Genomic DNA, 72,089 nt, shown 5'->3' on the forward strand with positions numbered 1-72,089 from the left:
TGATAGTGGTAATTCGATAAGAGACATCAAGGTACGCACCATATCCAATAGGGTGCTACTTATGATGTTTAGACACACCATCACACTATGGTGTTCCAGGCGGTATTAATTGTGAAACAAGTTCCACAATGTCTTAATTGTGTGCCAAAACTCGTAACTCAGATATTCATCTCTATGATCATATCATAGACATTCTATCCTCTTGTCACGAAGATTTTAAACTTCACTCTGAAATTACTTGAACCATTCAATAATTCAGACTTGTGTTTCATCAAGTAAATATACTCAACATCTACTCGAATCATCTGTGAAGTAAGAACATAACGATATTCACTGCATGCCTCAGCACTCATTGGACTGCACACATCAAAATGTGTTACTTCCAACAAGTTGCTATCTAGTTCCATCTTACTGAAACCGATGCTTTTCAGTCATCTTGTCCATGTGGTATGATTTGCATATCTCAAGTAATTCAAAATCAAGTGAGTCTAAACGATCCATCTGCATGGAGTTTCTTCATGCGTATGCACCAATAGACATGGTTCGCATGTCTCAAACTTTTCAAAAATGAGTGAGTCCAAAGATCCATCAACATGGAGCTTCTTCATGCGTTTTATACCAATATGACTTACATGGCAGTGCCACAAGTAAGTGGTACTATCATTACTATCTTATAATTTTTGGCATGAAAATGTGTATCACTACGATCGAGATTCAATAAACCATTCCTTTAGGTGCAAGACCATTGAAGGTATTATTCAAATAAATAGAGTAACCATTATTCTCCTTAAATGAATAACCGTATTGCGATAGACATAATCCAATCATGTCTATGCTCAACGCAAACACCAAATGACAATTATTCAGGTTTAATACTAATCTTGATGGTAGAGGGAGCGTGTGATGTTTGATCACATCAAACTTGGAAACACTTCCAACACATATCGTCAGCACACCTTTAGCTAGTCTCCGTTTATTCCGTAGCTCTTTTATTTCGAGTTACTAATACTTAGCAACCGAACCGGTATCTAATACCCTGGTGCTACTAGGAGTACTAGTAAAGTACACATTAACATAATGTATATCCAATATACTTCTATCGACCTTGCCAGCCTTCTCATCTACCAAGTATCTAGGGTAATTCCGCTCTAGTGACTATTCCCCTTATCACAGAAGCACTTAGTCTCGGGTTTGGGTTCAACCTTGGGTTTCTTCACTGGAGCAGCAGCTGATTTGCCGTTTCATGAAGTATCCCTTCTTGCCCTTGCCCTTCTTGAAACTAGTGGTTTCACCAACCATCAACAATTGATGCTCCTTCTTGATTTCTACTTTCGCGGTGTCAAACATCGTGAATATCTCAAGGATCATCATATCTATCCCTGATATGTTATAGTTCATCACGAAGCTCTAGCAGCTTGGTGGCAATGACTTTGGAGAAACATCACTATCTCATCTGGAAGATCAACTCCCACTCGATTCAACTGATTGTTGCACTCAGACAATCTGATCACAAGCTCAACGATTGAGCTTTTCTCCCTTAGTTTGCAGGCTAAGAAAATCGATGGAGGTCTCATACCTCTTGACGTGGGCACGAGCCTGAAATCCCAATTTCAGCCCTCGAAACATCTCATATGTTCCGCGACGTTTTGAAAACGTCTTTGGTGCCTATACTCTAAACCATTTAACTGAACTATCACGTAGTTATCAAAACGTGTATGTCCGATGTTCGCAACATCTACAAACAATGTTTGGGGTTCAGCACACTAAGCGGTGCATTAAGGACATAAGCTTTCTACTGTTCGCATAATCGCTACTATCAACTTTCAACTATATTTTCTCTAGGAACATATCTAAACAGTGGAACTAAAGCGCGAGCTTACGTCATAATTTGCAAAGATCTTTTGACTATGTTCAGGATAATTAAGTTCATCTTATGAACTCCCACTCAGATAGACATCCCTCTAGTCATCTAAGTGATTACATGATCCGATTCAACTAGGCTGTGTCCGATCATCACGTGAGACGGACTAGTCATCATCGGTGAACATCTTCATGTTGATCGTATCGACTATACGACTCATGCTCGACCTTTCGGTCTCTTGTGTTCCGAGGCCATGTCTGTACATGCTAGGCCCGTCAAGTCAACCTAAGTGTTTCGCGTGTGTAAATCTGTCTTACACCCGTTGTATGTGAACATAAGAATCCATCACACCCGATCATCACGTGGTGCTTAGAAACGACGAACTTTCGCAACGGTGCACAGTTAGGGGGAACACTTTCTTGATATTTTAATGAGGGATCATCTTATTTACTACCGTCGTTCTAAGCAAATAAGATGCATAAACATGATAAACATCACATGCAATCAAATAGTGACATGATATGGCCAATATCATATTGCTCCTTTTGATCTCCATCTTCGGGGCTCCATGATCATCATCGTCACCGGCATGACACCATGATCTCCATCATCATGATCTCCATCATCGTGTCTCCATGAAGTTGTCTCGCCAACTTATTACTTCTACTACTATGGCTACCGGTTAGCAATAAAGTAAAGTAATTACATGGCGTTGTTTAATGACACGCAGGTCATACAATAAATAAAGACAACTCCTATGGCTCCTGCCGGTTGTCATACTCATCGACATGCAAGTCGTGAATCCTATTACAAGAACATGATCAATCTCATACATCACATATCATTCATCACATTCTTCTTGGCCATATCACATCACATAGCATACCCTGCAAAAACAAGTTAGACGTCCTCTAATTGTTGTTTGCATGTTTTACGTGGCTGCTATGGGTTTCTAGCAAGAACGTTTCTTACCTACGCAAAAACCACAACGTGATATGTCAGTTGCTATTTACCCTTCATCAGGACCCTTTTCATCGAATCCGTTCCGACTAAAGTGGGAGAGACTGGCACCCGCTAGCCACCTTATGCACCAAGTGCATGTCAGTCGGTGGAACCTGTCTCACGTAAGTGTACGTGTAAGGTCGGTCCGGGCCGCTTCATCCCACAATACCGTCGAAACAAGATTGGACTAGTAACGGTAAGCATATTGAACAAGGTCAACGCCCACAACTACGTTGTGTTCTACTCGTGCATAGAAACTACGCATAGACCTAGCTCATGATGCCACTGTTGGGGAACGTAGCAGAAATTCAAAATTTTCCTACGAATCACCAAGATCTATCTATGGAGAAACCAGCAACGAGGGGAAGGAGAGTGCATCTACATACCCTTGTAGATCGCTAAGCGGAAGCGTTCAAGAGAACGAGGTTGAAGGATTCGTACTCGTCGTGATCCAAATCACCGGAGATCCTAGTGTCGAACGGACGGCACCTCCGCGTCCAACACACGTACAGCCCGGTGACGTCTCCCATGCAGCAAGGTGAGAGGGAGAGGTTGAGGAAGACTCCATCCAGCAGCAACACAACGGCTTGGTGGTGATGGAGGAGCGTGGCAATCCTGCAGGGCTTCGCCATGCACCGCGGGAGAGGAGGAGTAAGAGAGGTAGGGCTGCGCCAATAGAGGGAGAAACTCATGTGTTGGGCAGCCCCTAGGCCTCAAGTATTTATAGGGGAAGGGGAGGGGGCTGCGCCCCCTCTAGGGTTCCCTCCCCAAGGGTGGCGGCAGCCCCTAGATGCCATCTGGGTGGCGGCCAGAGGGGGAGAGAGGGGAGGCGCACCTGGGGTGGGCCTTAGGGCCCATCTGCCCTAGGGTTTGCCCCCTCCCACTCTCCCTTGCGCCTTGGGCCCCTTGTGGGGGGCGCACCAGCCCACCTGGGGCTGGTTCCCTCCCACACTTGGCCCATGCAGCCCTCCGGGGTTGGTGGCCCCACTTGGTGGACCCCCGGGACCCTCCCGGTGGTCCCGGTACGTTACCGGAAAAACCCGAAACTTTTCCGGTGACCAAAACAGGACTTCCCATATATAAATCTTTACCTCCGGACCATTCCGGAACTCCTCGTGATGTACGGGATCTCATCCGGGACTCCGAACAACATTCGGTAACCACATACAAACTTCCTTTATAACCCTAGCGTCATCGAACCTTAAGTGTGTAGACCCTACGGGTTCGGGAACCATGTAGACATGACTGAGACGTTCTCCGGTCAATAACCAAAAGCGGGATCTGGATACCCATGTTGGCTCCCACATGTTCCACGATGATCTCATCGGATGAACCACGATGTCAAGGACTCAATCGATCCTGTATACAATTCCCTTTGTCTAGCGGTATTGTACTTGCCCGAGATTCGATCGTCGGTATTCCGATACCTTGTTCAATCTCGTTACCAGCAAGTCTCTTTACTCGTTCCGTAACACATCATCTCATGATCAACCCCTTGGTCACATAGTGCACATTATGATGATGTCCTACCGAGTGGGCCCAGAGATACCTCTCCATTTACACGGAGTGACAAATCCCAGTCTCGATTTGTGCCAACCCAACAGACACTTTCGGAGATACCTGTAGTGCACCTTTATAGCCACCCAGTTACGTTGTGATGTTTGGTACACCCAAAGCATTCCTACGGTATCCGGGAGTTGCACAATTTCATGGTCTAAGGAAATGATACTTGACATTAGAAAAGCTTTAGCATACGAACTACGATCTTTGTGCCTGGCTTAGGATTGGGTCTTGTCCATCACATCATTCTCCTAATGATGTGATCCCGTTATCAACGACATCTTAATGTCCATGGTTAGGAAACCGTAACCATCTATTGATCAACGAGCTAGTCAACTAGAGGCTTACTAGGGACATGGTGTTGTCTATGTATCCACACATGTATCTGTGTTTCCTATCAATACAATTATAGCATGGATAATAAACGATTATCATGAACAAGGAAATATAATAATAACCAATTTATTATTGCCTCTAGGGCATATTTCCAACAAGAAGAACTTCAAGAAGGACGGCAAAGATGTTTCCGCGCCCGGTAAACCAGTTGTCGGGAAGAAGTCAAAGAATGGACCCAAGCCTGAGACTGAGTGCTTTGATTGCAAAGGGAAGGGTCACTAGAAGCGGAACTGCCCCAAATACTTAGCGGACAAGAAGGCCGGCAACACTAAAGGTATATTTGATATACATGTAATTGATGTGTACCTTACCAGTACTCGTAGTAACTCCTGGGTATTTGATAGCGGTGTCGTTGCTCACATTTGTAAGTCACAGGAGGAGCTGTGGAATAATCGGAGACTAGCGCAGGACGAGGTGACGATGCGCGTCGGGAATGGTTCCAAGGTCGATGTGATCGCCGTCGGCACGCTACCTCTACATTTACCTATGGGATTAGTTTTAAACCTCAATAATTGTTATTTAGTGCCAAGTTTGAGCATGAACATTGTATCTGGATCTTGTTTAATGCGAGATGGCTACTCATTTAAATCCGAGAATAATGGTTGTTCTATTTATATGAGAGATATGTTTTATGGTCATGCCCCGATGGTCAATGGTTTATTCTTAATGAATCTCGAATGTAATGTTACACATATTCATAGTGTGAATACCAAAAGATGTAAAGTTGATAACGATAGTCCCACATACTTGTGGCTCTGCCGCCTTGGTCACATTGGTGTCAAGCGCATGAAGAAACTGCATGCTGATGGACTTTTAGAGTCTCTCGATTATGAATCATTTGACACATGCGAACCATGCCTCATGGGCAAAATGACCAAGACTCCGTTCTCCGGAACAATGGAGCAAGCAACCAACTTATTGGAAATCATACATACCGATGTGTGTGGTCCAATGAGCGTTGAGGCTCGCGGAGGATATCATTATGTTCTCACTCTCACTGATGACTTAAGTAGATATGGGTATGTCTACTTGATGAAACACAAGTCTGAGACCTTTGAAAAGTTCAAGGAATTTCAGAATGAAGTAGAGAATCAACATGATCGAAAAATAAAGTTCTTACGATCAGATCGTGGAGGAGAATATTTAAGTCACAAATTTGGTACGCACTTAAGAAAATGTGGAATCATTGCACAACTCACGCCACCTGGAACACCTCAGCGTAGCGGTGTGTCCGAACGTCGTAATCGCACTCTATTGGATATGGTGCGATCTATGACGTCTCTTACCGATTTACCGCTATCATTTTGGGGATACGCTCTAGAGACAGCTACATTCACTTTAAATAGGGCTCCGTCTAAATCCTTGAGACGACACCGTATGAATTATGGTTTAGGAAGAAACCTAAGTTGTCGTTTCTGAAAGTTTGGGGATACGATGCTTATGTCAAGAAACTTCAACCTGAAAAGCTCGAACCCAAGTCGGAAAAATGCGTCTTCATAGGATACCCTAAGGAAACCATTGGGTATACCTTCTACCTTAGATCCGAAGGCAAGATCTTTGTTGCCAATAACGGATCCTTTCTGGAAAAAGAGTTTCTCTCGAAAGGAGTAAGTGGGAGGAAAGTAGAACTCGATGAAGTACTACCTCTTGAACCGGAAAGTAGTGTAGCTCAAGAAAATGTTCCTGTGGTGCCTACACCGACTGGAGAGGAAATTAATGATGATGATCAAGGTACTTCGGATCAAGTTGCTACTGAACTTCATAGGTCCACAAGGACACGTTCCACACCAGAGTGGTATGGCAACCCTGTCCTGGAAATCATGTTGTTAGACAACGGTGATCCTTCGAACTATGAAGAAGCGATGGCGGGCCCAGATTCCAACAAATGGCTCGAAGCCATGCAATCCGAGATAGAATCCATGTATGAAAACAAAGGATGGACTTTGACAGACTTGCCCGATGATCGGCGAGCGATAGAAAACAAATGGATCTTTCAGAAGAAGACGGACATGGATGGTAATGTTACCATCTATAAAGCTTGACTTGTCGCTAAGGGTTATCGGCAAGTTCAAGGGATTGACTACGATGAGACTTTCAGAAACCGAAGTCGAAGCCGAAGTCCGTCCGAATCATGTTAGCAATTGCCGCATACTATGATTATGAGATATGGCAGATGGACATCAAAACGGCATTCCTTAACGGCAATCTTAAGGAAGAGCTGTATATGATGCAGCCAGAAGGTTTTGTCGATCCTAAGAATGCTAACAAGGTGTGCAAGCTCCAGCGATCCATTTATGGGCTGGTGCAAGCATCTCGGAGTTGGAACATTCGCTTTAATGAGATGATCAAAGCGTTTGGGTTTATGCAGACTTACGGAGAAGCCTGCGTTTACAAGAAAGTGAGTGGGAGCTCTGTAGCATTTCTCATATTATATGTAGATGACATACTTTTGATGGGAAATGATATAGAATTTTTGGACAGCATTAAGGCCTACTTGAATAAGTGTTTTTCAATGAAGGACCTTGGAGAAGCTGCTTACATATTAGGCATCAAGATCTATAGGGATAGATCGAAACGCCTCATAGGTATTTCACAAAGCACATACCTTGATAAGATTTTGAAGAAGTTCAAAATGGATCAGTCCAAGAAAGGGTTCTTGCCTGTATTGCAAGGTGTGAGATTGAGCTCGGCTCAATGCCCGACCACGGCAAAAGATAAAGTAGAGATGAGTGTCATCCCCTATGCCTCGGCCATAGGATCTATTATGTATGCCATGATGTGTACCAGACCTGATGTAAACCTTGCCGTAAGTTTGTTAGGAAGGTACCAAAGTAATCCCGGCAAGGAACACTGGACAGCGGTCAAGAATATCATGAAGTATCTGAAAAGGACAAAGGACATGTTTCTCGTTTATGGAGGTGACAAAGAGCTCGTCGTAAAGGGTTACATCGACGCTAGCTTCGACACAGATCTGGATGACTCTAAGTCACAAACCGGATACGTGTATATGTCGAATCGTGGAGCAGTAAGCTGGTGTAGTTGCAAGCAGAGCGTCGTGGCGGGATCTACATGTGAAGCAGAGTACATGGCAGCCTCGAAGGCAGCACATGAAGCAATATGGATGAAGGAGTTCATCACCGTCCTAGGAGTCATACCCAATGCGTCTGGGCCAATCACTCTCTTCCGTGACAACACTGGCGCTATTGCCCTTGCCAAGGAGCCCAGGTTTCACAAGAAGACCAGGCACATCAAGCGTTGTTTCAACTCCATCCGTGAAAATGTTCAAGATGGAGACATAGATATTTGCAAAGTACATACGGATCTGAATGTCGCAGATCCATTGACTAAACCTCTTCCGCGAGCAAAACATGATCAACACCAAAACTCTATGGGTGTTCGATTCATCACAATGTAACTAGATTATTGACTCTAGTGCAAGTGGGGGACTGTTGGAAATATGCCCTAGAGGCAATAATAAAAGGATTATTATTATATTTCCTTGTTCATGATAATTGTCTTTTATTCATGTTATAATTGTATTATCCGGAAATCGTAATACACGTGTGAATACTTAGACCACAACATGTCCCTAGTGAGCCTCTAGTTGACTAGCTCGTTGATCAACAGATAGTCTTGGTTTCCTGACTATGGACATTGGATGTCATTGATAACGGGATCACATTATTAGGAGAATGATGTGATGGACAAGACCCAATCCTAAGCATAGCACAAAGATCGTGTAGTTCGTTTGCTAGAGCTTTTCCAATGTCAAGTATCTTTTCCTTAGACCATGAGATCGTGTAACTCTCGGATACCGTAGGAGTGCTTTGGGTGTACCAAACGTCACAACGTAACTGGGTGACAATAAAGGTGCACTACAGGTATCTCCGAAAGTGTCTGTTGGTTTGACACGGATCGAGACTGGGATTTGTCACTCGGTATGACGGAGAGGTATCTCTGCGCCCACTCGTTAATGCATCATCATAGTGAGCTTAATGTGACCAAGTGTCTGGTCACGGTATCATGCATTACGGTACGAGTAAAGTGACTTTCCGGTAATGGGATTGAACGAGGTATTGGGATACCGACGATCGAATCTCGGGCAAGTAACGTACCGATTGACAAATGGAATTGTATACGGGGTTGCTTAAATCCTCGACATCGTGGTTCATCCAATGAGATCATCGAGGAGCATGTGGGAGCCAACATGGGTATCCAGATCCCGCTGTTGGTTATTGACCGAAGAGCCGTCTCGGTCATGTCTACATGTCTCCCGAACCCGTAGGGTCTACACACTTAAGGTTCGGTGACGCTAGCGTTGTATGAATATGAGTATGCAGCAAACCGAAAGTTGTTCGGAGTCCCAGATGAGATCCCGGACGTCACGATGAGTTCCGGAATGGTCTGGAGGTAAAGAATTATATATGGGAAGTCGAGTTTCGGCCATCGGCAAAGTTTCGGGGTCCACCGGTATTGTACCGGGACCACCGGAAGGGTCACGGGGGTCCACCGGGTGGGGCCACCTATCCCAGAGGGCCCCATGGGCTGAAGTGGGAGGGGAACCAGCCCCTAGTGGGCTGATGCGCCCCTCCTGGGCCCCCCCCCCCTCTGCGCCTAGGGTTGGGAACCCTAGGGGAGGGGGCGCCTCCACTTGCCTTGGGGGGCACTCCACCCCCCTTGGCTGCCGCCTCCCTAGAGATCCCATCTCTAGGGCCGGCGCCCCCCCTGGGGTCCCTATATAAAGAGGGGGGGTGGGAGGGCAGCCGCACCCAACACCCTGGCGCCTCCCTCCCCTCCCTGCTACACGTCCTCCTCTCGCAGAAGCTCGGCGAAGCTCTGCCGGAACCCTGCTGCATCCACCACCACGCCGTCGTGCTACTGGATCTTCATCAACCTCTCCTTCCCCTCTTGCTGGATCAAGAAGGAGGAGACGTCACGCTGACCGTACGTGTGTTGAACGCGGAGGTGCCGTCCGTTCGGAGCTAGGATCTCCGGTGATTTGGATCACGACGAGAACGACTCCCTCAACCCCGTTCTCTTGAACGCTTCCGCACGCGATCTAAAAGGGTATGTAGATGCACTCCTCTCTCTCATTGCTAGATGAACTCATAGATTGATCTTGGTGAACATAGAAAAACTTTGTTTTATGCAACATTCCCTAACAGTTCTATCCTTGGTGGGACCTTCGAGTCTCTTTAGGATAGTATCGCATATTGGGCGTGACAGAAGGCCAAACTCGTAACTCAAATATTCTCCTCCATGATCAGATCGTAGAAACTTTATTTTCTTGTTACGATGATTCTCCACTTCCCTCTGAAATTCTTTGAACTTTTCAAATGTTTCAGACTTGTGTTTCATTAAGAAGATATACCCATATCTTGCTCAAATAATCTGTGAAGGTCAGAAAATAACGATACCTGCCACGAGCATCAACACTCATTGGACTGCATACATCGGTATGTATTATTTCCAATAAGTCACTATCTCGTTCCATTGTTCCGGAGAATGGAGTTTTAGTCATCTTGCCCATAACGCACTGTTCGCAAGTACCAAATGATTCATAATCATGTGATTCCAAAAGTCCATCTTTATGGAGTTTCTTCATGCCCTTTACACCGATATGACCCAAATGGTAGTGCCACAAATAAGTTGCACTATCATTATCAACTTCGCATCTTTTGGCATCAATGTTATGAATATGTGTATTACCACGATCGAGATTCAATAAACCATCAACATTGGGTGTATGACCATAGAAGGTTTTATTCATGTAAGAAGAATAACAAGTATTCTTTGTCTTAAATGAATAACCATATTGCAATAAACATGATATAATCATATTCATGCTCAACGCAAACACCAAATAACATTTATTTAGGTTTAACACTAATCCCGAAAGTATAAGGAGTGTGCGATGATGATCATATCAATCTTGGAATCACATCCACGCACATCATCACTTCTCCCTCAACTAGTCTCTGTTTATTCTGTAACTCCTGTTTTGAGTTACTGATCTTAGCAACCGAACAAGTATCAAATACCTAGGGGCTACTATGACCACTAGTAAGTTACACATTAATAACATGTATATCAAATATACCTTTGTTCACTTTGCCATCCTTCTTATCCAAAAAATATTTGGGGTAACTCCGCTTCCAGTGACCATTTCCTTTGCAGTAGAAGCACTTAGTTTGAGGCTTAGGTCTAGCTTTGGGTTTCCTCACGGGAGTGACAACTTGCTTGCAATTGTATTTAAAGTTCCCTTTCTTTCCCGTTGCCTTTTTTCTTGAAACTAGTGGTCTTGTCAATCATCAACACTTGATGCTTTTCTTGATTTCTACCTTCGTCGATTTCAGCATCATGAAGAGCTCGGGAATCGTTTTCGTCATCCCTTGCATACTATAGTTCATCATGAAGTTACAGTAACTTGGTGATGGTGACTAGCGAACTCTGTCAATCATTATCTTATCTGGAAGATTAACTCCCACTTGATTCAAGCGATTGTAGTACCCAGACAATCTGAGCATATGCTCACTGCTTGAGCTATTCTCCTCCATCTTTTAGCTATAGAACTTGTTGGAGACTTCATATCTCTCAACTCGGGTATTTGCTTGAAATACTAACTTCAACTCCCGGAACATCTCATATAATCCATGACGTTCAAAACGTCTTTGAAGTCCCGATTCTAAGATGTTAAGCATGGCGCACTAAACTATCAAGTAGTCATCATATTGAGCTAGCCAAACGTTCATAACGTCTACATCTGCTCCTGCAATAGGTCGGTCACCTAGCGGTGCATCAAGGACATAATTCTTCTGTGCAGCAATGAGGATAAACCTCAGATCACGGACCCAGTCTGCATCATTGCTACTATCATCTTTCAACTTAGTTTTCTCTAGGAACACATATAAAAACATAGGGAAGCAACAACGCGAGGTATTGATCTACAACATTATTTGCAAGATACTCTCAGGACTAAGTTAATGATAAATTAAAGGTCAATTAATCATATTACTTAAGAACTCCCACTTAGATAGACATCCCCCTAATCATCTAAGTGATTACGTGATCCAAATCAACTAAACCATGTCCGATCATCATGTGAGATGGAGTAGTTTTCAATGGTGAACATCACTATGTTGATCATATCTACTATATGATTCACGTTCGACCTTTCGGTCTGAGTGTTCCGAGGTCATATCTGCATATGCTAGGCTCGTCAAGTTTAACTCGAGTATTATGTGTGTTCAAAACTGGCTTGCACCCGTTGTATGTGAACGTATAGCTTATCACACCTGATCATCACGTGGTGTCTCGGCACGAAGAACTGTAGCAACGTTGCATACTCAGGGAGAACACTTATACCTTGAAATTTAGTAAGGGATCATCTTATAATGCTACCACCGTACTAAGCAAAATAAGATGCATAAAAGATAAACATCACATGCAATCAATATATGTGACATGATATGGCCATCATCATATTGTGCTCATGATCTCCATCACCGAAGCATCGTCATGATCTCCATCGTCACCAGCGTGACACCTTGACCTCCATCGTAGCATCGTTGTCGTCTTGCCAACTATTGTTACTACGACTATAGCTACCACTTAGTGATAAAGTAAAACAATTACATGGCGATTGCATTGCATACAATAAAGTGACAACCATATGGCTCCTGCCAGTTGCCGATAACTTTGTTACAAAAAACGATCATCTCATACAACAATTTATATCATATCATGCCTTGACCCTATCACATCACAGCAAGCCCTGCAAAAACAAATTAGATGTCCTCTACTTTGTTGTTGCAAGTTTTATGTGGCTGTTACGGGCTTCTAGCAAGAACCGTTCTTACCTACGCATCAAAGCCACAATGATTTTTTGTCAAGTGTGCTGTTTTAACCTTCAACAAGGACCGGGCGTAGCCACACTCGATTCAACTAAAGTTGGAGAAACAGACACTCACCAGCCACCTATGTGCGAAGCACGTCGGTAGAACCAGTCTCGCATAAGCGTACGCGTAATGTCGGTCTGAGCTGCTTCATCCAAAAATACCGCCGAATCAAAGTATGACATGCTGGTAAGCAGTATGACTATTATCGTCCACAACTCTTTGTGTTCTACTCGTGCATATAACATCTACACATAAACCTGGCTCGGATGCCACTGTTGGGGAACGTAGCAATTTCAAAAAAAATCCTATGCACACGCAAGATCATGGTGATGCATAGCAACGAGAGGGGAGAGTGTGTCCACGTACCCTCTAGACCGAAAGCAGAAGCGTTATGACAACGCGGTTGACGTAGTCGTACGTCTTCACGATCCGACCGATCTTAGTACTGAACGTATGGCACCTCCGCGATCAGCACACGTTCAGCTCGGGATGTCCCTCGTACTCTTCATCCAGTTGAGGCCGAGGGATAGTTTCGTCAGCACGACGACGTGGTGACGGTGATGATGAAGTTACCGACGCAGGGCGTCGCCTAAGCACTACGACGATATGACCGAGGTGTGTAACTATGGAGGGGGCACCGCACACGGCTAAACAATGTCAACTTGTATGTTCTAGGGTGCCCTCCTGCCCCCGTATATAAAGGAGCAAGGGGGGAGGCCGGCCGGCCCTTGGGGCGTGCCAAGGAAGGGAGGAGTCCTCCTTCTAGTAGGAGTAGGGCTCCTCCTTTCCTAGTCCAACTAGGAGGGGGAAGGGGAAAGGAAGGAGAGGGAGAGGGAGAGGGAAAGAGGGGTTGCTTTATCGGCAAGTCTCTTTAATTGTTCGTCTCGTTACCGGCAAGTCTCTTTACTCGTTTCGTAATGCATCATCCCACAACTAACTCATTAGTCACATTGCTTGCAAGGCTTATAGTGATGTGCATTCCCAAGAGGGCCCAGAGATACCTCGCCGATACACGGGTGACAAATCCTAATCTCGATCTATGCCAACCCAACAAACACCTTCGGAGACACCTGTAGAGCATCTTTATGATCACCCAGTTATATTGTGACATTTGATAGCACACAAGGTGTTCCTCCGGTATTCGGGAGTTGCATAATCTCATAGTCTGAGGAACATGTATAAGTCATGAAGAAAGCAGTAGCAATGAAACTGTAACGATCATAATGCTAAGCTAACGGATGGGTCATGTCCATCACATCATTCTCCTAATGATGTGATACCGTTCATCAAATGACAACACATATCTATGGTTAGGAAACATAACCATCTTTGATTAATGAGCTAATCAAGTAGAGGCATACTAGGGACTATTAGTTTTGTCTATGTATTCACACATGTACTAAGTTTTCGGTTAATACAATTCTAGCATGAATAATAAACATTTATCATGAATTAAGGAAATAAATAATAACTTTATTATTGCCTCTAGGGCATATTTTCTTAAATTTGTATATTAATCATTAAGATCAAAAGGACGTTCCAATGAAATTAAACACTTCTGCTACTGGGCGCAAAATTCTGTTTTTCACATAATCAAATCAACTATCATTCAAATCATCTCAAAGGTTTTACTTGGCACAAACACTAATTAAAATACAAAAACACAACCATAATAGTAGTAAATTTGTGTGCACACTCAAAAATAGAACAAAAATAATTATCAGGTTGTCTCCCAACAAGCTCTTTCTCTATAGCCATTAAGATAGGGTTGAGATTTAAATGATGATCACATGAAAGATAGTAATTGAAACACGAAGAGAACATCACAAAGCATATGACAAACATATTTAAGTCTATCCTTGACCATGGCGATAGCCCGTTATATTTTACCACCAACGTCTACGGTGGTAAAAAATCTTCAGGTCTGAACTTTTTTACAAACGGAGTCAAATCTTACCACCAGAGTTATTCTTAAAATGCCATGACCTGATCCTCAAAAAATAAAATAAAAAAAATGCCATGACCTGATCCTCAAAAAAAAAAATAAAAAAAAATGCCATGACCTGATGACCCAGAACGATCGACGGATAAATCAGCTAGGAAAAGGACGCGCGGGTAGGCGGAACAAGGCATCAGCCTCCGGATCGGTCGTGCGGGCCTAATTAATTTGGGAATCGCAAACGGCGTTTTAGTCGACGACTGTCAGGTCAATGATTCGCTTCCAACCGATCGGTATGTGCTGATGTTAGCGCTGATGGAATCAAGGAGGCAGAAATGGACCGAATACGGCAGGGCGTGATTAGACGCGTGATAGGATAGGGTCTAATTTTACCTAGTTACTTGGAGTTTTCTTGGTCTGATCTTGTTCGTCTGTCAAGAGGAAGGGAACCATACATACATGCCAGATTGACCGATCGACGCACGATGAGCCGCGCGATGCGTGCGTACGTGGTACGTACGTCGGGCTCCCCAAGAACGTCTCCCTCTCTTTTTCTTCTCCGAGCAACTCAACACGTGGCAACCAAGCCCCAATAATGAACAGTACTCTGAGCTAGCTGGTAGTAGATGCATGTACACGGCATCCACATCCACGTGAGACATGACCACATGGCACGCCCGTCACGTTTCACGGCAAAGGCACAACAGTATGGACCTACGTGCGTACGTGCTTATCCAATGATTGATCGTATATACTCCAAGGCTTGATGACTACTGTAGCGGCATGTCGGCAGCAGAGAATATGACGTTCGGGTCGACCCTGGCATGCATGCTTGAAGCAATAAGGATCGATTTTGGAGGCTAGCGCGTGGGATTTATGAAGAAGAGATCGACGGCAATGAATGCAATCATCATCCCAGATCGATCTTTGTCCAGACGTCGCCCGGTGCACATCCTGATTGATTGCCAACGTACCTACGCCTTGTATCATGTGCGCATCAGCGGGTGGTCGAGGGATCGTCCACGAAGATTGCAACTGAGCTCATCCTCACGAACTGTAGCTAGAGGTCATCGTTTTCGGCTGTTCATGATTTGGACTTGGACAGGGTTGGTTTTTCTCTCTCGGCTCGCATGATTCATGCAAGATGCAGCTCAGGATTTGAGAGGAATGGATTTAGACGCAGAGTTGCGTAAGAATAATGCAACGTTGGCTACGTACGTGCCGAGCCTCCGTCGCACAGGTTTTGTCGCCGATCCCGCTCGCTCGCATGCATCTGCAAACTACTCCCTCCGTTTCTAAATATAAGTCTTTTTAAAGATTTCAATATAAACTATATACGAAAGCATGTATACATACTTTAAGTATAAATTCACTCATTTTATTTTGTATGTAGTTTATATTGAAATCTTAAAAAAACTTATATTTGAAAACGGAGGGAGTAGCTACCACCTTGCACGCCATGACGCCAAAAATATGAGATGTTGCAGCACGCACAAACCTCACCTCGCTGGCCACATGCCCGTGCCACACGCCGTGGTGGCCGTGCCTTAGGCTGATTAATTAAGGGATTGTCTAATTGACATCTGACTGTTTTCCTTTTCGAAAACAGTCAAATTTCTTGTCCAATGACAACGTTACAGCTGTACTACCAGGACAGCCATGAAAAAAGGAGAAAAACAACACGCTAACGGGTCCGCCAACCATCCGACCCGCTTTCTCCAGAAAACAAGACCTCCACCTAATCAGGGACCACAAACAGTACTCCCTGTTAGCTTGCAAACCACGCAACATGTCAAAAACGCTATACAAGACCCCCACCTCCAAAAAAACGCTACACAGATCTCACCTAACCGGATCTGGCGACACCCCATGGGAAAAGGAGAGGCGAACATGACAGATCGGGAAGGAGGAGAGCTCCCAGGAAGAGAAGAACGAAGAGGAAACGCACAGATCACAGACGGGGATGAACCTACTGATCACGAAAAAGCTGAAGACCATGATCCACAGGTCAGCAACTCCTCTGCATCATCTCTTCTTTTCACCCCCCCTTGTATGTCTCTTGCGCTGACAGTTTCACAAAGATTTTCCTTCGATCTACTCCGAAACATAGGAGAGAGATCAACATCCGAGCCACAACAAAAATTTGCACTGTGAAATTCCTCTAAAAATCACTATGTAACTAGTCTTGTATCCTCTAAATTTACAGTGTAACTTTCTCTTAAATTCCAGAGTAAAAGAAGTTGCAAAAACAAAATGAAGTAATTACAAAAATGCAAGAACATATACACTACAAAAAACACAGAAAGTACAGAGAAAAAATAGTTGCAAACAAAAAGAAGTAATTACAGAGCAAAAAGAACATAGTAAATTACAGTACAGAAAACATAGTAAGTACATTCTAAATTCCTCCTAAATTACAGTAAAAAAACAAAGTAAGTACACTGTAAATTCCTCATAAAAACGTAGTAAGTTACACAGAAAAGTACACTGTAAATTCCTCCTAAATCCCAGAGTAAACTACTAGTTACAGACAAAAAAGCTAGAAAAATTCAGACAAACTAGTCGCATAGTAAGCCATATTCAGTGAAAAAAAAGCTAGAGAAATACAGAATAAAACATGTCAAAAACTAGACTTGAAATTGCATTTTAAGTACACGAGAAATTAGAATGTAAAAAATACATTGAAGCTACCTAGAAAATTCCACTGTAAAATGCTTGGTAGCTGATGCTTCTTACTGTAGTATTGCATTTCTCAGTAACATGTCATACAAACATTCAAAAATTACTCTGATGCTACCTTGAAAATTACAGAGCAATACCAAAAATTCACTGTTATTCTTCTTTCATTTAATTATTATGGAAAATTTACATTGAAAGTACACGAGACATTACACTGTAAAAAAATGCACTAGAAAAATGCAGTGTAAAAGCCCCTCATGATTGTGTTCTTTCTATTGCTATGTTCTTTGTTGCTCATCGTTATGATAACACTGACATTGAACTGTCCAAAATGTTTAAGGAGAGGAGCATGATGAGGGCAGTGATTGAAGAGGATCTACTGAGATTATCACAGGAAGAACTCATACTGAATGTGAGATGCAGTTGCAAAAACTTTTTTTAAGATACATAAAAGGGTAAAAAAGCTAACACAATGATCATGCAGGAATCATTTTCTTTCACTGCGCTCCTTCATTCCGACATTATATACAAGGTAAACATCTAAAAATCATTAAATACACAGTACATTTCAGGAGAATGGTTGAAAAAAACTAGTGATGAACCTTGCAGGTACATTCAGCAGATGGATCTATGAACATTGCTGAAACTATGTACGAAAACTCCAGGAGCAAAACAAATGACAGTATCATCACAACAAATTATGGCCATGTAAGCAGACCTACATCTGAATACCTATTACAAAAGAAAATGCTGAATAAAAACACACTAACAATCATTAAACTTACTTTGCAGACAATGGAGGCAGACTTGCATCTAGAAATGCCAGTGGCCGAAGATGGGGCAGGAGAATCCGATCCATGGGACACAAACTTGAACGACAACATCAATCTGCAACAGGTACACACCACAAAATTCAAAAAGAAAGAAGTACATAACGTTTCAGAAGAAAAGTAACTAAAAATAAAAATCTGTAAATGTTGCAGGAGCCTAAAGAAGCTGATCCCAGTGTAGCACCGACTAACATGAACTCTAGTACAGGCAGGGACGAAGAAGGAAAAAAAGAACCAGAACACTCACTACAACAAGAGGGAGAAGATGAATTCCTGGACGAAGAAGACATTGAAAGATTCCTGTAAAATGAAGAAGAAGCTGCATCAGAGGGGAATCTGATGAACACTAGCAGTAATTTCAAGCCTCAATTAGGCATGCAGTTCAAAACAAAGGAAGAAGCTCAGGAATATTTCAATTTCTACTCGAAAGTGGCAGGATTTTAGTGGCTACAGTAGCAATCTCAAGAACATCGAGCAAAAAAAGGAACAATGAGGTGACAAGGATAACAATGAAGTGCAACAAGTGGGGCAAGACAAAGGAAATAGATAAGGAATGCATAGTGTCCATGAGAAAATCTACGGTCATAGCTAAAACAGATTGTAAAGTCGTCATGGTCATATCAGAAAAAGGAGGCATGTGGGAAATCACAAGACAAGAACTAGAACACAACCATGAGTTAACACCAAACAGTAGATTCTTCAGGTCGCATAAGTACATGTCGGATGAAGAGAAGTGCTTGATAAGGGTGCTGAAGCATACAAACCTGGAAACAAGAAGGATTGTAGCTGTCTTGGCTTACTTGAGAGGAGGAATGGCTCATCTTCCCTACACAAAGAAACATGTCACAAACTATGCAGCAACAATTAACAGAGACATCGCAAACTCTGACATGATGGAAGTAGTGCAAATGTTCAACAAGAAACAAACAGAAAATTCTGGCTTTTGCTACTCGTTTGAGCTAGATGGAGAGAATAAAGTGAGGAGCTTATTCTGGACAGATGTGAGGTCAAGAATGATGTATGACATATGTGGAGACTGCATCAGTTTTGACACTACATTCCTAACAAACAAGTACAACTTGCCATTTGCACCCTTTGTTGGCATATCCCCACATGGCAACACATACTTGTTTTCTTGTGCATTCATCATCAATGAGACAAAAGAAACATTTGCTTGGTTGTTTGAACAGTTCCTGATGGCTATGGGAGGAAAGCATCCTATATCAATCATTACAGACCAGGACAAGGCAATGCAAGCAGCAATTGAAAAAGTTTTTCCTAATGCTACCCATAGGAGCTGCCTCTTCCACATAAAGAAGAAAGCAGAGGAAAAAGTTGGGCCCTGCTTCCAAGCTAATGAGGGACTCTATGAAGATTTCTAGGACATTGTGGACAACTCCTTGATAGTTGAAGAATTTGAAACACAATGCCCAGAAATGATAGAAAAATACCAAGTTCATCACATCAAGTACTTTAATGACATGTGGGGAAACAGGAAAAAGTTCATCCCAGTGTACTTCAAGGACAGATTCTTCCCATTCATACAAAATACAGCAAGAAGCAAAGGGACAAACGCCCTTTTCAAAAAAGGGGTTGGAGCTAAATTTAGTGCTACAAGCTTTTTGAGAGAGTATGACCGGATACTTGATGTTGTGCATGACAGGGAAGAAGAATGCGACCATGTTTCTAGAAACAAGAAAGTTGCACAGAAAGCATTTTGGTCGAAATATAGCATAGAAAGGCAAGCACATGAGGTATACAACATCGGAATTTTTAGGAAATTCCAGTTTAAAATGGCAGACACAACAAGGCTACATGTCTTTGAGCAAGAAAAGGACAAATACTACATTGTGACACAAGCTGAAAACTACCCTATAAAAGAACTCCGAAAAAGGTTGTACCTAGTGCAAGTTGGACTAAAAAAAGAAGAATACTCTTGCATCTGTTGTGCATTCCAAAAAGATGGCCTGCTATGCTCGCACATACTTCGAGTGATGATCCATCTCAACATCGAAAAGATACCAGAGAAATACATCATTGACAGATGGAGGAAGACTGACCACAAGCTTGATATTACAAAAACACCAGCTGTTGAAGCTGAAAACTCCACACTAAGGTACAATGTGTTAGCAAGGAAATTGGTGCATGTGGCATCAATAGCTTCGAAGAAGAAGAGGAAATATGAGTATCTGTTGGGAGAGTTGGACAGGATACAGAAAAGGTTACGGGAAATGGATGATGAAGAAGAAACAATGGATGAGGGGCAAAGTGCAACAACAAGAATAGTTACATTTGTGTCAACAGCGGGAGAGGGAGAAGGAACAACAGCATCATTCACAATTCAAGACCCAGATGTAGCAAAAACAAAAGGCAGACCGAGGATGCTAACTATTCGTGAAGCAATAAAGCAGAACAAGTTCTACAAATGTTCACACTGTGGATCGCAGAAACACACAGTAAAGAATTGCACTAACCTTGACAAGGTGTACAACAAGCCTAAAGGGAAACAACCTAAGCACTCAAACCCAGGGAATGTCAAGAAAGGTAAGTAAAAAGATTGAAATGAGCTCTACTTGATTGCAAGTATATATTTTAATACCACTCATTCGACACAGGTGGAGAAAACAAGCGAAGTAGCCAGAGCAGCAACGGCAAAAAGAAGACCAAACCAACAACACAACACAACCCTGGAGCACAACCCTCCGGAAGAAGTGAAGAAAACAATTGACCACAACGTGAGATAAATGTGAAAAGACAAGATGACAAGGCAGGAAAGTGAAGATGAGTAGGAGGGAAAAAGTGATAGGGAAAACTAGTAGTGAACAAGGAATGTACTGTGATGGAAAAAGCAGTGTTCCTACCTATTTTTGAATTCATTGTTGCTCATCAACAATTATCACTGTTGCTACCTAATTTGAAAAAATCGTTGTGTTACTGTAATTGAGAGGAGTGTTGCTACATAATTTCGATTTGTTTTGACCGAATTACGCTACAATACATACATTTCAACGAAAAATGTAAAAAAAGCCTATAGAACATTTCAGAAAAATGTGGGAGAGCGGAATGTACCTGACAAAGACTGAAGAGAACAAAGATGGGGAGTTAAAATCGACGAGATGATCCACACAAGAACAAATAAGGATGGAGATTCTTCACCTACAAAACACATATGAACATCAAAACTATAAATTTAGTGTATAGTGTGGACACCAAAAACATTAGCAACACTTTCAAATCCCTTGACCTTGTAGTGATTGTTAAATACATTGAAAATCAATGTACAAAAAGACAAAAATGGAATTTACATTAAACTATCAGGCATCTTAAATTGAAACTTCCCCAGGAGTTACAACATAAAACCCAAGTATTTACACCGAGCTTACACTGTAAAAAAACGCATAAAACTTACAGTGTAAATTTCATAGGACTTACACTGTAACTTCCAAAAAGTTTACAGTGTAAGTCCTAGTAAGCCTCTGAATTTACATTGTGGGAAAGAAACATAAGAAATGGAAAACCTACATAAATTCATGGGAATAAACATAGAAAACTACTACAGTAAACTACACTACTAAAAAAATACAGTAACAAGGGACCAAAATTACACTGCAGAACAAAAGAAACTAGCTAGAACGACGAAAAGGCACGCCCAAAACTAAACACAAAGGGAAAAATGAAAAAGCCCAGCAAGCATTCTTTTACCTGAAAACAAAATGAACTAGTAACTTTAACAATCTGAGTTTAAGTGTTGGGGGGCTTCAGAAAAGAATTAAGCCAACCCTGCAACAACAAACAAACAGACAAAAAAATGATTAGAATATACTAAACACCCTAAAAAGGAAAAAAACAAAAGCAAAAATAAATTGTTGGGCGGAAATTAACCTTGATAACCCAAGAACGTCCAACTGCCGCTGAAGCAACCATGCTTAAAATGCATTAAAAAATAAAAAGTAAAATCAAAACAACCACAAAAGGAACAAAACAACAACATATAGAACAAAAAGAGACAATGAAACCATCCTCCTCATACTACTCTGTAAAAAAAGTCACTAAATCACAACATTGAAAATCAAACAGCCGTCCAATACACCATACATGACATGAAGGCCAAAAAGTGTACAAAATTGTCGCATTTAATCACACTATTGAAAAAAACAAGGCCAGCAGTACTACTATCTAAAAATCTCTCGAAATGCCTAGTTTTAAGCAAAGCCTTCAAATGCCGGACATGCATCTTCCAGGAACACCTAAGCCTTGACCTGTACAAAAAAAACAGACTTTAAAACTACTTCAACAAGAATAAGACACATCAAACCAAAAATCAAAAGAAAAAGCATACAAAAAAACTCACATCATCAAAGAAGTGTGTGACAAAAGTCTTGTCGACACTGTTGAATCCACTGAAGTACAACTCATTTGCCAATCTGATTCTTATGTTGTCAACATCGGATGCGCGAAACATATTGCCAATTGGGGTCCTAGGAGTCCAGTGCTTTAGGTACATGACAGTAAAAACACCACAATCATCCCTGCAAAAGAAGAAAAACCGTGAAGATAAATGGACAAAAGACACCCCAAAAATGGAAAAAGCAAAAATACATACCAATTATTTTGCTGTGGAAGAGTAGGATACACAATGTCAAAATTCTCAAAGTCGATGCGCTTACGCAGCAAAGGAGTCACAAACTGGTCCCAGATTGTTATGAAGTTTGCAATCTAGATTGAAAAATGATGGAATAATAATGAGTGCAACAACGCAACTAAAAAAAGTAAAAATCGTGAGTAACTAAAAGGGAAAAATATGTTTGATTACCAATTTGTCACGGATTCCCAGGTGAAAATGATCCTTTGCCCCGTACAGAGAATCAAGAAATGCAAAGGCCCTCTCCTTCAAGCAAACAACAAAGGTAAACCAATGGTTCTCTTGTCCAATGGGAAAGAATAACTGCACACCAAAATCCAGACCAAATTAGACTTCAAACAAATTAAATTAAAAATGACTAAAAGAACAAAATACAATAACAAGATACACAAACTAAAAAATGAAGCAAAAAAAAACTAACCAGATTACTTCTCCACATTGGGAAAGCATTGTTAGCACCAGTGAAAGCGTTGCCTACAATGTCAACATCAGAGCCTCTTAGGATGGTTTCCTGAGAAGAGAATATAACTACAAAACCGAAAAACAAAAAGGAAGATAAAACCACAGTTAAAATGCTTAAAAAATGCCACAAAATAACAAAACAATGACACAATACAACATACCCCGATATAAGAGAAGAAGAAATGTTTCTTTGATACTGATGGGTGAGTTTGTTTGAACAGATAACGACAAACGCACAAAATGAAGAAATTATCCACATGTTCTCTTGACTTCAAAGTTGCAAGATTATGATAGCTATAGTAGGCTCGGTCATATCGAATTGCTTCATACCTATCAACAAAAAACCAAAGAAGAAATAAATTAACATTGGGAAATGAGGTAAAAGTAATAACCTACTAAAATGACAGCTACAAACACTACTAGTCTAAAAAGAAATTCATACATTAGCATTTGATAAAGCATATAGAAAAAAGGAAAAGTACACAAGGCCAGCAAAACGTACTTGCACCAACTTTCATGATTTCCAATTTGCACCATTGCTAGGTGGTGTCGCCTTTCTTTGACTGTGATAGGAAACTTGTTACCCTGAGCAACATAAGGATCCGAGTTAAATCTACCTGGTAAAAACATCCTGCGAGGTTGATGACCACTAGATGAACCACTAGGAAAAATGAAAGATGCGCCATCAGCTTTAGGAACTTGAGCAGGAGAGAGATCTCTAGAGGCATTCCCGGAAGACAAGATTTCTACTTCTGGACTAGCACCAGCCTGAAAAACATCACAAAAAAGAAGCAGAAGGAAAATAAAAAAAGGATGAAAACAAAAGGAAACATGATGACTAAATTATGAAAAATATAAACACAATAGAAAAAGCAAAAGAGAAAATGACATTACTTTTTGATTCTTAGGGAAACGACTAGTTGATTGAGCTTCTACCAAGTTGAAGTTGTTAAGCTTGTTGTAAGCAGCATCATTAGATCTTGAAAGGTCCTTGCATCTATCAACAAAACTAGAACTCCCCACAATTTGAACATCGTCTACTACCTTCTACAAACATTGAAGAAAAACAATTAGATTAAGAGATGCAATAACTAACTGTGCTGCAACTACCAACAGAGACACCAAAAACTATAGTGTAAAAAACTCTACTCAATTACTATAAGCTCATAAAAATTACGGTGTAGAACTCTACACAATTACAGCGTAGACGCTGTGCTTAATTACAGTGCAGAACACTAAGAAAATACAGGGTCAAAAAGTCTAGGAAACATACACTGTAATCCCCACCGAAAATACAGTCCACATAAAAAACAGGGCATAAAATTCTGCTGATTTTTACATTGTAAACCCTAGGGATACATTTCAAAAATACAGTGTAAACCTCTACCAAAATACAGTGTAAAAGCCTCAGAAATTACATTGCAGAATTACAGTATCCAAACACACAACTTACAGTGTAAAACTCTACTTAAATACAGTGTAAAGTCCTGAAAAACTACATTCTCTGCCATACTCAACCCTACTCAAATTACAGTACTAAAACACACAACTTACACCGTAAAACTATGGATAATTACATAGAAAATAATGCAAAACAAACAGCCCGCAAACCATACATTTCAAAGAAAAAATACAGTGTAAACCTCTACCAACTACAGTGTAAAAGCCTCAGAAATTACATTGCAGAATTACAGTATCCAAACACACAACTTACAGTGTAAAACTCTACTTAATTACAGTGTAAAGTTCTGAAAAAATACATTGTCAGCCATACTCAAATTACAGTACTAAAACACACAACTTACACTGTAAAACTATGGATAATTACATAGAAAATAAAGCAAAACAAACAACCCCCCAAACCATACATTTGAAGGAAGAAATACAGTGTAAACCTCTACCAAACTACAGTGTAAAAGCCTCAGGAATTACATTGCAGAATTACAGTATTCAAACACACAACTTACAGTGTAAAACTCTACTTAATTACGGTGTAAAATTCTGAAAAACTACATTGTCAGCCATACTCACATTACAGTACTAGACACACAACTTACACTGTAAAACCTATGGATAATTACATAGACAGTAATGCAAAACAAACAGCCCCCAAACCATATAATTCAAGGAAAAACTATAGGGTATTACATTTCAAAAATTCTGGAGATTTTGCACTCAACAAAATTGCAGACATTCAATATCATGCTAGCTACAATATAAAACTTCATCGAGCTAAGTCAACCACACAAATGCAAAGTCAAACATACTTACAGTGGACTACACACATACAATACAGAGTCATCATGCAAAAAAAACTCAAAAAAGGCGGAATACAAATTAAACACAGAGATAAAGTGAGAATCAAAGACGAAAAGCATACAAAAAAACATGGCAGAAAACAAATCAATGAACAACAATCAAAAAAGGGAAAACACCAAACCTGATCATTAATGTGGCTTGAGGAGAAATTTGACTTTGAAACTACAGAAGAAGGCAACTTCACCATTTCAATGCAAACCTGTCAACAAAAAAATGAAGGGACAAACATAAAATCAGAAGTAAAAAACAAAAAACTCCTACTAAACGAGAAGACAAGACTTAAAATTCAGAAACAATTACCTCATCATTCGCATGATCAATTGAACTCAAGAATCGTTCAACAACGTACTGAGAGCACTCAACATCATCTACCTGATATAAAAACAAATGAAACATACAAAATCAATACTGAAAAAAACAAGTAAAAACGAATGAAACAAAAAAATAGCATAAAATGACAACACAAAGAGGTAGATGCTAACCACGTTACAGAACCACTGCGTCAAACGAGTCGGAACCAGAGGTGACAGTCCACCAACAGAAGAGATACCCTCTTTAACTTTCAGCTGTTCAATGGAATCTTCAGGATGCGATTGGACACCAAGAGAGCGACTGAATTCAGCAGAAGTTGGTTTTGGGAAATCATTGACAACAACCTTGGGCTCACACTTCTTATCAAGACCGACTGCACAAAAAACACAAAAAAGATGGTCGTCTACAAACAAAAACAAAAATGAAATCTATGCCCCAGAAATAAATAAACAAAAAATTACCTGACTGCATCAACGAAGAACCAACAGCAGGAAGTGGACACTGCATTGTTGAAGGGGATACACCTACAAAATGAAAACAAACTGGAAAACATGAACAAAAAGAAAAAACTAAAAAAGAAGAACCCACTGGAGAACACAAAAAAAAGAAAAAAAGAAACAGAAGTGGAAAGATCAAACCTATAGCATCAGAAGCACTTTATGCGCAAGATAGAGGAGCTACTGGAATTGCACCTTCAGCATTAGCTTCATTCACCACACTCTGTCAAAACAAAAACACAAAAATGATTAGTAAAAAAATGCATCAAACAAATAAAAAACATAAAACTGTTGTTACTAGACAAATACCTCAACACACACCTTAGGAGCTGGAGATGAGCTAGATAATACTACTGGATTGACAAAATCCCCATCCGAAATAACACCAGCAGCAAAATTAGAAGCTTCGTGCAAATTGGGGATTGGGGACTGAACTTGGGAAGACGGCTTTTTGACAACATTTTCAAAGTTTCTTTCAGCAATAAAAGAATGAATAGAAATAGACTTTTTGCCTTCAAAAAAGGGATAAAGAAACAAACACTAAACATGCTCAAACAACAAACAAGTCATATAATAAAATTTTACATAAAAAATCAGAAAATAAAGACAAAATAAAAAGAGAAACATTAAGGAAAAGAAACTAACCAAAAGAGAAGTTGCTCAGAGATTGAAATTCGCTTGGAGAAAATTTTGGTGTAGCAATAGATTTTGCAATCAATGGTGAGTTTGCTATGCAATCAAGAATATCAATTACAAGTGATTCTGACCATTCTACAAATAGCTTAGGATTGTCCTTGTTCCTATCTTTAACAAGGTCTATAACTACTTGAGCAGCCTGAAAAAGAAAAAGAATAGAGTAAACCCGCAAGAATAAAACAAAAGAAAAGAATCAAAGGCAAAAAAGAGCATAATCATAACTATGCTAACCTCTAACCCAAAACGAGCGCCAAATGATTTCTGGACATTCATTTCGAAAAGTTTGGCATTGCAAAAGGGAACATCACCATCCTTGCTTGCTGAAAATTTGTCGATATACTGCTACAATGACAAAAAAAGTTGTCATCGCAAACATACAGAGAAACTAACATAAAAAAACAAAAAAGAGAAATCAAAAGACCAACCTGCGGATGAACTGAAGCACACAACTGCTTTAGAGGCCTCTTACCAAAAGAGTGGCTATTGTTTCTATCAAGCTCTGAAAATTGCTTAACTTTGTTGCCTCTCCAGGCTAGGATGCGAGGCTTTACATCAGAAACAGAGTGAAGACCGAAATTGAGTTGGTCAAGGTAACAAACCTGGAAACATAAGAACAAAAGAAAAGATTAAAATGACTATAACAACACAAATCAAACTAAAAAACAAAAAAAGAGAAAAACAATAACAAGACTTACAGCAAAAGCGTAGTGACAACCGCCAAACGTCACTGATCTTTTGGAAGCAACTTTAGTGGAATCCTTGAACTTTTTTATGCAACTCAACATCCACTCATAAACAAATTTTGACAGATCATAGTTACGCATAGAAGGACAATCCCGAAAGATGTGAAGGTACTTTGGGCTAGGACTGAGGCTAGAGTTGGGACAAAGGAATGATGAAAAAGCAACAATCATGAAACAGATAAAGACATCTTCATCAGGCAACTCGACTTCGGTTGATTTTATCTTGTTGGCAAAGAAGGACACGGGAGGAATACTGGTCAAGTTGAAGTGAGAGAGGATAAAATCACGGCCAGATTCAGCATCACACACAAGTGGCTCACCATCTACTGGAAGGTCAAGGATGTCATGAATATCATACTTGGTCATTGGGATAAATTTCTTTTTGAGCTGGAATTCAGATGAAAGGACATCAAACCTACTGGCGAGCTACTTCACTAACCTAAGGGGCACCTCAGTCCTAACAAACTCTAAGAGACAGCCCATGCCATATCTCTGGACAACATCTCGATACCTAGAACATAGACCATCAACAACACCAGAGAAGAACTTCCCAGAATATCTAGTGAAAGTAGCACAAGTAGGGTAATCACTAGAGCGTTTCTGCCTCTACAAAAGCAACAAAATAGAAACACCATATCAACCACTCAAAAAATAATTACTTCACATTACTATTACTAAGTACAAAAAAATATTTTACAAATACATCAAAAAATAAAGCTACTAAAACAATTGGATTTACACTAGAAAATAACAAAAACAACATGAGTGAAAACACATATCAAACCAGACAAAAAATAACTTCAGATTACTATTACTTAATACAAAAAGAAAGCATTGCGATACATTCAAAAAATGCAGTTACTAATAATTGGACTAGCACTACAAAAAATCATTAAGATAGAACTTCAAGCATTTTTCTGTTCAGAAAGTAAAAACTACTGAAAACAAAAAAGAAAATATGAACTAACCACATTCCTCCTTGAAGCAGATGATAATTTCCTCTTGAGGCATTTTACTTTCTGAAAACATAAGAAAAACACACACTATCACGCATCAGAAAAAATGTAAAAAAATGATAACAAGAATAAAAAGTCCTAGATGAAATAAAACATACTCGGTTGAGATAGAACTTCAGAAGAGCTTTGTCAAGCCCTCCTTCATCACCAGATAATTCCTGCAGAAAAAACCAATAAAAAAATAAGACAACCCAAGAAAATGAAGGTCAAAAAAACTAAAATAAAAAGAAGCAGAAAGTAAATAAATACCATAGACACAGGGAAAGAACCATCTTCTGCAAAATCATTAGGCACAAATCCTTCACCTCCAGAATCATCACTATCTAAAGATGAAACTACAGGGACATCCCAATTACAAGCTTTCCGTAGCTTGCCCATTTAAACCTAAAAAAAGGAAAAAACAAAAACATAAGTAACAGTGAAAAAGTATCCAATTAAAACTCAAAAATACAATGTAAGTATACAACATAATGCACTGCCATTACACTGTAAAAACTAGCACAACTACATTAAAAGCATTGGACAAAAAATATGATGTAATTACAGTATAAACCTAGCACAATTACACTGCAAAACCAACACAGCTGCACTGTAAGTATTGAACAAAAATTACACTGTGATTGCACTGTAAAAACTAGCACAAGTACAGTGTAAAACCTAACAGAAATTGCATTGTAAACACTAGCACAACTGCACTGTGTATTGGACAAAAAATACACTGTAATTACAGTGTAAAACTAGCACAACTACACTGTAAGTAAGGGACAAAAAAGCAATATAATTACAGTGTAAAACTAGCACAAACTACACTGTAATTTTACAAAAAATACTGATATTATACTGTAAAAACTACCACAATTACAGTGCAAAAACAAACAGGGATTACACTGTAAGACTAGCGCCATTATACTGTAAAAATGAGTAGATTTGCAATGTAAAACTAGCACAACTGCACTGTGATTATTGGACAACTACGCTGAGATTATAGTGTAAAACTAAGCACAATTACACTGAAATAAAAAAAATAAGTACACTGAGATTACACTGCACAAACTAGCACAATTACATTGTAAAAGGCTAGCACAATTATAATGTAGAATGAGTGCATTTACACTGCAAAACTACCACACACAAAAAAAACACTGTAAAACCTAGGAGACATTACATTGAAATACTGGGACAAAATCGACACTCAAAGTCAGAAAAAATACGCTAAAATTACACTAAAAGGGGGAAATACTGAAACTATGACATGAACTACAGAACAAAACAACAACACTCAATATACTAAACCAACAGTCAACACTGGCATGACACAAAAAAAACACTAAGAAAATAAACTCAAAAATCATGACATCCCTAAAAAGTAAACAATCATGGCACAAAATGGGGATGAAAACCTACATATAGCAGGCAATTCCCAACCTGCAGAAAAAGCTTGACAAAGAGCAACAAACAATAGACAACATCAACAAAAATGAGAAACATTACAAGATGACCAAAATTCAGAGGCTACAAAAACTACAAACAACAACTCGGTCTTCAGAAACATTAGCTTTAGGATCCATCGCTGAAACCTATTGCCTACAACGCCTACTCCCACATCGCTAAAAACATTTGGGCTGGGTCCACAACAAAAACATAAGGCAAAGGCGCAGTGAACAAACCAATAAAACTCTACAGGACAAACAGTGCACAGCAGAACTTCATGCACATACTGCAGCCCCTTGAACTTAGATACACTCACATAATGGTAGAGAAAACATAAAAACAAGCATCAAAAATACATGAAAGTGCACAGCAAAAACATGAACAAAAAATACAGATAGATGACTTAATAAAACCACCGAAATGGACAACATGGGACAAAAACAACACAAAACTAGATGAAATTCAGGCACTATGACCACAACTCGAACTACAGCCACAAGCTACAGGATCCGCCGCTGAAAACTAACAACAACCACGCGTACATCCACAACACCTACAGAAAACTAACCTCTGCGCCTACCTACACATCAACAACTAGAACGCACGCCGGACGCTCCTCCACAAAATCTGCAGGAACACACAGATCACGCGGGTGGAAACCCACGGGTGACACAACTAGATCCTACCAGATATCACTCGCGCGCCCATGGCGAACTAGAAAAACCACGGCAGCAACATACACATCCCGCGAACCCCCGAAAATCACATGGATCTGAAGCTACAGGGCCACAAAAAGTAAGGGCAAACGGCGCGAGAAGGCAAGGAAACATACCGGCGCAGCTGCGGGCGACGAGAACGAAGAGGCTGCCGTCAAAATCCTCCGGCGGCTGATCTCCAAATCGCCATGAAATGGGGAATCGCCTCCAGGAATCGCCTCGCCCTCCGCCGCCGCTCGAGCTCTCACTCCCTCTGCCTTATCCAAATGGGAAAGGGGAACGACACCCCGCTCCAAATTCAAAAGGGACAAAAATCTACAGTGCCCACCGGTTCAGCCGGGTCGAGGAAAAACGGGCAGATCCAAAAAACCGCGCCCGATAAACAAAACCGACCCGAAAACCAACACAAAAAAGCAGGACCGAGCATGAATCTCGACGCGAGATCAAACGGACAGAAATTCGAACGTCAGCGAATTACAAAACAGTCGACTGTAAATTAGCAAAACCGCCACTAATTAACTAACCATGTCATCGTCATGGGCACTATATATTTGCAAATAAATTCGATGGGTCCAAAATGTTGGTGCTTCACCAACACACTGAAGCAACAGCAGCCCCGTCGATCGCTGCCAACACGAGAAAGCCAACCGCGCGCACGGAAATGACGCATGCATGCACTGTGGCATCTACATCTAGCGCTACAAATAAAACCAATCTTTAATAGACATTTGTTTTCTTTTCTGAACCGGATAATCTAATGGACAGTTGGCCATGGCGATGGCACAGCTGCTTGGCGCCGAGCTCTACTGGATCGACATGTATTTGTGTGTTCAACAGGGTAACACCAGCTGTCGTACGTACCGGAACTTGCATGGGCTCGTCAGTATGCGTAGACGACAGAGACAGATATACACGTAGGCTTGCTAGCTGCTTACTGGAACGTACATGTACATCATATATCCGGTGAAAACGTCGTCCGGCCCTGGCCTTCAATTTCATAATCTGAGAGATCTTCAAGATGATGCGGGCAGAGGCATGGGAGATGTACAGTGAGTCTACGAGGATGTCTATATCAGCGCATTATTGAGCAGCAATATTCAAAGCGCGATGCGACGACGACTTCGGCCAGGAAATTTAAGAGGAAACGGACAACAAAGAGTACTAACATGCAACTGCAAATGCACAGGAACATGTGGGCGAGCTCTCAACCACAATCTGCTGATAAGGGCCAGTTCATTTCACATTGATTATTCAAACAACAATGTGTTTAATTTGCACCGTATATTCCAGAGTATTATAATATGTACGTTTCCATAGGTTCTTCTGTGTTCATGTGGCAAGAATCTAGCGGTGCATCTTTTCTTTTGCATTCTTCTGCATTATATTGCCTTTATCGTCTCCCCTTTCGACAATTCCGTTGTCAAAATAAGGTCTAGATAGATATACATTCCGTTAGTAGGTCTACGTACGTGGCATTGACACTAGATCCTCTTCCAAACCAGCGTGTCCTTGTCACGATGTACGCTTTGACACAAGTTAATTTACTCGCATACAAATGTCACGTTCTTGCCGTCAACTTGCAAATATACGATCTATAGCTACACTAATCTTGAACTGGTCTACATAGGTCATTGATAGAAGTTGTTTACGGTACATTTTTTCAGAACCACTGCATTTGTTCTTTGTAAGGGGGGTTTCTGCTTGACTTTTTTAAGGGTTTTTTGCTTGACTTTGGTACGTACGTACAGGTTGTGTGCTCTTGTACGTACGTATAGGGTTTAGTGTTTAGCACTGAGGCTGCCGGGGTGGAGGGGCGTAGGCGGAGGAGCAGGGGCTGCTGGCGCGGAGGCGCCCTGGCGGAGGAGTGGGGGAGGAGGGGTGCTGGTGGAGCAGTAATCTTATGATGGAGGACGAGGATTTAGTGCGGCTGCGGAGTTCGAGTGGATCGGCGGGTGGTGATGGAGGATCGGTCGTGCTGGCGGCCGTTGGGAGGAGGAGTGGGCGAAAGGTCGTGGTGCGGGCATGGCGTGCAGAGCGGTTTCTTTTTTTTGAAAGGGCGGGGGGTAGGATTATTGATCGAGGATTAGTGGGTTAATTGTATGGCTTGTTGTGTTAAACACTGGATGATTAGGAGTCATTAGATCTTGTAAATGGATGGGTCTGATTGTTTGAATCTGGCCCTGTGACGACCGAACCTTGGAAGGGGATCGATCGCACATAGAATTTGGGATGAGGAGAGCAAGACGACGAGGCGAGGTAGGAAAAGCGGATTGATATTTAGAATGAGAGAGTTCAATTACTCGCTGCTATTTACATCCAGATGGGGTGACTTAAGTACTCACTGCGTCCACTGGGCCACAGGCGGCCCATGGCACTCACTGGGCTCAACCCACACATGCAATCTCTAGCCCTTCTCCCTAATTAGTCCACTGCTACACAAGAGTAGGTGTGACAATTGCCTCCCCTTGAGTGCGAGCGTCATCCGCCCAACATGGTGCGTCGGGATAGCACTGACGGAGCACTGTATAATGTTTCCAAGTGGCAGATTCCGGCGAAAGCGATGCCCATTGCACACGGACCTGCACAATAGAGGAGTTACCTTTCTTGACCATGTGACGGTCCAGAATCACTTCAGGTTGCAATGGGGCAGCTGTGAGATCAGGTGTGTGCGGCAGCTGTGTGAAGACCGGTGTGTAATCTGGAGTGAAAGGCTTCAACTGGGACACATGGAATACGTTGTGGATGCGACTCTCTATAGGAAGATCCAATTTGTATGCCATCGATCCAATGCGCTGTTCCACTGTAAACGGACCAAAGAATTTGTAGGCTAGCTTCGGGCAAGGGCGATTGGCCACTGTAGTTTGAGCATATGGCTGGAGTTTGAGCAACACTTGCTCGACCACCACAAACGATATATCCGTCGTGTGTCTGTCAGCCTTCTGCTTGTATCTGTTTTGTGCACGAGCCAACTGAGCACGCAACCACTCATTGTGTTTGGCCCAGTCCAAGTCAATGGTAGTTTCATCAGGCAAATGCGTGGAGAATGTGGGCAAATCTCTCAGATTTGGCTCTTGTCCGTACAGTGCCTTGAACGGAGAGGTACTGAGAGAGGCATGATGTGTAGTGTGATAACCCGCAAGTATACGGGATCAATTGTAGCCTCTTTCGATAAATAAGAGTGTCGAACCCAACGAGGAGATAAAGGTAGAACAAATATTCTTTCAAGTCCTATCTTCCACTGATACGACTCTACGCACGCTTAGTGTTCGCTTTACCTAGAACAAGTATGAACCTAGAAGTACTTTGTAGGTGTGATAGGATAGGTTTGCAAGAATATAAAGAACACATAAATAAAAAGTAGGGGCTGTTTAGATAAAGAAGCAATAAAGTAAATATAGAGAGTGTGGAAAAGTGGTGGTAGGAGTTGTGAAATTGTCCCTGAGAAATTGACTATGTTACTAGACTAGTAATCACTATTGCAATTCTATCTGAGGGAGAGGCATAAGCTAACATACTTTCTCTTCTTGAATCATATGCACTTATGATTGGAACTCTAGCAAGCATCCGCAGCTACTAAAGATCATTAAGGTAAAACCCAACCATAGCATTAAAGTATCAAGTCCCCTTTATCCCATACGCAAACAACCTACTTACTCGGGTCTGTGCTTCTTTCACTCACGCCACCCACCATAAGCAAATCATGAACATATTGCAAACCCTACAGAGGGAATCCCTCACGCTTGCGCGACACGGAGGGCACAATAGGACAGCACCAATAAGAAAACATGCAATTCAAACCAATCATAGCAATTCATCAATCACCGGCAGGACAACGAAAATCTACTCAGACATCGTAGGATGGCAACACATCATTGCATAATAATATGAAGCATAAAGCACCATGTTCAAGTAGAGTGTACAGTGGGTTGAGGGAGAGTGGACCGCTGGATATAGAAGGGGGAAGGTGATGGAGATGTTGGTGAAGATGATGGAGGTGTTGGTGAAGATTGCGGTGATGATGATGGCCCCCGGCGGTGTTCCGGCGCCACGGGAAGCAAGGGGGAGAGAGCCCCCCTTCTTCTTCTTCTTCCTTGACCTCCTCCCTAGATGGGAGAAGGGTTTCCCCTCTGGTCCTTGGCTCCCATGGCGTGGGAGGGGCGAGAGCCCCTCCGAGATTGGATCTATCTCTCTGTTTCTACGTTCCCAGATTCTGCCCTGGCATCGTTTCTTTTATATCCAGAGATCCGTAACTCCGATTGGATTGAAACCTTCGCCCAGATATTTTTTCCAAAAATTAGCTTTCTTGCGGCCAAACAAGGGCGTCAACCGCCTTACAAGGGGCCCACGAGGGTCAGGGGCGCGCCCAATGAAAGTGGGCGCGTGGGCCACCCTCGTGGCCACCTCGGGCACCGTCTCGCATTGATTTTACTTCCCAAAAATCACAAATATTCAAAAAATAATCCCCGTCCATTTTTATCCCGTTTGGACTCCATTTGATATTGGGTTTTTGGGAAACATAAATACTGCAACAAACAGGAACTGGCAGTGGGCACTGGATCAATATGTTAGTCCCAAAAATAGTATAAAAAGTTCCCAAAAGTATATGAAAGTTGAATAATATTGGCATGGAATAATCAAAAATTACAGATATGACGGAAACGTATCATAGTGTTGTACCAGAATTCTGCAGTCGGAAGCCATTTGCGGCCATTTCTGCGGGTGATCATGCACTGCACGGTGAAGATACATTTCCAGACATTGGTTAAAGCGTTCAGTTTGACCGCTCGTCTGTGGATGATATGTTGTGGAATAGTTGAGCTTAGTTCCTGCCGCTTTGAAAAGACCACGCCACATTGCACTGATAAAGATCCGGTCACGATCAGAAAAAATCGACTGTGGCACACCATGCAACTTGATGATGTTGTCCCAGAATGCTGGTGCCATAGTCGTTGCGTTAAAATGATGGCGAAGAGGAACGAAATGAGCATATTTTGTGAAACGATCCTTGACCACCATGATTACCTGATATCCTTCCGAAGCTGGCAAACCCTCGACAAAGTCCATTGAGAGATCCCGCCATGTTTCTGTAGGTATGGGTAGGGGTTGTAATAAACCTGGTGTTTTCATATGCTCATGTTTGACATGTTGGCAGACTGAACACTAATGCACAAAGTTCTCCACTGCTGCTTTCAGACTGCTCCACGCGAATAGCTTCTTAAGGCGTTTATAAGTGGCTGTCACATGTGAGTGTCCCCCAATCGCACTTGCATGAAAGGCACTGATCTACTTAGTTTGTAAAGCTATGTTTGCTCCTATCCACAGTCTCCCGTGCAAACGAATCACCCCCTGACGCAGTTCATAGCCTTGATCATCCGGGCTGCTCACCGCCAGGCCTTGTAACAAATCTTTGGTCGTCGGCATCTGTTTCATATGAATTCGCAACCTCTTGAAGCCACTGAAGCTGGCAAACCGTCAGAGCATCGAGAGCGAGCAAATGACCGACACGGGGCACAGCGTCCGCGGCGCCATTGTCAGGGCCACGCCAGTATTTGAGAGAAAATTGGAGCCCCACCATCTTTGACATGGCTTTGTGTTGTAACTCTGTTTCCAGATTTTGATCCCCGAGATGACATAACTCTTGTGGTCTGTAACAATGACAATGGAGCTCTCTGCTGATACGGATGCCACTTATCTACAGCCATCATAACCGCAAGAAATTCCTTCTCATAGATGGACAAGTGTTGATTCTTTACTCCCAAGGCCTTGCTAAGGTAGGCGATTGGGTTACCATCCTGCACCAAGACCGCGTCCACCCTTGTGTCACACGCATCAGTTTCAATCGAGAACGGTCGGTTGAAATCAAACAGTGCCAAAACTAGTGTGCTCGCCATAGCCTTCTTCAGCAAATCAAAAGTTGCCTGAGCTTGTTCTGACCAACGGAAAACTTTCTTGGTGATGAGCTGGGTAAGTGGCTTAGCAAGAATTCCATATCTTGGCACAAATTTGCGGTAGTACCCGGTTAGGCAGAGGAAACCTCGGAGCTCTATGGCATTTGTCGGTGTTGGCCACGCACGCATGGCACTTGTTTTTCCCATATCTGTTGCCACACCCTCTTTGGAAATGACATGACCCAAATACTCGATCCGCGTTTGAACGAATGAACACTTGGATTCCTTAGCGTGTAACTGATGCTCACGCAGAGTGGCGAACACTATTCGAGGATGATCTGCATGATCTTGTAAGGAACGGCTTAAAACCAGAATGTCGTCTAGGAATGTGACCACAAATTTACGATTCCGAGGGGCGAAGACTGAGTTCATGACACACTGGAAGTTGGTGGGCCATTTGTGACACCGAATGGCATGACGCGGAATTGGAAGTGGCCGTGATGAGTCTTGAAAGCTATCTTTTCCTCATGACCCTCTCGCATCTTATCTGGTGATAGCCCGTGTGAAGATCAATTTTGGAGAAGTACGCGGCTCCAGCTAGTTCGTCCAGTAATTCAACTATGATGAGAAGAGGAAATTTGTTCTTAATTGTCACCTGATTCAAACATTTGTTATCAACACAAAAACGCCATGTGTCTTCCTTCTTCTTTACCAGCAGAACGGGGGATGCATATGGGCTCATGCTATGAGTAATCACGCCGGCTTTGAGCATCTCACTGACCTGTCGCTTGATTTCGTCTTTCTGTAATGGTGAGTACCGGTATGGTCTGTAGTTTACTGGTGCTGCACCAGGCTCCAATGTGATGGTGTGATCGTAATGGCGATGAGGAGGAACCTGAGTTGGTTCTTTGAATATATCACTGAAATTTGTTAGGACATTCTAAATAATTGCTGGAATGGGCTCAGTGGACTCTGAATCGTGTTGTGGTGTTAATTGTATTTCCAACAGTGTTGCGCCCCATATTTCATTTGCATCCTACATTTGCCATAGAGCTACTGCGTCCATTATTGTGAGAGTAGGGGTTTCCTCTGTGCGAACACCGGTTAACTATACTGTCACCCCGTCTTGTTGAAATTGGATTGTCTTATGCTTCCAATCACAATGCATTGGACTATGGTGAGCTAACCAATCCACACCAAGCACGGCATCATAAAAGCCCAAGTCCAGCACACACATGTAAGTACTGAATTTTTGGTCTTGCGTGAGCCATTGCGGCTTTGGAACCATAGCAGTGCAGCTCAAACGCTGACCATTGGCAACCCGCACCGTGATCACTGGAATGGTTGTGGTAGGTGCTCCAATTGTCGTGGAAAAAGCCGAGTTGACAAAGCTGTGTGTACTACCGAATCCACAAGCAGTGACATTGTTTGAGTGCCCACCGTTGGTCGCAAACAGATTGTTTTTGCAGCTTCAGTTCCTTCTATCGCATGTGCAGATAACAGACAACAAGATGGGTCTGAAACTGCCACGGGTTCATCCAACAGTTCCAGCGCGCGAACAGCATCATCAGAGAGTACTTCACCATGGTCGCCAACCTCAATTGTCAGTAACTGAGCTGATCATTTACATTGATGCTCCCTGGAATATTTGTCCCCACAACAAAAACAGAGACCAAGTTGTCTCCTGTAGTCACGGAGCTATAGTTCCCGGCCAAACTCATCAGCGCTGGTGGCGGTAGGCTGAACCACGCGCGGAACATGAGTGACAGGCGACACTGAATTTATTGATGGTGGCGGTCTACCAGGCAATGGTGTGGTGAGGAGTGGTGGCGATCTGCCCATGACTGCCTGCCGAGCACGAGGGGGTTGTTGCTTGACAATTCTCCAACGTATCTATAATTTTTTATTGTTCCATGCTATTATATTATCTGGTTTGTATGTTTAATGGGCTTTAATATGCTCTTTTATATTATTTTTGGGACTAACCTATTAACCGGAGGCCCAGTGCCAGTTTCTGTTTTTCTTTTGCCTATTTTAGAGTTTTGCAGAAAAGGACTACCAAAGAGTCCAAACGGAATGAATCCTTCGCGATGATTTTTCTTGGACCGAAAGCAAACTAGGAGACTTGGAGTTGAAGTCAGAAACGCCACGAGGTGTCCACGAGGCAGGAGGGCGCGCCCAGGGGGGTAGGCGCGCCCCCCATCCTCGTGGGCCCCTCGTAGCTCCACCGACGTACTTCTTTCGCCTATATATATACTCTTATACCCTAGAAACATCAAGGGGAGCCATGAAACCACTTTTCCACCGCCGCAACCTTCCGTACCTGTGATATCCCATCTTGGGGCCTTTTTCGGTGATCTGCCGGAGGGGGTATCGATCACGAAGGGCTTCTACATCAACACCGTTGCCTCTCTGATGAAGTGTGAGTAGTTTACCACCGACCTTCGGGTCCATTGTTATTAGCTAGATGGCTTCTACTCTCTCTTCGATTCTCAATACAAAGTTCTCATCGATGTTCTTGGAGATCTATTCGATGTAATATTCTTTTGCGGTGTGTTTGCCGAGATCTAATGAATTGTTGATTTATGAACAAGATTACCGATGAATATTATTTGGTTCTTCTCTGAATTCTTATATGCATGATTTGATATCTTTGCAAGTCTCTTCAAGTTATCGATTTAGTTTGGCCTACTAGATTGATCTTTCGTGCAATGGGAGAAGTGCTTAGCTTTGGGTTCAATCTTGTAGTGTCCTTTCCTAGTGACAGTAGGGGCAGCAAGGCACATATTGTATTGTTTCCATCGAGGATAAAAAGATGGGGTTTATATCATATTGCTTGAGTTTATCCCTCTACATCATGTCATCTTGCTTAATGTGTTACTCCGTTCTTATGAACTTAATACTCTAGATGCATGCTGGATAGCGGTCGATGTGTGGAGTAATAGTAGTAGATGCAGAATCGTTTAGGTCTACTTGACACGAACGTGATGCCTATGTTCATGATCATTGCCTTAGAGGTCTTCATAATTATGCGCTTTTCTATTAGTTGCTCGGCAGTAATTTGTTCACCCACCGTAATACATGCTATCTCGAGAGAATCCACTAGTGAAACCTATGGCCCCCAGGTCTCTTTTCCATTATATTGCATATCTTTAAATCTCGTTTACTATTTTGCAATCTTTACTTTCCAATCCATACAACAAAAATACCAAAAATATTTACTTTATTATCTCTATCAGATCTCACTTTTGCGAGTGACTGTGAAGGGATTGATAACCCCTTTATCGCGTTCGTTGTGAGGTTCTTGATTGTTTGTGCAGGTATTCGCTGACTTGTGCGTCGTCTCCTACTGGATTGATACCTTGGTTCTCAAAACTGAGGGGGAAATACTTACGCTACTTTGTTGCATCACTGAGGCAGTCCTGGATTAGGGGGTGTCCGGATAGCCGGACTACCATCATCAGCTGAACTATCATCGGCCGGACTATCATCATCGACCGGACTCCAAGACTATGAAGATACAAGATTGAAGACTTTGTCCCGTGTCCGGATGGGAATTTCCTTGGCGTGGAAGGCAATCTTGGCGATATGGATACGTAGATCTCCTACCATTGTAACCGACTCTATGTAACCCTAGCCCTCTCCGGTGTCTATATAAACCGGATGGCTCTAGTCCGTAGGACCGAACAACAACAACCATTACAATCATACCATAGGCTAGCTTCTAGGGTTTAGCCTCCTTGATCTCGTGGTAGATCCACTCTTGTAAACATCCACAATATCAATATCAATCAAGCAGGACGTAGGGTTTTACCTCCATCAAGAGGGCCCGAACCTGGGTAAAACATCGTGTCCCTTGTCTCCTGTTACCATCCACCTAGACGCACAGTTCGGGACCCCCTACCCGAGATCCGCCGGTTTTGACACCGACATTGGTGCTTTCATTGAGAGTTCCTCTGTGTCGTCACCGATAGGCTTGATGGCCTCCTCAATCGACAACGACGCAGTCCTGGGTGAGACTTTTCTCCCCGGACAGATCTTCGTATTCGGCGGCTTCGCACTGCGGGCCAACTCACTTGGCCATCTGGAGCAGATCGAAAGCTACACCTCTGGCCATCAGGTCAGGTTTGGAAGCCTAAACTTCACGACCGATATCCGCGGGGACTTGATCTTCGATGGATCTGAGCCACAGGCAAGCGTGCCGCGCTGCCACGACGGGCACGACCTAACTCTCCCGCCGGACAGCACCTTGGAGGCCGCACACGAATCCGCTCCGACCCATAGTCCGGAGCCGATCGCACGGATCGAGGACGGATGGCTGGACACCGCCTCGGGAGCTGCAACTTCCACAACGATGGAGCCGAACACTTACCTTGTCCCGCATAAAGCCCATGACTCCGAGGTGCCGGACCCCCTGCCGGACTCCGAACCTCCTGCGCCCCTGCCAGTCGAATCCGATTGGGCGCCAATCATGGAATTCACCGTTGCGGACGCCTTTCAGCACTCACCCTTCGGCGATATCTTAAATTCGCTGAAGAATCTCTCACTATCCGGAGAGCCCTGGCCGAACTACGGCCAGGATGGTCGGGACACGGACAATGAAGAAATTCAGAGCCCACCCACCACCCACTTCGTAGCCACCGTCGACGATCTAACCGACGTGCTAAACTACGACTCCGAAGACATCAACGGTATGGACGACGATGCCGGAGACAATCAAGAACCAGCGCCTACAGGGCACTGGAAGGCCACCTCGTCACATGACATACATATGGTGGACACCCGAGAGGGAAGCGATAACGAGGAACAACGGGACGCGGCAGAGGATAATCCCGCCGATAAACAACCAAAACGGCGACGTAGACGCCGCCCTAAGTCCCGCCTCGATCAAAGCAGCATTCCTAAAGACCCAGCGATAGAGCAGGGCAAACCAACGGATGACAAACATACAACCAAGCAACCACCCGAACAGGACGAACCGGATAATCAACCCCTTTACGGAGCAATCAACAGTCCGGACACAACACCGGAGCATAAGAACCTTCACAAAAGACTCGTCGCCACTGCAAGAAGTTTGAAGAAGGAAAAACGGAAGCTCAAAACAGCGGAAGACATACTCAGAATGAAGTGGACCAAAGTACTCAAGACCGCAGACAAATATGGCAATGGCCATCAAACAAAGAGCTACCCGAAGCGCAAGTTGCTGCCAGAATTTGACGAGGAAGCCATAGAGCCCTCACAGTCAAAAAATAAAGAGGCCGCCTGGCTGGATAGACGGCCAGATGACAGGCCAAAAGCGACAAGCGGTGCCGCACACAAGCCGACTTATGATCTTGGGAAAATGGACGGCCCAACTAGGTCCATCTACGGGCCAAAAAAGAGGGCCCCAGGAAGTAACACAACACGACAAGTGTTCGAAGATAGCGGCACACCCAAATACAGGGGCGCCGCACACCCGCTATGTTTTACCGATGAGGTGCTGGATCATGAATTTACAGCAGGGTTCAAACCCATAAACATAGAGGCATACGACGGCACAACAGACCCCGGAGTCTGGATCGAAGATTACATACTACACATACACATGGCTAGAGGAGATGATCTCCACGCCATAAAATACCTACCCCTCAAGCTCAAAGGGCCAGCTCGGCATTGGCTCAAAAGCCTCCCAGAAAACACTGTTGGAAGTTGGGAAGAGCTTGAGGACGCGTTTAGAGCAAATTTTCAAGGGACTTATGTCCGCCCTTCGGATGCAGACGATCTGAGTCATATAACCCAACAGCCCGAAGAGTCAGCGCGCAAATTCTGGAACAGGTTCCTTACCAAAAAGAACCAAATAGTCGATTGTCCGGACGCGGAAGCTTTAGCAGCTTTTAAACACAACGTCCGAGACGAATGGCTCGCCAGACACCTCGGCCAAGAGAAGCCAAGAACAATGGCCGCGCTAACAAGCCTCATGACGCGCTTTTGCGCAGGAGAAGACAGCTGGCTAGCAAGATGCAGCACCAGCGACCCGAGTACATCCGAGATCAGAGATGGAAAAGGAAAATCACGGTGCAGGAAAGATCAGCGCCGGAATAAAGAAAAAAGCCCAAAGGGCACGGCGGTCAACGACAGATTCAAAAGCTCATGGCCAAACAATAAAACACTGCCTCTTAAGGAAAACAGCGACGAGCTATCAAATTTAAACAAAATTTTAGATCGGATATGTCAAATCCACAGTACCTCCGGAAGGCCTGCAAACCATACCAACCGAAATTGTTGGGTTTTTAAACAGTCCGGCAGACTCAACGCCGGACACAAGGGGCTCGATGCGCCAAGCGAGGACGATGACGAACCCCACCAGCAGAGCACCGGAAGTCAGAAGACTTTCCCACAAGAAGTCAAAATAGTAAACTCGCTTCATGTGATAGTACGGAAAACCAACACGGCACTCGCTAAGACAAGTGTCGCACGGTCCACCCCAGCGGAACACCGAGATTGGATGTCAAAACCAATCCCTTTCGACCATCTGGATTAGTCCAAAAGTATCCGGAACGCAGGATAGACTGCCCTGATATTGGATCCCATAATAGACAGACTGCAATTCACGCAGGTTTTGATGGACGGCGGCAGTGACTCAAACCTGCTATATCCGGACACAATCCGCAAGTTGGGATAGACCCTACTACAATTCGGCATAGCCGCACTTCCTTCAAAGGAGTGGTGCCAGGCCCTTACGCCAGGTGCACAGGTTCATTATTACTAGAAGTTGTGTTCAGGTCACCGGAACACTTCTGACGAGAAAAGCTAACCTTTCATGTCACCCCATTTAAAAGTCGCTATCAAGCATCACTGGGACGGGAAGCTTTCGTCCGCTTCAATGCAATACCACATTACGCGTCTCTTACGCTTAAAATGCCCGGTCCATGTTGCATCATTTCATTAAAAGGTCGCCTGAGACCCCGAACACGGCTAGACGAGTCCGGAATAAATAAGCTAGGGGCTACCTAGCCGCACACCCCTTCACAAGGGTTTGTACATATAAGCCATAATGAGCTAGCATAGGCTCAACTTTATTAATCAATATTTTAATTTTTTATGCACTTTCTCACACGATTTCTTTTCAAACTAAGTTCCTCTCTTTTTACAGATGAACAGCGTGCACACCCGTCCAGGATACGGCACAACGGAGACACAGGCGCAGACGTGCAGTAGGGACCCGTTGCAAGGAGTCTTTTCAGACTAAGACCCTACGTAAACCTTTCTTACTGTCTCTTGTTGCTATAATCCTCTGGTTTCTCATTATAACTAGAGTGGAGACTGGCGTTTTGGCATCGGCCGCGCCAGAAGAACTTGCCCGTACCTGGACACAAGGGGCTTAGGGCATTGTTTTGCCCGCTATTGTAAAGACCGAACACCTTCGGGAGTGTTCGGCGTCTCGAGTTAGGCCTTATATGCATCAGCTCCGAATCATGTCTTTGGTCAAATGTTGGGTTTGCCCGGCTCCTGTGCTTTGCTGCCTTACGTTCCGTATCACTGGCTAACGCGGCACCAGGAGAACTACTGCGATTGTGCCCCAGTTCGGCTGGGCGAGCACCTCAGTAGAGAAAGCCGAAAACTGACTGTCATGATACAACGAGAGACTGGTCAACCACTCGATTGACCATGGGAATGTTTAGAATTCCTCCGCTTTGATGAAGGGCCATTTCCCGGTCAGGCACATACGCGCCCCAAATTCGAAGAGTGCGGTGCCCCCAGGGGCTATGTCGTAGCCCCACCCTCTAACTCCATGGCTAAGTGAAAGTGATAAAGCATTATAGTCCGGTTTCCTCGTTTGCTACGCTACCACCTCCTTTACAGGACCGAGAAGTCGGATTAAGTGTGAAAACGCGCTATTTTTTGCGAACACCCCCGCACCTTGTGCGTGGGGGCTGAAGCCGATGACTGGCATCTTTCAGGTTATACACACGTATACATGAATGGCCGCATAGGAGATATTCTATTACTTGAACGCACAAGTATAAAAGGCGCTTACATCATAAATATTGTTTTACATCATAAAAATGTTCATTCGAACATAACCTTTTTTGAGCACTGCGACTCTATTACACGAGCACCACGCAGCACTTCGCCAAAATAATGCTCGGCGGGTAACCGGTTATCGTCCGAACCCAGGGTCGCAACAGCGGTGGCATCCATCTCTGTCCAATGTGTCTTCACATGGGCGAGTGCCATCCGCGCACCCTCTATGCAGGCCGACCGCTTCATCGCCTTGATATGCGGCACCGCCCCAAGAAATTGCTGCAATAAGCCAAAGTAATTCTTCGGCTCGGGCCTATCCGGCTAGACATGGGCCACTATATCTGTCATAGCAAGCCCGGACAACCTATTTTGCTCAGCCCACTCGGCCAAACGGTCGGTCAGCGGAAGTGAACACTCCGGACTATGGAATTGAGACCAAAACAGCTCTTCCGTCTTGTGATCCTTCTGGCTTCGAAAATGCACAACGGCATCCGCCGCACTCGCTGCTAAGTCCATATAAGGGTCCTCTGGACCCCACAGTTGGCCCAGCTGAGCATACTTTGGATCCGTAAACCTTCGGCACAAAAGAAAAGGCTTGCCAGCTACAATATCTCCGGCCTGGCGCAGCTCTTCCCTTATAGCCCGCATTGCAGAGCGGGCATCCTTGGCTTCGGTGGTGGCCTTCCCCAGGTCTTCTTGCCCCGCTAGGCGCTCCTTCCCAAGAGCCTCATTATGGTCGGTAGCATCTTTTAACTTCACGGCCATTTCAGCCATATCTTCCCTGCTCCGGCAGTGTGCGACCCTTTCGGCCGCTAACTCCTCGGCCGCCCTCGAGGCCGCCGCATTACTCCTTCTGGCCTGCTCCTTGGCTTGAGCAAGTTCGGTCCGAAGGCTCTCCATAGCAGCGGCACTATCTGCATTTCACAAACATGTTGTACGGAGCTGGCTTCGGCTCCCTTACCAAGTGACCGCACAGGAACACTTACCTTGCGACTCATCAAGTCGCCTATTGACCAGCGTGATTTCCGCATCCGCAACAGCGAGTTGCCGCTTTAGTTCAGCAACTCCATCAGTCCGGCTGGCCCCCGGACGACCCGCCACCTGCATCGGCACGGCGGAAATTTAAACCTGCGATTTTGATCCTCGGTACGCTGTCGATGTCGACAACCTACCGAGTCTCAGGGGCTACTATCTATACAGGGCGCATTCTATATGCAAAACTATTAAAAGGTGTGTCATTTTTACGTACCTCAAACCCCGCCAGCAAACTCCTGACGGCATTATGCAACCCGCCTTCGGCGGACGAAATCCTTTCAATCACCATGCTCATCAATGCGTGGTGATCTTCTGAGATAGACGCCTTCTCAAGCAGATCCTTCAGCCGTACACCAGTTGGCGGCGAACTATCCGGCTTTGGCAAACCAGGGGGCTCCCTCCGTGACGACACTTCAGGCTCGTCCGCCCTATCCGACGGCGCTCCGGACGGAGGCGTCTCGCTCTCCATCATCTCCGGACAAAGGTCCCCCGAAGACGAGCTCATTTGCGAAGGACGGAGATCCGAACTACAAGGTAAAAACTTTAGTTATCCTCAGAAGCACAAATAGGGATGTCCCTTATGATAAAACTCCTTTCTTTCTACTTACGGCTCGTTGGAGGGCTGATTCTTTAAGGGAGATTGTGCGGCCGGGGCCTCCCCGGACGCAGGACCCTCTGGCGAAGATTTCTTCCCCCGTTTAGGGGCTTTTGCCCCCGGGTCCTCGGAGGCAGTCCTCTTCTCCCCTTGGAGGGAGGGATTCTCGATCCCCCCTCTCTCAAGAGCCTCCTTAGGCGAGGCAGTAGCTTTCCTGCTTTCCCCTCCGCCTTCCTCTGGAGGCGCAACCTCAAGCATCCGGACCAGCACGGAATTCGGCGCGGTCTCGGGGAGGGGGGCCGGACACCATATCAATTTTTCTTCAGCTATCCACTCCTGTTTAGAAGGAAGTTGGTCATAAGGCGAATCATTGAAAGGCAAACAAACGGTATGTCCGGGCTTGGAACTACTTACTTGAGTATCCAGGCGATTGCAGCTTAGGCCAGCATCCTCGGTCAATTCCGGACGCGCCTCTTGCGATCCGAAGAATAATTTGTACATCTCCAGGGGTGTCATACCCATGAAGTGTTGAAGAATCCGTCGGCCCTCCGGATGGAACTCCCACAGACGGAGAGGGCGGCGTTTGCAGGGCGGGAGACGCCTAATCGGCATAACCTGCATTACCACCACCATATCAACCTCCCTCGTTTGGAGATCTCGAATCCGTCCCTGCAGTAGGGGCACGTCCTTTGACGGCCCCCAATTGAGCCCTTGGTTGATCCACGACATCAACCGTCGTGGAGGTCCCGGGTGGAATAAGGGCGGCGGCTTTTGTTTGCGGCCCCTCGGAACAGTAATATAGAACCACTCTTGCTGCCACGGGCCGAGCTCCTCTTGGAAGGAGCCAGCGGGCCACGGGGCATCGGCCCTCCTACTTATGTCCGCCCCGCCGCACTCCGCTTGACGCCCCCCGATCATCTTCGGCGCCACATTGAAGGTCTTCAGCCACAGGCCGAAGTGAGGGTTGGCGCGGAGGTAGGCTTCGCAGACGACAATAAATGCGGAAATATGGAGGATGGACTCCGGAGCCAAATCGTGGAATTCCAACCCATAGTAAAACATGAGCCCTATCACAAAAGGATCCATCGGGAAGCCTAAACCCCGATGGAGGTGGGATACAAAAACGACATACTCGTCGGGCTCGGGGGTGGGGATGGCCCGCCCTTCGGTAGGCAACCTGTGCGAAATCTCATAAGCCAGGTACTTGGCCTCCCGCAGCTTTAGCACGTCCTCCTCCGTGACGGAGGAGGGCATCCACCGGCCCTGGAGGTCGGAACCGGACATCGTTGAAGGTCCGAAGCGCTCAAATCTGGAGTTCTAGGTGCTGGAACTTGGCGCGGAGAGAGGATTCGATGGAGGATTGAAGAAAAGAAACGAGCCTTGGTCCCGTTATAAAGAGGAAGAATACCGAGAGCCATCTCCGTGACCGTTTGGGACTCGCCTTCGATAGAGGGGGCGTGGCGACGGGCGCGGTTGGGTTACCCACGTCCGTATTGATGAGAATCCCGGATTAAGGGAGAACACGATCTCTGCTTCGACAAGACGTGCCAAGGAAACCGCTTCACTAAATGCGCTGAGGTGGTAGAGTAAAAAACGATTCAAGTAATGGCTTGGTAGTGGCGTGACGTCATGCCGCAAAAAATGTCAGCAGATTGAACTTGTGTATATATTATTCTCTCTACGGTGGAATGTGGAATTTATTTTGCAGAGCCGGACACTATCCTGGTGTTCACAATCTTCTATCATTCGGAGGAGGAACCCGCCATGCAATGACAAGCAATATACGCGCTGGACTTATCGTTATTGAAGCCTGGTTCAGGGGCTACTGAGGGAGTCCTGGATTAGGGGGTGTCTGGATAGCCGGACTACCATCATCAGCCGAACTATCATCGGCCGGACTATCATCATCGATCGGACTCCAAGACTATGAAGATACAAGATTGAAGACTTCGTCCCGTGTCCGGATGGGACTTTCCTTGGCGCGGAAGGCAAGCTTGGCGATACGGATACGTAGATCTCCTACCATTGTAACCGACTCTATGTAACCCTAGCCCTCTCCGGTGTCTATATAAACCGGATGGCTCTAGTCCGTAGGACCGAACAACAACAACCATTACAATCATACCATAGGCTAGCTTCTAGGGTTTAGCCTCCTTGATCTCGTGGTAGATCCACTCTTGTAAACATCCACAATATCAATATCAATCAAGCAGGACGTAGGGTTTTACCTCCATCAAGAGGGCCCGAACCTGGGTAAAACATCGTGGCCCTTGTCTCCTGTTACCATCCGCCTAGACGCACAGTTCGGGACCCCCTACCCGAGATCCGCCGGTTTTGACACCGACAATCACCCTTTCCTCTTTAGGGGAAAAACCAACGCAAGTTCAAGAGGTATAAAGAAAGATTTCTGGCGCCGTTGCCGGGGAGACCTACGCCAAGTCAAGACAAGATTTGATCTCCCATCAACTTGCCGATTTCTAGTGCCGTTGCCGGGGAGATCTACGCCAAGTCAAGCCATACCAATTACCCATCATAAACTCTTCTCCCTCGCATTACATTATTTTTCATTCGCCTCTCATTTTCCTCTCCCCCACTTCTAAAACGATTTTCCAAAACCTTTGCCTTTTCTTCGCCCCTCTTCCATTCGTCTCTTCTCGCTTGCTTCTTGTGTGTTCGTTCGTTAGTGCGGTTTGTTGCCATCATGTCTGAAACTGGGGAGGTTATCATTGAAAAATATGGTAGTAACGATGGGGAAAACTTTGATGCTTTCGATAATCCTCATGAAGAACCTACTATTTTGCACACTAAAAAGTTCCAGATTGGTAGTGGTAACATTATTGGAAAAGGAGTTATTCAAGATTTCTTTACTTTGTCGGTGCTTTGCCCTCTATGGGTGGGTCTATTCTTCATCGAACTAGTAGTCTTGTGGATGCTATATCTTTGCTTGTAGTTGAACTTTAAAGACAATTTATCCACATGCATCCTTGCATACAAAGGATTTTTCTAGAGTTTTCTAATATTGAGCATTCTTCTGTTAAGCGAGCGGCTACCATCTTTCTAGCACATGAGTTCAGATTTATAATGAAAGATGCCAATGAAATTTTTGTGCATTATAGGGTGGATGCTAGTCGTCCTCCCGTAGAAGCGATTCTTTTTAATCAAGAAGACATAATGCGTTTACGATCTTTAGATTATGTTGCCTATAATGAAAATCTTAGAAAGAGGGTTCCTACCGATGTTCTAGTTGATAAGATTTCTGAACTTAATGATAATTTTGCTATTCAGAACAATGAGTTTGGTTTTCCTCTTGAACAAAGGCTCATGACTTTTGGCAAAAGAATGCTTATAATGATGAATTGTTTGTGCAATATGAAGGGCCAAAGGAGGAACCAATTCCTCCCGAGCTTGATCTTGGGGACTTTTGTCCCATTAAATTTAGCCCTTTTGATTACTTTTGCTTCCCACAAAGAAAACCTGCCGGTGAGCGTAGGGATTACGACATGAGTTTTTGTGATTTGCCCTATCATTATTATGGCAATACCTAGATCTATTCGTGTTTTTATGCCTATGTAGCGACAAGACCTCAAACAGTCTGATCTCTGTGCATCAGTGTCATCCCTGGATCGGTAATGCTGACACGCACAGTACTTGAAGGATTTATAATAGAGTAGCAATCACACACTTATTATATCGAATGTCTCAAAAGAGAAATTATTAAAATAAATATGGCTTAAGGCCATCTAAATCGATAACAACGGAAGGCTTGGAAGATAAAATGAGTCCATCAACTCCAACAACATTGCTGAGTGAAAGACAATGACCTATGGCACCTTACTCGTCGTCTAAAAAGTCTGCAACATGAACGTTGCAGCCCGAAACGTGTCAGCACATGGAATATGCTGGCAATGTAACACAAGACAGTAATGAACAGAATAAATGCTATCACTACATGCATATATGGCTGGTGGAAAGCTCTATGGTTAACAATTTTGCATAAAGCCAATTTTCCCTACAACAAAGGAGTAAAGTTTATTTAACTATCATGGTGGTTGGTTAAACATTGAGAAGTTTCCTCCAACTCAATCCCAATTAGACATCATCATTAAACCCAATCAAATTAATTTAGAGTGATGAGATCGACATGATAATCCAAGAACTAGATACTCAAAATGTCCATAACCGGGGACACGACTAACCATGATTAGTTTATACACTCTACAGAGGTTTGCGCACTTTTCCCCACAAGACTCGAATACATCCATGGTCGAAGAATCGAGACACAGTCTTTCTGAAACAATAACTCTTTACTCTGGGTGGACAGTTACACCTACTTTCCCCTACATCTGCTATCCCACCACAAAAGGAGGTCTTGCAACGTACTCAACTATGCTAGAGCCCATAATAGCTTGTGGCTGCACACGGAAGTTTCTAGCATGAATAATCTTATGATCCCTTTGAGCCTGGGTGGCGGACCGTAGGATGATCACACGGGTACTCCGGGATATCCTAGGACAACACTGGATTCTCCAGGTGCCTTGACAACCACTGGGTACCCCAGGGCGCCTTCAAGAAATCCACCCAGATGTGTATTAAAGTATCCACCTTAAGTTAACCATTAAGTAACAACACTCACATCTGTCATGAATCACTCGAACCAAACCACGTCTACAAGCATAACATAGCAATATAAGCAACGTAGAAGTAACTCCCAAGGTTTGATAATAAAACAGGACAATAGGTACTACCTCATCTACTTCCCAAAACCCACATATTAATCAGATCATAACCATGCAATTGTTTGAGGATTGATCGAATGCGATAAAATTTGGTAGTAAAGAGGTATGATCAAAGTGTTACTTGCCTTGCTGATGATCCGTGAAACCTAGAGACTCGTAGTAGCACGCTTCACACTCCGGGTACTCTATCGCAAACAAACAAGCATATAATAAGAACTCAACTAGAAACACGGGTAAAACTCAAATAAGAGATCTAACTAGAAAGTTCAACTTAAGAACTCCGGTTTTGCAAAAAGAATCAAATCAAATGAAGCAACGAAACTCAAACTGCGAAAGAAACAAGCTCCGTTTACTAATCTGGACTTAAGTCAAATTTTACAGTAGGAAAATCGTGTTCAAGTTGGTTAAACAGAAAGAAGGCTTCGAGACGAAACTCTAGGCACTTGAATCGCCTGATTCCAATAAACGAGCGAAAAGATAAACTAAAACGAAAATCAGGGCAAAAATCACGATAAAAAATAATCACGGAAAATCACTGGTAAAAGAAAAACTGATGAACAGGTTAATGAACGAACGTTCGCTGTCTGCGGCTAACGGGTGGAAATCGTTCGTTAAAACAAACGAACGAACGGGTGTTCGCTAAACAACTAAACCGAAAAAATAAACCGATCTAAAAAAATAAACCTTGGGTTTTAGAAAAAAAACAATCGGTTTTCTCGCGAAAACCGACAAAAAACCGGCGGCGGCGGCTACCTCGGCGGCGGCTCCGGCGGACTCCGGTGGCGGCGACGGGCGGCGGGGTCGGCGGGGCATAGCGGCCGCGGTGCAGGGCGACGGCGGCGGTGACGCTAGGGCGGGGTCGGCGGGGCACGACGGCGGCGGTGTGTGGCGGCGGCGGCGCTAGGGCTGCGACGGAGCTAGGGTTAGGGCGACGGGGCGGGCTGGCGGGGTCGGCAGCTCGGGCCTCGGCCTTATAAGAGGCCGGCCGGGTGCAGTGTCCCAAGCGGACACGGCCTGGTAGGTCGATTTCCTTTTTTTTAAATAATATCGCCCGTAGAAAAACAAATAAAAGAAATACTAAACAGATTCCAAAAATCCTGAAATAAATTTTGCCCGTCCTCTAAAAATATAGCGGACAAAGTGAACACTTATTTGGGCCTCTAATACAATTTTGAAAAACGCATATTTTTCCTAATTCAAATAAAATAGCGATAAAACTCTGAATAAAAATTCTTATTTGATTTTAATATTAAATATCCAATATTTCTTTATTTTGGGAAAGTCATTTTATCCCCTCTCTTTTATTTTTATAAAAGAAATATTCGAAGAGAAAATAATTAAAATCAAATGATCCTCTTTTCAAAATTTGAGAAAACTCAAATATGAAAATAACGAAATTCCCAACTCTCTCTGTGGGTCCTTGAGTTGCATAGAATTTCTCGGATCAAGCCAAAATGCAATAAAATATGATATGCAATGATGATCTAATGTATAACATTCCAAATTGAAAATTTGGGATGTTACAAACCTACCCCCTTAAGATGAATCTCACCCTCGAGATTCGGGTTGGCTAGAAAATAGGTGAGGGTGGTCCTTCCGTAGGTATTCCTCTCTTTCCCTGGTGGCTTCATCCTCGATATGGTGGCTCCACTGAACTTTGCAGAACTTGATAACCTTGTTGCGCGTGACTTGGCTAGCAAACTCGAGAATCTTCACTGGTTTCTCCTCGTAGGTCAAATCACTATCCAACTGAATCGATTCTAGTGGCATTGTATCTCTCAGAGGAATATCAACCATCTCTGCATGGCACTTCTTCAACTCGGAAACGTGGAACATGTCGTGAACTCCTAACAATCCTTCGGGCAATTCCAACTTGTAGGCAATTTCTCCCATACATTCCAAAACTTTGTATGGTCCCACAAAACGTGGTGCTAACTTTCCCTTAACTCCAAATATCTTAACTCCTCGAAGTGGGGACACACGAATATACACTCTATCTCCGACTTCGTAAACTGTCTCCTTGCATTTTGAATCCGCATAGCTCTTCTGCCTGGACTGGGCTACCTTGAGTCTATCGCGAATCAACTTAACCTTCTCTTCAGACTCTTTAATCAAATCTGGTCCAAACAACTGACGGTCTCCAACTTCATCCCACAACAATGGTGTCCTACACCTCCTTCCGTACAAAGCTTCGAAAGGGGCCATCTTCAAACTGGCTTGATAGCTATTGTTGTAAGAGAACTCTGCATATGGCAAATTGTCGTCCCAACTAGATCCATAATCTAGCACACAAGCTCTCAACATGTCCTCCAGAATCTGATTGACTCTCTCGGTTTGCCCATATGTCTGTGGATGATAGACTGTACTGAACTCTAGCCTGGTACCCAAAGTTTCATGCAACTTATTCCAAAACTTAAAGGTAAACTGGGTTCCTCTATCTGATACAATGGTCCTCAAAACTCCATGCAGACATACGATCCTGGTCATGTATATCTTTGCCAACTTAGCACTGGTGTAAGTGGTCTTCACTGGGATGAAATGAGCTACGTTCGTCAAACGATCGACTACAACCCATATCAAGTCATAGCCTGAACAAGTCCTGGGCAATCCCGTAATAAAATCCATGCCTAACTTATCCCACTCCCATTCAGGTATCGACAATGGCTGTAGCAATCCTGTTGGCTTCTGATGCTCTGCCTTTACTCTCTGACATACATCACAAACTGCTACATACTCCACAATATCCTCCTTCATTCCGGTCCACCAAAAACTGTTCTTCAAATCCAGATACATCTTGGTATTTCATGGGTGAATCGAATACGGTGAATCATGGGCCTCCTGCAGAATCAACTTCCTGATCTGCTCATCATTAGGCACATATCCGCGGTCCTCAAACCATAAGATATCGTGCTCATCCTCACGAAATCCCTTAGCTTTTCCTTTGCTCATCCTCCCCTTTATCTCGGCAATCTCCTTGTCCGTCTTTTGGGCTTCTCCGATCTTATCCATCAAAGTAGACTGAATTTCCAATGCGGCTACATAGCCTCTCGAAACTATCTCCAAGCATAGTTCATGAAGATCCTCTGCTAACTCCTTGGGTATCTCCCCGGTCATGAGTGTGTTGACATGGCTCTTGCGGCTCAATGCATCGGCTACCACGTTAGCCTTTCTGGGATGATAATGCAATCTCATATCATAATCCTTGATGAGCTCCAACCATCTCCTTTGCCTGAGGTTCAACTCCTTCTGCGTGAAGATATACTTCAAACTCTTGTGATCCATGTACACCTCACAGTGGTTTCCGATGAGAAAGTGTCTCCATGTCTTCAACGCATGCACTACGGCTGCTAACTCCAAATCATGCATAGCGTAATTCAACTCATGGGGTTTAAGTTGTCGTCAGGCATATGAAACAACTCTTGCCTCCTGCATAAGCACTGCTCCAAGTCCTCGATGAGAAGCGTCGCAATACACTTGATAATCCTTGCGTTGATTTAGAAGAATCAACACTGGGGCTGTAACCAAACGTTTCTTCAACTCCTGAAAACTGGCCTCGCATTCCTCGGTCCACTTGAACTTGGTATCCTTCTTCAACAGCTCCGTCATGGGCTTTGCAATCTTCGAGAAATTCTCAATGAACCTCCGATAGTATCCTACGAATCAAAGAAAACTCTAGATCTCTCCAACTTACGTGGGTGCTTCCCAATTTGTCACAGTGCTAACTTTGGTGGGGTCTACTGCTATTCCTTCTCCGGATATAACATGTCCGAGGAATAGAACTTCCTTCAACCAAAACTCACACTTGTCGAACTTGGCATATAACTGATGTTCTCTGAGCTTCCCAAGTACCAAACGCAAATGCTCCTTATGCTCCTCTTCATTCTTCGAGTAGACCAAAATGTCATCAATGAACACCACGACGAACTTATCCAAAAACTCCATAAACACCTTGTTCATCATGTTCATGAAATAGGCAGGTGCGTTAGTCAGACCAAATGACATAACGGTATACTCATATAGCCCGTACCTTGTGGTAAATGTTGTCTTAGGTATATCCTGCTCTCGAATCTTCAGTTGGTGGTATCCTGACCGTAGATCGATCTTGGAAAATACTTTAGCTCCTTGCAACTGGTCAAACAAATCATTGATCATCGGTAGTGGGTACTTGTTCTTGATCGTCACTTCATTCAATCCACGATAATCAACAACCATCCTCAATGACCCATCCTTCTTCTCCACTAGAAGCACTGGTGATCCCCAAGGTGATGAACTTGGGCGAATATAGCCTTTATCCAATGACTCCTTAATCTATTTCTTAATTTCCTCCAAATTCTTAGCGGGCATCCTGTATGGTCTTTTCGATATTGGCCCTGTGCCTGGCAAAAGCTCAATCAAAAACTCAATGTCTCTATCTGGTGGCATGCCTGGCAACTCCTCTGGAAATACATCAGGGAAATCCTTCACCACTAGTACTTCCTCCTGTACAACTCCTGATAAGTAGTTCACCTGAGTCCTCTTCGGCACATGCCGGGATAAATACTTAATCCTCGTTCCTTCTCGGGTGGTGAGCATAATTGATTTACTGGCGCAATAAATGTTTCCTCCATACATCGATAGGAAATCCATACCCAAAATCACATCCAAACCTTGCGAATCCAAAATTATCAGGTCCGAGGGGAAAACATGCCTACCTATGGTCAATGGCATCTGAAAACATCCTTGGCTTGCCATGTGCTCCGCTCCTGGCGAGCTTACTAACATAGGTGTTCTAAGAACCTTAGTGGGCAGTTTATACTTATCCATAAATCCCCTTGATATGTATGAATGTGATGCACCAGTATAAAAAAGAATGATTGCAGTAAATGACTTAACTAAAAACTTACCTATTACTGCATCTGGTTGCGCTTAAACCTCCTCCACGTTAACACGGTTCACTTGTCCCCTGTTGAAAGGGTTGGGCTTCTTCCCAGAGCTTCCATTGCCATTTCCATTCTTTGCTTCAGAACACTCCGTGGCATAATGTCCATTCTTCCCGCACTTGAAACAAGTAATGTGACTTAGATCCTTCTTGGCGGGCGTTGCTGGGTTAAAACGGTTCTGTCCATTGCTTCCTCCATTACCATTTGCATTCTTGGGGCCACTATGGTTATGCGAACTCCCTCCATTGTTATTGTGACCTCCATGGTTATGTTGAAGGTGTCCTCCCGAGTTCGGGGTAAAACGGGGCCTCTGCTGAGCTCCAGAATTGTACTTTCCTTGTCCATACTTCCTCTTGCGGTTCTCAATCTTCTGCTGCTTCCCTTCAAACATGAGAGCGCTATCTACCAACTCCTGGTAGTTATTGAAGGTTGCCACCATCAACTGCATGCTCAGCTCATCATTCAGTCCATCGAGAAACTTCTCCTGCTTAGCTACATCCGTAGCAACGTCATCTGGGGTATAATGTGCTAACTTACTAAAGTCATCCACATACTGGCCCACTATGCATCCTCCTTGGCGCAAGTTGCAAAACTCACGCTTCTTCATGGCCATAGCTCCTACTGAAACATGGGTAGTACGAAAAGCTTGCTGAAACTGGTCCCATGTGACAGTGTCAATGGGATAAGTGGCTGTGAAATTCTCCCACCATGATGTTGTGGGTCCATCAAGCTGATGTGCGGCGAACCGCACTCTCTCCGCATCTGTGCATCTTGAAGTGGTCAACTCCCTTCCAATCTTGCGAAGCCAATCATCTGCAACAATTGGCTCGGTGCTACTAGAGAACACCGACGTATTCAGCCTTAGAAACCAAGCTAAGTGATCAACAGGTGGTGGTGGTGGTGGTGGGTTGTTGTTGTTGTTGTTCCCCTGTTTCTGATTCTGGACTAGTATCTGCATCAATGCATTCTGCTGTTGGATCAACTGAGTGAGCTCCGATAGGAAAGCAAATCCATTGTCGCATCTGGGAGGCATCTGAGGGTTTAGAAAAGATGAGAAAATAGAATAGAATGAGGCCTAGAGGGAAAACACTACCCATATGCACATGAGACAAACACAATCATATCACTTCAATCAATTCAAACAAGGGCATACAATGGTCTAACTATCGTTACAAAAGTGCCCGGACTATACTATATACATGGGGGAATACTACTACTCATATGGTGGTCGACTAGAAAAATTGATCGGTGGAAGACTCCATGATATCTGCTCCAGCTTCATCAACAGAGTCATCATCGCTATCGTCAGGGTCCGAGTCGGTATCGTCGATGATGATGAAGTTCTCCGAGCAAGTGGAATTGTCGTCTTCTCCTCCTGGCGCGGGGTCTCCCATGAATACTCCTAGCTTCTTGATCAGATTGTCATTCTTCTCCATGAGTATCATCATTTCCTCCTCATATCCATCACATGTAGACTTGAGTTCTTCCTCCAGCTCCATGATCCTGGTCATTGCTTCTTCAGATCTATCATGCCTGCGCACATCTGGTTCTCCTAGTGATGAATATGCTGGTTTAACTCCTGGATGAAAGCTGCAATAGATCTATCCTTCCTGGTGCAGATCATCTCCCATTGCTCATCTCGGCGCCCACAAATCTGGTAGATAGTATCCTTGAGATCCTTGTGGTAAACTTCTCCAATGCGTCCCATGGTGATGTGGGCTGCCATGCTCTTTCCTAGACTCCAGGTTGGTGCATCAAAGGAAAACTCTATGGGCTCAGTGACTAGCATGAACGTCCTTCCTGGAACCTGAACTGGAATCATCCAACACTCCTCTTCTGGTAAAGTGGCGATGTAGGTCCCGGTGAAGCTTGGTATTCCGATATTCAGGTACCTAGTAAGTTCCTTCAAGTGTCGTCCAAAAGGAGTGTTTTCATCCGGCTGACTGAACTTGTTCCTTGCATCCACCATCCTAAAGAGTAGAAAAGGGAGAGGAGTCAGAAATGAGAAGAGAGTAGTGATCTAGGGCTTTAGCTTACTAGTCGTGTCCTACATTCAGCATGTGCTCTGATACTATCTTGTAGCGACCAGACCTCAAACAGTCTGATCTTTGTGCATCAGTGTCATCCCTAGATCGGTAATGCTGACACGCATAGTACTTGAAGGATTTATAACAGAGTAGCAATCACACACTTATTACATCGAATGTCTCAAAAGAGAACTTATTACAATAAATATGGCTTAAGGCCATCTAAATCGATAACAGCGGAAGCTTGGAAGATAAAGTGAGTCCATCAACTCCAATGGCATCACTGAGTGAAAGAAAACGACCTATGGCACCTTACTCGTCATCTGAAAAGTCAACATGAACGTTGCAGCCCGAAACGGGTCAGCACATGGAATATGCTGGCAATGTAACACAAGACAGTAATGAACAGAATAAATGCTATCACTACATGCATATATGGCTGGTGGAAAGCTCTATGGTTAACAGTTTTGCATAAAGCCAATTTTTCCCAAAGGAGTAAAGTTTATTTAACTATCATGGTGGTTGGTTAAACATTGAGAAGGTCCTCCAACTCAATCCCAATTAAGCATCATCATTAAACCCAATCAAATTAATTTAGAGTGATGAGATCAACATGATAATCCAAGAACTAGATACTCAAAACGTCCATAACCGAGGAAACGACTAACCATGGTTAGTTTATACACTCTACAGAGGTTTGCGCACTTTTCCCCACAAGACTCGAATACATCCATGGTCGGAGAATCGAGACACAGTCTTTCTCAAACAGTAACTCTTTACTCTGGGTGGACGGTTACACCTACTTTCCCCTACATCTGCTAGACCACCACTGAAAGAGGTCTTGCAACGTACTCAACTATGCTAGAGCCCATAAAAGCTTGTGGCTGCACACGGAAGGTTCTAGCATGAATAATCTTATGATCCCTTTGAGCCAGGGTGGCGGACCGTAGGCTGATCACACGGGTACTCCGGGATATCCTAGGACAACACTGGATTCTCCAGGTGCCCTAACAACCACTGGGTACTCCAGGGCGCCTTCAAGCAATCCACCCAGATGTGTATTAAAGTAGCCACCTTAAGTTAACCATTAAGTAACAACACTCACATCTTTCATGAATCACTCGAACCAAACCACTTCTACGAGCATAGCATAGCAATATAAGCAACGTAGAAGTAACTCCCAAGGTTTGATAATAAAACAGGACAATAGGTACTACCGCATCTACTTCCCAAAACCCACATATTAATCAGATCCTAACCATGCAATTGTTTGAGGATTGATCTAATGCAATAAAACTAGGTAGTAAATAGGTATGGTCAAAGTGTTACTTGCCTTGCTGATGATCCGTGAAACCTAGAGACTCGTAGTAGCATGCATCACACTCTGGGTACTCTATCGCAAACAAACAAGCATACAATAAGAACTCAACCAGACACACGGGTAAAACTCAAGTAAGAGATCTAACCAGAAAGTTCAACCTAAGAACTCCGGTTTTGCAAAAAGAATCAAATCAAACGAAGCAATGAAACTCAATCTGCGAAAGAAACAAGCTCCGTTTACTAATCGAGACTTAAGTCAAATTTACATTAGCAAAATCGTGTTCAAGTTGGTTAAACATAAAGAGTGCTTCGAGACAAAACTCTAGGCGCTTGAATCGCCTGATTCCGATAAACGAGCAAAAAGATAAACTAAAACGAAAATCAGGGCAGAAATCGTGATCGAAAATAATCGCAGAAAATGCCTGGAAAAGAAAATTTGACGAACAGGCTAACGAACGAACGTTCGCTGTCTGCGGCTAATGGGTGGAAATCATTCATTAAAACGAACAAACGAACGGGCGTTCGCTAAATAACTAAACCGGAAAAAAATAAACCGATCTAGAAAAAATAAATAAACCTAGGGTTTTTTGGAAAAAACTAATCGGTTTTCTCGCGAAAACCGGCAAAAAACCGGCAACGGCGGCTACCTCGGCGGCGGGGTCGGCGGCGGGACGGCGGCGGCTCCGGTGGACTCCGGCGGCGGCGACGGGCGGCGGCGCACGACTGCGGCGTGTGGCGGCGGCGGTGCTAGGGCGGTGGTGGCGCTAGGGTTAGGGCGACGGGGCGGGCTGGCGGGGTCGGCGACTTGGGCCTCGACCTTATAAGAGGCCGGTCGGGTGCAGTGTCCCAGGCGGACACGACCCGGTAGGTCAGTTTCCTTTTTTTAAATAATATCAGACACATAATAACAAATAAAAGAAATATTAAACGGACTCCAAAAATCCTGAAATAAATTTTCCCCGTCCTCTAAAAGTATAACGGACAAAGTGAACATTTATTTGGGCCTCTAATGCAATTTTGAAAAATGCATATTTTTCCTAATTCAAATAAAATAGCGATAAAGCTCCGAATAAAAATTCTTATTTGATTTTAATATTAAATCTCCAATGTTTCTTTATTTTGGGAAAGTCATTTTATCTCCTCTCTTTTATTTTTATAAAAGAAATATTCAAAGAGAAAATAATTAAAATCAAACGATCCTCTTTTCAAAATTTGAGAAAACTCAAATATTGAAATAACGAAATTGCCAACTCTCTCCGTGGGTCCTTGAGTTGCGTAGAATTTCTCGGATCAAGCCAAAATGCAATAAAATATGATATGCAATGATGATATAATGTATAACATTCCAAATTGAAAATTTGGGATTGTTACAGCCTAGCTAGGGGCGTTAAACGATAGCGCTTGTTGGGAGGAAACCCGATTTATTTTTGTTCTTTACTTTTTGCTCCTGTTTAGTAATAAATAATTCATCTAGCTTCTGTTTATATGTGGTTTTATGTTTTAGTTAGTGTTTTTGCCAAGTAGAACCTTTGGGAAGACTAAGGTGAAATCTTTGCGATCTTGCTATAAAACAGAAACTTTTGTGCTCACGAGAATAGCTTTCATATTTTACAGAAGAGTGCTTTTAGGTTGATTCTTTTTGCAGATGATTAATAGACAAATTCGTCACGTCCACCAATTTATTTCAGAATTTTTAGAGTAACAGATTGCTACAGACTGTTCTATTTTTGACAGATTCTGTTTTTCGTGTGTTGTTTGCTTATTTTGATGAATCTATGAGTAGTATCGGGAGTATGAACCATAGAGAAGTTGGAATACAGTAGGTTTAACACCAATATAATAAATAATGAGTTCATTACAGTAACTTAAAGTGGTGGTTTATTTTCTTATACTAACAGAGCTCATGAGATTTTCTGTTGATGTTTTGTATTGTGAAGTTTTCAAGTTTTTGGGTAAAGATTTGATGGATTTTGGAATAAGGAGTGGGAAGAGCCTAAGCTTGGGGATGCCCAAGTCACCCAAGGTAAAATTGAAGGACAACCAAGAGCCTAAGCTTGGGGATGCCCCGGAAGGCATCCCCCCTTTTGTCTTCGTCTAAGGTAACTTTACTTGAGGCTATATTTTTATTCACCACATGATATGTGTTTTGCTTGGAGCGTCTTTTATGATTTGAGTTTTTGCTTTTTAGTTTACCACAATAATCCTTGTTGTACACACCTTTTGGGAGAGACACGCATGAATCGGAATTTATTAGAATACTCTATGTGCTTCACTTATATCTTTTGAGCTAGACAATATTGCTCTAGTGCTTCACTTATATCTTTTTAGAGCACGGTGGTGGTTTTATTTTATAGAAATTATTGATCTCTCATGCTTCACTTATATTATTTTGAGAGTCCTTTAGAATAGCATGGTATTTTTCCTTGGTTATAAAATTATTCCTAATATGATGGGCGTCTGAAAGGATCGAGAAGAGGTGTCTAGAGGGGGGGGGTGAATAGACTCTCAACCAAGAAAAGTAGCAATTTTTAAGTTCTTCAAGTTGAGGTGGAGTTTAAGCACAAGTTTAAACATTCACAATACATATCAAGCAAGCATCACAAGAGTATATGAGCAGCGGAAAGTAAAGCATGCAAATTGCAAGAATGTAAAGGGATGGGATTTGAGAGTGCAAACGCAATTGGAGACACGAAGATTTTTTATCCGTGGTTCCGATAGGTGGTGCTATCGTACATCCACGTTGATGGAGACTTCAAACCACGAAGGGTAACGGCTGGGTGAGTCCACGAAGGGCTCCACCCATGAAGGGTCCACGAAGAAGCAACCTTGTCTATTCCACCATGGCCATCGCCCACGAAGGACTTGCCTCACTAGGGTAGATCTTCACGAAGTAGGCGATCTCCTTGCCCGTACAAACTCCTTGGTTCAACTCCATAATCGAGACGGAGGCTCCCAAGTGACACCTAACCAATCTAGGAGACACCACTCTCCAAAAGGTAATAGATGGTGTGTTGATGATGAACTCCTTGCTCTTGTGCTTCAAATGATAGTCTCCCCAACACTCAACTCTCTCTCATAGGATAGGATTTGGTGGAAAGATGATTTGAGTGGAAAGCAACTTGGGGAAGGCTAGAGATCAAGATTTATGTGGTTGGAATGGAATATCTTGACCTCAACACATGATTAGGTGGTTCTCTCTCAGAAAATGAATGCTGGAACTATAGGCACGTTCTGATGGCTTTCTCCACGAATGAAGAGAGGGTGGAGGGGTATATATATCCTCCACACAAAATCAAACCGTTACACACAATTTACCAAACTCAGTGAGACCAAATCAGAAAACATGGTTAGACCGATTTAGTTCATAATGTGACCATTAGGCATTTCGGTGGGACCGATATGATCAACTCGGTAGGACCGATGTGCTAGGGTTAGGGTAAAACCTCATCTCGGTTTGACCGATTACACAAAATCGGTGGGTCCGATTTTTGTAATAAGCGAAACAGAGAGTTGGTCAAGCAAACTCGGTGGGGCCGATTGCATATCTCTGTGAGACCGAAATTAGTGCAATAGGCAACAGAGAGTTTGCAAGCCCATCTCGGTGAGACCGAGATCCCATCGATGAGACCAAAATGATTAGGGTTTCTGGCAGTGGCTATGTCAAGTGAACTCGGTGGCGCCGTATAGATCAAATCGGTGGGGCCGAGTTTGACTTTTCGTATGGGACATATGTGGTTATGAGAAAGTGGTTGAGGTCTTTGGAGCATATCACTTAGCACTTTGAGCAAGCAAGCCATTAAGCAACACCTCATCCCCTTTTAATAGTATTGGCTTTCCTATGGACTCAATGTGATCTTTGATCACTGAAATAGAAAATGTAGAGTCCTGAGCTTTGAGCTTGAGCCAATCCTTTGTCCTTAGCATCTTGAAGGGGTTCCACATCCTCTTGTCCATGCCACTCCACTATTGAACTTATCTGAAATATACTAGATAAAAGTATTAGTCCAACAAGAGATATGTTGACATTAATTACCAAAATCACCCAGGGAGCACTTGTGCTTTCAATCTCCCCCTTTTTGGTAATTGATGACAACATACATCAAAGCTTTAGATAAAGATGTAGAGAAAGGCAGGTAAAGCTTTGGAAGGACATGTAACATGCATAGGCTCCCCCTACATGTATGCAATCATGTAAATATTGAACATAATAACATGTGAGTGCATAATCGTGACAGTGAAAGCAATGAGTTACATGTATCTTAGCTATATGCATCACAGAAAATGGTGTGAATATAGGAAATGTACCTTCATGCTGATGAGTCCTTCTTGCAAACAATATGTACATCAACAAGAGATCCTCATGCACATGAGTGTGATGCATATACTTACCTTGTGGTCATGAGCTAGCTTTGGAAGAGATGAACCTGAGTAAACAAGGTTAGACAACACAGAAACATCTACTAAACAGAGCAAGAGCAGCAAACCACAAGAGTACCAAGATTGGGATACCATGTCGAGAGTGAGTACTAGGTACTCTATTTGAGTGTAGACATGTCCCCAAAGGTAAAGATATGCAACGAATTCTAAGATTTCCTTCCCTTAGATGTCTTGCTCCCCCTGAATTTTATACGAGATACTGGGAGAAGATAAGGAATAGAAAATCAGAGCAAAACAAACACACAAACAACATGAACATGACTTTCCCCTCTAAATACATGTGAATTCTCTCCTCTTTGAATACCAAGCATCTGGGGTCTCTCTTTGCTGTGATTATTTATCTCTCTTTTCCCTTTTTGATTTGATTAAGCTTTGATGTGAGCTCTCTCTCCCCCTTTGACATCAATTTACAAGAAGGGGTCTTCTGGAGTGTGAGTCAAAATAGGTTTGGTCCTTGAGTCACATAGCAAAGTAGCATGGAAAAGTAAGGTGCTGGTAGAGGATAAGAATCATCAAGTGGAGCTGGAACAAAATGTGCAGGATGCAAATGACAAAGTGTCTCCTCAGCATTTGAAATCGGTAACACCGAGTTGTTGTCTTCGGTGGCACCGACGTGATTCGGTGTGACCAAAAGAGACAAACCGGTGTGTCCGAGTTCATTACAGAGATAAAGCACTTGTCACCTCAACTCACTAAGCAAATAAGATCTCACAAGGATTTGCAAGGAATTAACTAAAGGATTTGCAATGAATAGGATGCAGGGAATGCAGAACAAAAAATAAAAATAAAAGAGATCTAGATGAATTAAGAAGGGAAACAAATATGCAAGATACAAATGCAAGAACAAGGAGAAACACTAGAGAAGTTCATCTAGAATTGGTCGGCGACAAAGTCATCTATGTTAGAGTATATTGACTTAGGAGTCAGGTGAAGACACTTGATCATAGGTCATACTCATCGTTTAAGGTCAAAATAGGGTTTCCATTTCCGTTTAAGCATGTTGATGTATTCACATCTTGTTGAGCTGCTTTGACCCATGACTTGGGGTAAAGCTTCTCTAAGATGGAACAACATACCTTGGGTGGTGGTGTTGATATTGATCATGTAGTTGAACTTGTGTGGGATGCTCAAGGTTGATGTAGTTCACTGGGAGCACCACTCGTAATTGGAGTTCATCTACCTACATGAGTTAGTTTTGCAAGGAGGAGAAATTGTGTGTCCAAAGTGTCAAACATGAAATATGATACCAAAAGAAATTTGATATATATAAATTGTCAAACAATGTGTTTGAAGGGTGTCATGCTTCCTTGACTTCAACCACCGTATTGTAGAGACTTGGTGATGTAGAGATTGCTCAAGATGTGAGTGAGTTGCAATATCATAGATTTAGATTCATCCAAGTACCTACAAGGGTTAGATAACATGCAAGGGTGCAAATATATCCAAGACAAACGATTATCATCATAAGAGAAATATCAAGGATTAGTTAGAGGCTCATGCCTTGCATGTATCCAAATGGAGTTCCTACTCCAAGTTTGAAGCATCAATGATGTTCAATTCACCTCTCAATCGGCAAAATACTTTCTCATAAAGCGGTTTGGTGAATATATCCGCCAATTGCTTATCGGTACGAACATGCTTAAGGTCAATGTGTCCTTTAGCAACATGATCTAGAATGAAATGATGACGAACCTCAATATGCTTAGTTCGAGAATGTTGCACGGGATTTTGAGCAATCTTACTAGCACTTTCATTGTCACAAAGCAATGGAACATGTTTCACATATATCGCATAATCTTTAAGAGTTTGGGCCATCCACAGTAATTGAGCACAACATGAACTCGCGGCAATGTATTCCGCTTCGACGGTGGATAAGGATACCGAGATTTTTTTTCTTGGAGGACCAAGACACAAGAGATCTACCAAGAAATTGACAAGTACCTGAAGTGGACTTTCTATCGACCTTGTCTCCGGCATAGTCTGAATCGGAGTAGCCAACAAGATCAAAAGAAGACCTCTTTGGATACCAAATGCCAAAATTTGGTGTATGTATTAAGTATCTCACTATCCTTTTCACAGCCTTAAGATGACATTCTTTTGGGGATGCTTGATATCGTGCACACATGCACACACTTAGCATAATATCAGGATGGGAGGCACATAGATATAACAATGAACCAATCATAGATCGGTAAACTTTTTGATCAACGGGTTCACCATCTTTAGTCAAGTCAAGATGTCCACTAGTAGGCATGGGTGTATTCATACCTTTGCATTCTTGCATATTAAACTTCTTGAATAAGTCCTTGGTGTACTTTGTTTGAGAGACAAAGGTGCCTTCCTTAGTTTGCTTGATTTGCAAACCAAGAAAGAATTTGAGTTCACTCATCATGGACATCTCAAACTTCTCCGACATTAGCTTTCCAAACTTCTCACTTCGACTTGAGTGTAGCCTTGGGCGAAGAGACGTGCTTTGTTGCGAAGTACTTGTCCATCTTCACTTGCTTGTTGCGAAACACCGAATTGGTACTGATGATGTTGTGGTTGTTGTCGGGCTTCTCGACCAATGTCCACACTTGGTTTCTCTCAAAGTTGTGTAGCTCTTCATGCATGGCATTTATCCAGTCTGGATCTTCCAATGCTTCTTCCTTCATGGGTTCAATGCTAGAGATGAATGAATTATGTTCACAAAATTAGCCAAACAAGTTTTAGAGTGAGTGATTCTCCTGGTTTGGATATCATTATAGATTTTCTCGACGGGATGGTCTTTGGCGACTCTTGCTCAAACTCGTGAGAGCTTTTGTTTAGGTCGGGGTGGAACATCTTCTTCATCATCTTGTTCTTCTTCTTGGCCTTCTTCATTGTTGACATTGTTGTTCTCTTGTCGTGGTGGAGAAGGAGGTTGATGAGATTCATCTTGGTGTACTTCCTCGTTTTCTTCATCTTGGTGTGTCCCACTTGTGGATGCTTCCATATCAACTCTTGGTTCACCTTGTAGTGAGGTAGAAGCTTCCACTTGGACGTACGAGGTACTCTCCTTCACCTCCGTTGGATGGATCTTGCCAATAGACAAGTCTTGGATTGCTTCCGAAGGGTCTTTGTCTCCTACATCAATTGGCAATTGCTCTACTTGCGAGCCGTTAGATTCATCAAATTTCACATCTACCATCTCTTCAACCTTTCAGGTGAAATTGTTGTAGACACGGTAAGTGTGAGAGTTTGAGCCATAACCAAGTAGGAAACCTTCATGAGATTTGGGAGCAAATTTAGAACGATGATGCTTATCAAGAATGTAGCACTTTGAGCCGAATACCTGAAAGTATCCAATGTGGGGTTTGTTACCGGTAAGGAGTTCATATGCCGTCTTGCCGAGTAGCTTGTGAAAATACAAGCGATTTGTTGAATGACAAGCTGTCTCAACCTCTTCCGCCCAAAAGTATTTTGGTGTCTTGTACTCATTAATCATCGTTCTTGCCATCTCAATAAGAGTACGGTTCTTCCTCTCAACAACTCCATTTTGTTGAGGCGTATACGTAGCCGAGAACTCGTGTGAAATCCCTTCTTCGTCAAGGAAGGAATCCACATTTGCATTCTTGAACTCCGTTCCATTGTCACTGCAAACCTTCTAGATTTTCACTTCAAATTGATTTTGGGCCTTCCTAGCGAAGTTCTTGAAGATCTTTTGGACCTATGATTTGTCATCAAGAAAGAACACCCACATAAATCTTGAAAAATCATCGACTATAACTAGACCAAATGAGTTTCCACCGAGACTTTTGTAGGCGTTGGGACCAAAGAGATCCATATGAAGTAGGTCGAGAGGTCTTCTCTTGGTCATGATATTCTTCACGGGGTGGCTTTCTCCAACCTATTTTCCTGCTTGACAAGCACTAGAAAGTCTATCCTTGTCAAATATAACATCTTTTATTCCAAGGATATGATCACCTTTAATAAGCTTATCAAGATTTCACATGCCCACATGACCAAACCTTCTATGCTACAACCAGCCATTAGAGGATTTAGCAATTAAGAAAGTTCTAGGTTGAGCCTTTTTAGTGAAATCAACAATGTATAGATCACCTCTACGTATATCGGTAAAGATAATTTTATGATTATCTCTTCGAAACACTTGGCAATCTACTTCAGTAAATAGGACATTGAAACCGAAATCAGCAAGTCTAGATACAGAAACTAAATTATAGCCAAGAGATTCAACGAGCATGACATTTTGTATAGAGCTATCATGTGAGATGGACACCTTACCGAGGTCAACTACCTTACCCTTTGAGTTATCACCAAAAGTGACATACTTTTGAGGGCCGTCGTTGTCAGCAAGCTCATGAAACATATCCTTGTCTCCGGTCATATGATTGGTATATCCACTATCAAGGACCCATTCCTTTCCTCCTGCCATGTAGCCGCGAAGATTAGCCATAAGACCAAAGTGTCTTTGCATCATCAAGATCATAGTCACTATCATCATCCTCAACATAGTATCAATGTTAAACATCCTCATGTGATGGATTAATTCCTAGAGAGAGTGATTCATTAGATAAATGATCATGACAATGATCATCTTTATGAAATCTAATGGCTTTGGAGATAATATTGCTAATGATTCCAACATCTCCTTTTGCACGCATAAGGTCATGAAGCTCAAACAGACAATCATCAAACTTAGGATCACTAGTACTCATTTTATTCAAGGAAATTGACTTATGAAGAATCTCGTCTAGATTTTGCAAGGAATAGTTTGTAAATCTTTCCTCAAGAAATCTCCAAATGGTGTAGGCACAATCAAGAGCAGGCAAGCTAGCAATCAAGTTTCTAGGTAATCCTCTAGTGATAAGATTGATAGTTCTAAGATTACGAATCATGTCACGATCCTCATCGAGAGTGGGATGCAAAGGATCAACAAGGTGAGCACAAGGGTTGGTAATGTACTTGCTCAAATGGTATTCATTGAAAATCTCAAGCATCTCATTTGTCCACTCATGAAAGTACTCTCCATCAAGTATAGGCACTCTATGTCTAAGACTCCCCAACGTAGACTCATCCATCTTTCTCCAATAATGGTTATTAAACCATAGCAATGGAGACCAAGTCCCTGATACCAATTGAAAGGATTGAGAAGAGGTGTCTAGAGGGGGGGGGTGAATAGACTCTCAACCAAGAAAAGTAGCAATTTTTAAGTTCTTCAAGTTGAGGTGGAGTTTAAGCACAAGTTTAAACATTCACAATACATATCAAGCAAGCATGACAAGAGTATATGAGCAGTAGAAAGTAAAGCATGCAAATTGCAAGAATATAAAGGGATGGGATTGGAGAGTGCAAACGCAAGAATGTAAAGCATGCAAATATCTTGACCTCAACACATGATTAGGTGGTTCTCTCTCAGAAAATGAATGCTGGAAGTGTAGGCATGTTCTGATGGCTTTCTCCATGAATGAAGAGAGGGTGGAGGGGTATATATAGCCTCCACACAAAATCTAACCATTACACAAAATTTACCAAACTCGGTGAGACCGAATCAGAAAACTCGGTCAGACCGATTTAGTTCATAATGTGATAGTTAGGCATTTTGGTGGTACCGATATGATCAACTCGGTAGGACCGATGTGCTAGGGTTAGGGTAAAACCTCATCTCGGTTTGACCGATTACACAAACTCGGTGGGACCGATTTTGGTAATAAGTGAAACAGAGAGTTGGTCAAGCAAACTCGGCGGGACCGATTGCATATCTCGGTGAGACCGAAATTATTGCAATAGGCAATAGAGACTTTGCAAGCCCATCTCGGTGAGACTGAGATCCCATCGGTGAGACCAAAATGATTAGGGTTTCTGGCAGTGGCTATGTCAAGTGAACTCGTTGGCGCCGGATAGATCAAATCGGTGGGGCTGAGTTTGACTTTTGGTATGGGACATATGTGGATATGAGAAAGTGGTTGTGGGCTTTGGAGCATATCCCTAAGCACTTTGAGCAACCAAGCCATTAAGCAACACCTCATCCCCTTTTAATAGTATTGCCTTTCCTATGGACTCAATGTGATCTTGGATCACTGAAATAGAAAATGTAGAGTCCTGAGCTTTGAGCTTTAGCCAATCCTTTGTCGTCAGCATCTTGAAGGGGTTCCACATCCTCTTGTCCATGCCACTCCACTGTTGAACTTATCTGAAATATACTAGATAAAAGTATTAGTCCAACAAGAGATATGTGGACATTAATTACCAAAATCACCCAGGGAGCACTTGTGCTTTCAACATCCAAGATGGGCATAATAAAAACTTTCATATAAAGTGGATTGAATACTATGAGAAGTTTGATTCTTTATGATTGTTTTGAGATATGACGATGGTGATATTAGAGTCATGCTAGTAGAGTAGTTGTGAATTTGAGAGATACTTGTGTTAAAGTTTGTGATTCCCGTAGCATGCACGTAATGTGAACCGTTATGTGATGAAGTTGGAGCATGATTTATTTATTGATTGTCTTCCTTATGAGTGGCGGTCGGGGACGAGCGATGGTATTTTCCTACCAATCTATACCCCTAGGAGCATGCGCGTAATACTTCATTTCGATAACTAATAGATTTTTGCAATAAGTATGTGAGTTCTTTATGACTAATGTTGAGTCCATGGATTATACGCACTCTCACCCTTCCACCATTGCTAGCCTATCTAGTACCATGCAACATTCCCCGGTACCATACACCCACCATATACCTTCCTCAAAACAGCCACCATACCTACCTATTATGGCATTTCCATAGAAATTCCGAGATATACTGTGATGAAACTTTCCACCGGTCCGTTTATTATGATACGCTCTATTATTGTCAAATTGGCTTGCATGATCATGTAGTTGACATCGTATTTGTGGCAAAGCCACCGTTCATAATTTTTCATACATGTTACTCTTGAATCATTGCACATCCCGGTACACCGCTGGAGGCATTTACATAAGAGTCATATTTTGTTCTAAGTATTGAGGTGTAAGTAAATAAAAGTGTGATGATCTTCATTATTAGAGCATTGTCCCAGTGAGGAAAGGGTGATGCAGACTATGATTCCCCCACAAGTCGGGATGAGACTCCGGACTAAATAAAAAAAGAGGCCATAAAAAAGGCCCAAATAAAAAAATGAGAGAAAAAGAGAGAAGGGACAATGCTACTATCCTTTTACCACACTTGTGCTTCAAAGTAGCACCAAGATCTTCATGATAGAGAGTCTCCTATGTTGTCACTTTCATATACTAGTTGGAATTTTTCATTATAGAACTTGGCTTGTATATTCCAATGATGGGCTTCCTCAAAAGTGCCCTAGGTCTTCGTGAGGAAGCAAGTTGGATTCACACCCACTTAGTTTTTATTGTTGAGCTTTCATACACATATAGCTCTAGTGCATCCGTTGCATGGCAATCCCTACTCACCCACATTGATATCTATTGATGGGCATTTCCATAGCCCGTTGATACGCCTAGTTGATGTGAGACTATCTTCTCCTTTTTTTGTCTTCCCCACAACCGTCATTCTATTCCACCTATAGTGCTATGTCCATGGCTCACACTCATGTATTGCGTGAAGATTGAAGAAGTTTGAGAACATCAAAAGTATGAAACAATTGCTTGGCTTGTCATCGGGGTTGTGCATGATTAAATACTTTGTGTGATGAAGATAGAGCATAACCAGACTATATGATTTTGTAGGGATAGCTTTCTTTGGCCATGTTATTTTGAGAAGACATGATTACTTTGTTAGTATGCTTGAAGTAATATTATTTTTATGTCAATATTAAACTTTTGTCTTCAATCTTTCAGATCTGAACATTCATGCCACAATAAAGAAATTACATTGATAAATATGCTTGGTAGTATTCCACATCAAAAATTCTGTTTTTATCATTTACGTACTCGAGGACGAGCTGGAATTAAGCTTTGGGGTGCTTGGTACGTCTCCAACGTATCTATTATTTTTTATTGTTCCATGCTATTATATTATCTGTTTTGGATGTTTAATGGGCTTTAATATGCTCTTTTAGATTACTTTTGGGACTAACCTATTAACTGGAGGCCAAGTGCCATTTTCTGTTTGTTTGCCTATTTTAGAGTTTTGCAGAAAAGGAATACCAAA

The 72,089-nt window shown here is 43.0% G+C and overlaps 3 protein-coding genes and 1 long non-coding RNA gene across 5 annotated transcripts; 1 reads left to right on the top strand and 3 right to left on the bottom strand.

The window, feature by feature from the left end:
* The first annotated feature begins 16,545 nt into the window (after positions 1 to 16,545).
* LOC123040596 (uncharacterized) lies at positions 16,546 to 18,581 on the top strand. The gene is made up of 6 exons (XM_044463392.1): positions 16,546 to 16,663; positions 17,676 to 17,747; positions 17,820 to 17,867; positions 17,945 to 18,043; positions 18,128 to 18,232; positions 18,319 to 18,581. The coding sequence occupies exons 1-6, from the start codon at positions 16,547 to 16,549 to the stop codon at positions 18,469 to 18,471; spliced, it is 594 nt and encodes a 197-aa protein (XP_044319327.1). The 5' UTR covers position 16,546; the 3' UTR covers positions 18,472 to 18,581.
* Positions 18,582 to 22,250: 3,669 nt separating this feature from the next.
* Positions 22,251 to 25,787, bottom strand: LOC123040597 (ubiquitin-like-specific protease ESD4). 2 transcript variants are annotated; one of them, XM_044463394.1, is made up of 9 exons: positions 25,710 to 25,787; positions 24,164 to 24,316; positions 23,772 to 24,037; positions 23,431 to 23,599; positions 23,229 to 23,335; positions 22,979 to 23,110; positions 22,769 to 22,881; positions 22,517 to 22,694; positions 22,251 to 22,424 (listed from the first exon to the last, which is right to left on the bottom strand). In XM_044463394.1, the coding sequence occupies exons 5-9, from the start codon at positions 23,244 to 23,246 to the stop codon at positions 22,413 to 22,415; spliced, it is 453 nt and encodes a 150-aa protein (XP_044319329.1). In that variant the 5' UTR covers positions 23,247 to 23,335; positions 23,431 to 23,599; positions 23,772 to 24,037; positions 24,164 to 24,316; positions 25,710 to 25,787; the 3' UTR covers positions 22,251 to 22,412. The 2 variants fall into 2 exon arrangements, with proteins under 2 accessions (XP_044319329.1, XP_044319328.1); XM_044463393.1 differs by lacking the exons at positions 22,251 to 22,424; positions 22,517 to 22,694; positions 22,769 to 22,881; positions 22,979 to 23,110 and having other exon boundaries at positions 23,262 to 23,335; positions 25,710 to 25,781.
* Positions 25,788 to 26,069: 282 nt separating this feature from the next.
* On the bottom strand, positions 26,070 to 27,191 carry LOC123040598 (uncharacterized). The gene is made up of 5 exons (XR_006418201.1): positions 27,043 to 27,191; positions 26,707 to 26,844; positions 26,539 to 26,620; positions 26,362 to 26,424; positions 26,070 to 26,273 (listed from the first exon to the last, which is right to left on the bottom strand). It is a non-coding gene; the product is annotated as an uncharacterized lncRNA (long non-coding RNA).
* A 330-nt stretch (positions 27,192 to 27,521) lies between these two features.
* LOC123039022 (uncharacterized) lies at positions 27,522 to 29,230 on the bottom strand. Its single transcript, XM_044462348.1, has 5 exons — positions 29,102 to 29,230; positions 28,951 to 29,010; positions 28,805 to 28,855; positions 27,789 to 28,442; positions 27,522 to 27,692 (listed from the first exon to the last, which is right to left on the bottom strand). The coding sequence occupies exons 1-4, from the start codon at positions 29,228 to 29,230 to the stop codon at positions 28,263 to 28,265; spliced, it is 420 nt and encodes a 139-aa protein (XP_044318283.1). The 3' UTR covers positions 27,522 to 27,692; positions 27,789 to 28,262.
* Between the last annotated feature and the right edge of the window lie 42,859 nt (positions 29,231 to 72,089).

The sequence above is a fragment of the Triticum aestivum genome, chromosome 2B (assembly GCF_018294505.1).
Source record: "Triticum aestivum cultivar Chinese Spring chromosome 2B, IWGSC CS RefSeq v2.1, whole genome shotgun sequence".
In the NCBI taxonomy this organism is placed as follows: Eukaryota; Viridiplantae; Streptophyta; class Magnoliopsida; order Poales; family Poaceae; genus Triticum; species Triticum aestivum.

What these genes read in the sequence shown, in the direction of transcription:
- LOC123040596 (XM_044463392.1), top strand. Translation starts at nt 16,547, where the DNA reads ATGACAGATCGGGAAGGAGGAGAGCTCCCAGGAAGAGAAGAACGAAGA. An exon ending in AGGAAGAACTCATACTGAAT is followed by an intron (nt 17,748 to 17,819) that starts GTGAGATGCAGT and finishes ATGATCATGCAG; the next exon opens with GAATCATTTTCTTTCACTGC. An exon ending in ATTCCGACATTATATACAAG is followed by an intron (nt 17,868 to 17,944) that starts GTAAACATCTAA and finishes TGAACCTTGCAG; the next exon opens with GTACATTCAGCAGATGGATC.
- LOC123040597 (XM_044463393.1), bottom strand. Translation starts at nt 25,775, where the DNA reads ATGGTGAAGTTGCCTTCTTCTGTAGTTTCAAAGTCAAATTTCTCCTCA. An exon ending in GTTTCCCTAAGAATCAAAAA is followed by an intron (nt 24,038 to 24,163) that starts GTAATGTCATTT and finishes GATGTTTTTCAG; the next exon opens with GCTGGTGCTAGTCCAGAAGT. An exon ending in TCTTCTTCTCTTATATCGGG is followed by an intron (nt 23,336 to 23,430) that starts GTATGTTGTATT and finishes TCGGTTTTGTAG; the next exon opens with TTATATTCTCTTCTCAGGAA.
- LOC123039022 (XM_044462348.1), bottom strand. Translation starts at nt 29,230, where the DNA reads ATGGGCAAGCTACGGAAAGCTTGTAATTGGGATGTCCCTGTAGTTTCA. An exon ending in TGAAGTTCTATCTCAACCGA is followed by an intron (nt 28,856 to 28,950) that starts GTATGTTTTATT and finishes TTATGTTTTCAG; the next exon opens with AAAGTAAAATGCCTCAAGAG. An exon ending in CTGCTTCAAGGAGGAATGTG is followed by an intron (nt 28,443 to 28,804) that starts GTTAGTTCATAT and finishes TTGCTTTTGTAG; the next exon opens with AGGCAGAAACGCTCTAGTGA.